Source organism: Bidens hawaiensis, unplaced genomic scaffold (assembly GCF_021521415.1).
Source record: "Bidens hawaiensis isolate Kalapana, Puna unplaced genomic scaffold, B.hawaiensis_p1.1 tig00004733_1, whole genome shotgun sequence".
NCBI classification, from domain to species: Eukaryota; Viridiplantae; Streptophyta; class Magnoliopsida; order Asterales; family Asteraceae; genus Bidens; species Bidens hawaiensis.
The window spans coordinates 1,080,947-1,153,035 of NW_027491292.1; the positions used below are offsets into that span (position 1 = coordinate 1,080,947).

The 72,089-nt window shown below is 36.1% G+C and overlaps 4 protein-coding genes across 4 annotated transcripts in view; 2 read left to right on the forward strand and 2 right to left on the reverse strand.

Annotated features, from left to right (window-relative positions):
- Positions 1-19,267: 19,267 nt before the first annotated feature.
- LOC143627722 (F-box/FBD/LRR-repeat protein At1g13570-like) lies at positions 19,268-21,868 on the reverse strand. The gene is made up of 4 exons (XM_077097484.1): positions 21,806-21,868; positions 20,032-20,139; positions 19,648-19,806; positions 19,268-19,564 (listed from the first exon to the last, which is right to left on the reverse strand). Exons 1-4 carry the CDS (start codon positions 21,866-21,868, stop codon positions 19,268-19,270), a joined length of 627 nt encoding a protein of 208 aa, XP_076953599.1.
- A 1,099-nt stretch (positions 21,869-22,967) lies between these two features.
- Positions 22,968-23,624, forward strand: LOC143627723 (uncharacterized). Its single transcript, XM_077097485.1, has one exon. It carries the CDS (start codon positions 22,968-22,970, stop codon positions 23,622-23,624), a length of 657 nt encoding a protein of 218 aa, XP_076953600.1.
- A 1,299-nt stretch (positions 23,625-24,923) lies between these two features.
- On the reverse strand, positions 24,924-27,047 carry LOC143627751 (F-box/FBD/LRR-repeat protein At1g13570-like). The gene is made up of 4 exons (XM_077097507.1): positions 26,469-27,047; positions 26,213-26,320; positions 25,382-25,540; positions 24,924-25,294 (listed from the first exon to the last, which is right to left on the reverse strand). Exons 1-4 carry the CDS (start codon positions 27,045-27,047, stop codon positions 24,998-25,000), a joined length of 1,143 nt encoding a protein of 380 aa, XP_076953622.1. The 3' UTR covers positions 24,924-24,997.
- Positions 27,048-71,087: 44,040 nt separating this feature from the next.
- Positions 71,088-72,089, forward strand: part of LOC143627724 (uncharacterized) — a 2,084-nt gene continuing 1,082 nt past the window's right edge. Inside the window, exons 1-2 of the mRNA XM_077097486.1 lie at positions 71,088-71,489; positions 72,045-72,089. The exon at positions 72,045-72,089 is cut by the window's right edge and continues 299 nt beyond it. Coding sequence (XP_076953601.1) covers positions 71,088-71,489; positions 72,045-72,089 — 447 coding nt within the window. The remainder of the gene's footprint in view (positions 71,490-72,044) is intronic.

A 72,089-nucleotide genomic window follows, 5' to 3' on the forward strand; every position in this document is an offset into this window, starting at 1 on the left:
TCAAAGAAAATTCTATGAAAATTAATTTAAACATTAAGTTATTTTAAATTTTTTTTTATTTTATCTCATCCTTAATTTTAAGTTTAATTTTATTTTTATTTTTTATTTTAGTGTCTTCTCTTATTATGTTTTGTTTTGACAAAAGAGATTGATCGTGCAAATGTTAACAGTTACGGACCAACAAAAGAAAATATTATAAACAATCAAGTGCTTGGATTTGGTGGGTAAATGTTTTTCGGGTTTGAAAATGCAAATATTTTTAAAGACAGAGGACTGAGAGTGTATTTTTGGTGAATACTCACGATGTTTTAACCTTATCGTAAGATAGGCTGGCCCTATATATAAGGGAAACCTAAAATATATTTCACTATTCACCAAAATCTTTTAAGTTTTCACTCTCTCCTCTCTCATATCTTCAAACTCAAAACCCAGATTTTCTTCAAATCTTCAAAGCATCCGGCCCTCATAATCACAAATATACCGTTGAATCTAGAGTATCCACCTAACATCAAAACTTCATAAATCTTTCATCTTCAGGTCTTCTGGGTTCTCGTGGATCGAGACGACGGTTCAGATGAGCCGTCAAGTCGATTCATAATTGATCTTCATATGAAATTGGTTCATATGTTATTAATAATCTGTTTTTGGACTTATAAATCTTGAGTATCATCATTAATTATTAGCATTAGGGTTGTTTGTACAAAGTTTGTACATTTAAGTTTCTGTTCATCTGTTCTAAGGACAAATTGACCTAGTAATCATAGGAGCTTCAAGTTCAATCCTTCCAGAAACCTAATTCGCATAAAGGCGATCTTGAGTAAAGAAAGAAGTGGATAAAAGGGCTAAGTACAGGTTTTCGCATGAAAGAAGTCTTTCGCTTCGCTTGACCATGCGAAGCGAAACACTTTCTCATGCGAAAAACTCATACTTAGCCAATTTTTCAGAAACTCAAAAACAATGCAACTTATCTGTTTTTACTCAAACACACTGTTTGGACTTGTGGACTGTTTTGAACTTGATCTTTGTACATTGTGATCCAATTGACTTATAGATTGTCTAAAATTAACTTACTATCTTATCACATCTAGAATATACATACTGGTAGTATTAAATCTAACTTTTTTACTATGTAAAATCTTAATGTCTATGTACATATCTTGTTTGTTTTGGTTTGACTTAATGATGATTCTCATGATCTTTTGATTTTAAAATTCCAGGGTCATAACAACTTTTGTGCTCTAGCGTTGCCTAAGGCAAAGGGTGACAAGGTGTTTACTCCCATGGTCAAGGATCTCAGGCAATCGCCCCTTGCATATGCCATCACTGCGGATCCAGCCATCTATTACAAGTGGATCTTAGATTTCTGGGCCTTCGCCAAAATTGCTGACGATTCTATGTCCTTCACCACAACTGTTGCAAGACAAGAATTAACTATCACTGAAGATGACATCAGAAGGGGGTTAAAGATCGACGACCAACCCGATTACAAGTACGAGAGAGGAATCAAAAAGATGCTGGAAGGGTTCGTTGCACAAATGGGATATGACACAGAATGGAAGAGCCTAGAAAAGAGCCATCTATCACCATATTGGAGATTTCTCTTCCATATTATTACTCATTGCTTCACAGATATTCGAGGCGGTTTTGACAGCAAGAGCACAGACTGGGTTCGAGTTATGTACGCATTGACCAACAAAGAGAAGTTTAACTACTCAAGACGAATATTTTCGTGCATGCTCGCGAACATCAAGAGTGGGGCCACATGGTTGATGTACCCAAGATTTGTGCAGATGTTATAAGATGATATGATCCCAGACGTTCAAAGGCCGGGATACAAGAAAGCAAAAGATAAGAAGTCACACCCCGAGCCATTTCACATTCACGAGATTAAGAAATTAGTTTTTGGTGTGCTGTTGAGCACCAAGGGCAGAGGTCATCAGTACACAGGACCACGACCTGGGCCCAAGTTTGGATTGTTTGAAGACACAGAGCCTGCTGGAGTAGAGGCGTCTGGTAAAGGAGAAAGTGATGAGGAACTTGTAGCTTGAGGTAGTCAAGATTTGTCCGATGAGCCGGCCGAAGATAGAACAAAGGCCAAACACGATTTGAAGAGAAAGTTGGCAGAAAAGGGCAAAGTAATAGAGCTTGAGGAGGAGGAACAAGACCAGCCGACCCTAAAGCGTTTGAGGAGACATGGAGACTCCCAGAAGTCAACCAAGTCTCATGTCAAGTCTCCCTCACAAGACAAACCCTCAGACCAACCAAAAATAACCAAAGAAGCCCTAGCCCAAGCGCTCAAAACCCTAGATGTGACCAAAATACAAATCCCTGCCCTCAAACCACCAAAAACCAGAAAGAAATCCAAAGCCAAGAAAACCAAGACCCTACTCCATGACTCACCTGAATCCTCACCTGAACCCTCACCTACAGACCAACCAATTCCAACTTTCCTACCCCAAATATCTTCCTCACCACACTCACCACCTCAACAACAATCTCAACCTGAACCTACCCAAGCCTCAACACCACCTGCACAACCAACCTCATCCATATTCACTTCCTTAGTGTTTAGCTCCCCAATACAAACTACAAGCATATGGAGCAAAACCATCCTTACTTCCCCAACCCAAACCATCACACCAACTACAATACTACCAACACCACCCACCACTCTAGCCTCACAAGTCCTCACTCAAGCCATCACCCTACCTTTACCAACCACCTCACCACCCATAACAACCACCACCCCACCATCCACCATTATCTCTCCCAAACCAATCTCACGAGGAATGTCTGCGACACCTCCAGTGTATGTTGATCCTATCCTCGATAGGATCGTCACACTGGAGGAATCAAACGCCAAAAGGGCGGAACGAGAGATTGCTCTCCTCAAGCTTATCAAAGAAATGAAGCAAAAGGCGCTTAAGGATGAAAAAGAAAAGGCGGACCTGAGAGAAAGGATATGGGTGTTGGAAGACCAAAGGGCAGCAAGTGATGAAGCGGCTGAAAATCAACGGTTATTGACCAATACCTTCCACACCCGCATCCAAAATCTTCAAACATTGATGAATCATGAGGCATCTGAGAACGCTAATCTGAGAGCCGATTATACTAGACTTAGAGATAGATTGACCACACTTGAAAAAGACTTACCAAGTGCTAGTGCTCTCAGATCGAGCGTAAACAAGAAAATTGAAGATGCTACAAGAAGGTGGGATGTTGAGAAGGAAGCTACAAACTCACGAGTTGCTGATCTGGAAAATCAACTCGCTTCCTCCACCTCTCTCGATTTGCTCAGATCAGACATGGAAGCCATCAAAGAAAGAATCAAAGAACAGGCCCGTCTAAATGAGCTTCAGCTCAAGACAAACGAAGAGATGGTGAGCAAGTACCAAGCGGCCTCAGACCTCATGGGCCTTCACGAAGAGGAATTTCATGGTCTGGAGGATAGGCTTGATGCCGTGTTTAGAACTTGGAGAAGGTCCGGTGAGACTTCTCAAGTTGGTGTTTCGCAACCTGCCGCAGGTCCTTCTGTGACCATGCGAGGCGTACAGGTTGCTGTGTCAGAAGGAGAGGCGACTGTTGGTCGGTTAGTACAACAGGGCGGCCAATCTAGCGGTGTTGGTGGTGGATATGATGGTGATGAAGAGGATGATTGTTAGTCCAATTTTGTATATTTAGTCTTTTGTATTGTTTAAGTTATATGTTTGGGCCTACGGGTCATTTTGTATATTGTTGGGCCACGGTCTATTGTAAAGAAGCCCATTGGGCAATTGATATATCATACTTCTCATGCATGCTTCCCTATAAATAGGGAGCATGCCATGAGAAGCAAGGTTGTTGGTTTTTGAAGTTTGATATACATAAGAAAATCTCCTGCAAGTTTTTGAAGTTTGATATACATAAACTGTTAGGCCCCGTTTTGTATATTTAGTCTTTTGTATTGATTTAGTTACGTATTTGGGCCGATTGGTCATTTTGTACGTTGTTGGGCCACGGTCCATTGTAAAGAAGCCCATTGGGCATTAAATTTGTTTTACTTCTCATGCATGCTTCCCTATATATAGGAAGCATGCCATGAGAAGTAAGGTGTGGATAATTCAATAGAAAACCTTTTGGCAAAAACTCCATCACTCTTTCTCTTCTTATCTCTCTCTCTCTCTCTCTCTCTCACTAACCTCTCCTTGACCGAAAATAAACTCAAGATCCGAGACCTCTTGGTTGCTTAGTGTGATTTCCGCTAGCACTAAGTTAGGTTGATCCAAAGACGTTGTTTGATCCACCCGACTTGGGACCTACAATTGGTATCAGAGCTTCGGCTCACTAGTTGAGGGTTTTTGGATCACAACCTTGGGTTTTGATCTTGAAAAGAAGAAGATAAGTGTTCAAGTGTTCTTGACAAAGAAAATTATTAAAAAAATACAAAAAGAATTGGCAACAACTTCATAAGGTGGTACTTACGGATTCCAAGGTTGTTGGGTTGATAAGAAAATTTTTTTTTCTTCGCTTCGCTCAGACATTGTACCAAACATCATACTTGAACTGACAAAAGTGGGTGAAACAGATGTTAAGGAAGATTTGCTTTCTGGACAATTTCGCTTCGCTTAAGAAATCCTTTCGCTTCGCTTAAGTTTCTTTCGCTTTGCTTGAGAGTCTTTCGCTTCGCTTGACAGTCTTTCGCTTCGCTTGAGAGTCTTTCGCTTCGCTTGAAAGTCTTTCGCTTCGCTTGAATTTCTTTCGCTTCGCTTGAAAATTTTTCGCTTCGCCTAAGTTTCTTTCGCTTCGCTTGAAGCTATTTAAGCAAAAAAGGTAACTGTTTGGAAGATTAAGTTCTTTTGAAGATTTACACCATGGCCAGTACTGATTCAGAATTATTGAAGGGTTATTTGCTGTTAGAAAATCAAGTTGGAACTCCTCAGAAACCTCCTAAGTTTATGACCTTAGATGATAACTTCATTGATTTTAAATGGAGGTTCATGAACTTCATTTCATTAACTGAAACTGATTTAATGAGATGTTTTGAAGTTGGGTCCTCATGTTCCAACAACTCTCACTGATGCTGGAGAACAACCAAAGGCACCGGAGAATTATGATCAAGATGATTTAGATAAGTTAGCACAAGATAAGAAAGCATTTCTGTTGTTGACAGTCTGTCTGTCAAATGAAATCACAGAAACACTACGAGAACACAGAAGTGCCAAAGGATTATGGAAAGCTCTTGTTGAGATGGTTGAAGGAAATGCCGAAATTAGAGAAAACAAGAAGGCACTGTCGAAGGAAGAATTCAATATGTTCAACCATCGTCAAGGTGAAGCTGTGCTTGACTTAGTGAAAAGGTTTGAGAAGCTCATGGTCAAAGTAAGAGCTGCAGGTGTTAACATTCCCAACACTGAGGTAAATCACAAGTTGATGAACTCTTTGCCTTACAGCTGGAGTGTAAACACAATAACTATCAAGAGAACCACAAATCTAAATGGGATGACAAATGGTGAACTAATATCCACCATCAAATCATTCGAAATGGATGAACAGATGAGGATGAACAATCACATGAATTCTCTGAATCAAGCCGGAGTAAGTTCTACATCCTCAAGTGTGCCAACAGCCTTTGTCAGCAAACCCCAACCGAATGTATATCCCGTGACCAATCCCAAGTACTCACCAACTGTCCCTTCACAATCAACCGCTTTCATCTCCACCAGCAACCCATCAACCCCATCCAGTGCAAGTTCATTTCAAAAAGCAGTTGACAGTGCAGTTGCTCAAGCTCTGAAAGCACATGGAATTTCTGCAACAAAACCTCAAGCAAACAAGCCATCCAGCTATTGTGAAGCAATTCCCATGCTAAATGATTCAAATGTAACAATCGTTAAAGCTTTTCTGTCTTGTCATGAAGAGCTGTTGCAAGGGAATTTGTTACCTGCTCAGTTTGAAATAGGTGATCTGAAAGACATAAATCAAAAGGATCTTGAGAAAATGGACATCAAGTATCAGATGGCCATGGCTGTGCAAAGGGCCACCAACTTCATCAAAATCTACGGAAAGGACAGCTTCAATGATTCGGATCGAAAGCGAATTTGTTTTGACAAGAGCAAGCTTCGATGCTACAACTGTGCAGAGATGGGTCATTTTGCTAGAGAATGCACAAATCCTCCCAAACCAGCAAACGATATACAGGTGACAGAAGTAACTAAAGAAGCGGACGCAAAAGCTGCTGGAAAGAGGCCAGAGGATCAAAGGGCAAACAACTCAGCTCAAAGGATCGGGAATCATTCACACAAGGGCAGCTCAAGCTCAAATTCAAGAGCCCTTGTTTCTCAAACAGAAATCCACACCGATATGAATTGGGACGAACAGTTTCAAGAGTTGCAGAATCCTCTAAATATGGCTAGCATGGCTTTCACTTCAAACGATGAACCCTCTTCATCTTCTGCTGCCGATTCTTATGCATCACACCTTGATGAGGTAAAACGAAATCTTTGCATAGAAGCATGTGTCAACAAAGTTACATACTATAGATACTTGCAAGACGAAGTTTTGAAAGAAAATGCAAAACTTCGTCAGCTAAACACTGAATATGTAAAGGCTGATAAGATCTACATTGAAAAGATCAAAACTCATCACGATGATGTCGCTAATCTTAGACTTGAAATTTTTCGAGAAAAACATAATGTCACTTACTATAAGGACATAATCAATGATTTAAAAGAAGAGATTAAGAAATTAAGACTCGAAGTTACTAATAAGAAAGAAATGGAAAAACAAGTCGAAAGGTTTGAGGTATCATCTGAGAAATTAGATGATCTTATTGGAGCCCAGAGAAGTACTAAAGTTAAAACGGGGTTGGGGTAAGACTACACGGCCGTACCACCACCATTCAATGATAACTACACCAGTTTGCCCCACTTTAGCTTTAATACTTCTCCTAATGAGGAAATGGCATACGGTGTTGGTAGGATACCAAAACCTGTGACATTTATCCCCGCAGCATCTCAAACTGTTGCTCCAATTCAATCATTTGATAATACTAACATCAATATGTCTTGTGAAGCAGGAAATATAAACAATGGTGATTGTGGGAAAGTTAATCAGGGTCTTAAGCAACATGGGGGATTAGAACCACGTTTTGAGTCATGTGTGGGTCTAACCAAAAGCATTAATAAACCTGTCTGTAACAAAGTTTGTGAATCAATGTTGGATTGTTTAATGTCAGAATCAAAGCCTGTATTTTCTGAAACCACTTGTGAAGAAAATTGTAAAGAAGTATGTAATAAAAGTGAATGTTCTTCATCAGATTCTAAGTGTAAAACAATCTTTGATGAATCAAATGTGACTGAAGTTAATGAACAAACAAGGTCTAGTTGCCTGTCAACTGATCATGATTTTGAGGACTTACGAAAACAAGAAATTGTCTTTGAAAATGAAAAACCAAGCACGTCGTGTAAATATATGCCTTCAAAGAAAACTTCATTTTCACAGAATACTACTAACAGAAATAGTTCTCAATCTTATGATCAATTTGATAGCTCCTACTACTATACTGGTCATAAACCTAGGCAGTCAAATTACTTTGCATCGAATCATTCAAATGTGTTCACAGATAGAGGTTATCAATACGTTAACTCTACCACATCACCTCACCCCACATACTTCAGTGATCAACACATCTATGATTGTAACAAAAGAAAATGTTGTTTTGTGTGTGGTAATCCGTCTCATCTTGCGAGACACTGCAAGAACTGGCATAAGCAACAAAGAGACGCCACAAGCAAGTTTGGTCAGACATTTACTGAGTTAAACGTTCAAACTAAGAAAATGTCTGATCAAACTTATACCTCAACCAGTAAGACTGATTCAACAATTAAAAGAACCGACAAACCCAAGAAACCTTTTTGGCTTACACAAAGAGAAAGGAAGCGGTTAGCCAAAGGGTTAGAAGCTGAAAACTCTAAAAACCCCTCTAAACCATTTTCAAAAGCAAACAAAGAAGATTTGACAATAAAACCCAAGTCAAAACGAAGGCAATCAAGAAAATCTTTTAAAAACCAAGGGAATCCCAACACCAGTTCCTCGAGTGATTGCACTTCAGATTCGGATTCTCCAAAAGATTACATTTTCAAGAATCATAAAATAAAATTGGGTGATTTTCTGTTTGTTTTCCCGAGACAAGTTCGTCTCGGGACCCTTCTACTAACTAGCTGCTCATGTATGTAGGGTCAGCCTGGAAGACCTGTCAACAGTATTTGGTACTTGGACAGCGGTTGTACCCGACATATGACAGGAGATGAGTCCCTATTGTTCGATATAAAGCCCTTCGATGGTGGACATGTTTCCTTTGCTGGTGACATAGGAGGAGAAATCACGAAACAAGGCAAGTCTCAAATGGCACATTGACCTTCGACGAAGTCAATCTTATGGAACAACTCAATCACAACTTACGCAGTGTCTCTCAGATCTGCGATAAGAAATTTTCAACTCTTTTCACTGAAAATGAATGTCTTATTCTTAAACCAGGTTTTAAAGTCCAGGAAGAGTGGATCATGTTACGTACTCCGAGGCACAATGACGCATACATTCTGGACATGAGAAAGCAATTATTCCATGCATACTGCTTCTTGTTTGATGTCCAAGGCCTTGGAAAACAACTCATCCTTATGGCATCGATGTCTAGGGCATGTAAACTTTAAGAACTTGAATAAGTTGGTTAAAGGTGATCATGTGAGGGGCTTGCCTGTAAAATCATTTCATTGTGCTGAAAAATGTTTATCTTGCTCTAAGTGTAAACAGCACAAACTCCCTCACCGCCCTAAGATGGTCAATTCCATGAACTCCACTCTTCAACTGTTGCATATGGATCTTTTTGGTCCTGTTCAACCAATGGCAATAGGTCGAAAAGCCTATTGTCTGGTTATTACTGATGATTACTCGCGTTTCAGTTGGACTTTTCTGCTAGGTCACAAGGATGAGACATCTCAGTTTATTATCAGATTCATTGTGTTGGTTGAGAATCAGACGGACAAACAAGTAAAGTGCATCAGAAGTGACAATGGAACGGAATTCTGCAACAGGGCTGTCAACGAATTCTGTCACAACAAGGGGATTCTTCATCAATTCAGTGCACCCTACACTCCTGAACAAAATGGGGTGGCTGAACGACGCAATCGTACACTACTTGAAGCTGCAAGAACCATGCTGTCATACTCCAAACTCCCTTTATTCTTTTGAGGGGAAGCCATTAACACTGCGTGCTACACTCAGAATCGCGTGTTGCTGAATAAAAGACTGAATAAGACACCTTATGAAGTCTTTTATGGAAACAAGCCAAGGGTTAATTTCTTCAAGACATTCGGTTGTCCTTGCACAGGCTTCAATCTAATGTTGCTACAACTTCAAAGTTTGTTGAAAAGGCAGATGAGTGCTACTTTGTAGGTTATTCCGCTAACAAAAGCGCTTATCGTATGTTCAACAAGAAATCCCGAGTGATTTTGGAGTCCTACAACATCGATTGGCCAGAACTAAACCCTACCGATGCACAAAATGGTCCTGATTGAATGTTTGATTATGAAGGCTTGTTCAGGCAGTTTCGAGGAATGTATGTACCACCGTCTACACCAGTGATGTCTCCTGTCGTTTCTGCACCATCTCCGTCAACTGTTGATCAATCAATCTTGATGCACGCTGTTATGAAAGGTTTGACAGATATTCAGATTGCTGCACCCACACCTGCACTAAATGGTCCACACGGGGTTAATCAACATGTCCCGGAAGTCAATGTGCAAACTTCTGCAGAATCTACCGAAATGCCTGCTGTCGAAGACGCAGACGATTCAGACACCGACTCATTTATGTCAGCTGACAATGTGGGAAATGACCAGACCATTCAAGCGGCGGATCAACAAACCCACCAAATAGAAACTTCCCCAGCTCATGATCCAAGTATAGTTGAATCAGTTCCTACACCTTCCTATGAAGAAGACGTTCATGGATCTGCTGAGGAAGCTATTCAAGAGAATGTGCAAAATGACACCGTTCCTGCTGGAACTTCTCGCACCACTGACTCATCATCGGTAGCTGCTGTCGTCGCACATTTCTACGACAATCTATGGGAAGGCACCATCGCTCAGGAACATTTGGTTGATCAAGAAGAAGATGCAAGAGACCCCCAACCAAATGCCGCTGTCGATGTGACCACAGTCTTTCTTCCCATAGAGAGCCTGATTGAGAACATCATTGGAGATCCATCCGCTGAGAACATCATTGAGGCAACGCCAGTCGAGAGTGTCGAACAAATTTCACAGTTACCAATTCATCGCCGACATCCGACTGAGAACATCATTGGAGATCCATCCGTTGGCATCCAAACACGCAGCTCTTCTGGTAACATAAACAGATGTCTTTTTGCCTGTTTTATTTCACAGGTAGAGCCCAAGGACTACAGAGTTGCTTTGAAGGAGAACTCTTGGGTTGAAGCAATGCAAGAAGAACTGTTGCAGTTCAAGAAGCTAAGCGTTTGGAAGCTGGTGAAGAAACCAAATCACAAGAAACCAATCGGAACAAAATGGGTGTTCCGTAACAAGAAAGATGACAAGGGGGTGATCATCAGAAATAAAGCCCAATTGGTCGTACAAGGTTTTTGGCAACGAGAAGAACTTGATTACGATGAAGTTTATGCACCTGTGGCCAGATTGGAAGCAATTCGTATCTTTTTGGCCTATGCGTCGTATATGAATTTTCAAGTATATCAAATGGATGTGAAGACTGCTTTCTTGTACGGGAAAGTAAAAGAAGAGATTTATGTGAGCCAACCTCCAGGTTTTGTAGACCCAAATTATCCTGACCATGTTTACCGACTTGACAAAGCACTTTATGGTCTTCACCAGGCTCCTCATGCCTGGTATGCCACACTGGCTGATCATTTAGTAAAGAATGGATACAAGAGAGGCATAATTGATCAAACTCTCTTTGTCAAGAAAGTGAAGGATGATTTGATTCTTGTTCAAGTGTATGTTGATGATATTATCTTCGGGTCCACGAATGAGACTCTGTGCAAGGAGTTTTCTGAGATCATGCAAAAGCGATTTGAAATGAGTTCCTTAGGGGAGATGACTTTCTTCCTGGGCTTACAGGTTGAGCAAAAGACGGACGGGACTTTAATTCACCAAGAAAAGTACGTTCATGACGTTGTTCAGAAATTTGGATTCAAGGACTCAACTGCTTTTATGACACCAATATCTACGCGTCCTGTTCTCGCTCATGATCCATCAGGAAAGCCAGTCGATCAACATCTTTATAGGTCAATGATTGGTTCCCTGATGTATCTCACTGCAAGCAGGCCGGACATCATGTTCCCTGTTTGCTAGTGTGCCAGATATCAATCTGACCCAAAAGAATCCCACATGACTGCTGTCAGACGTATCTTCAGATACTTGAAAGGGAGACCACGTTTGGGTCTTTGGTACCCAAAGAATTCTCCCTTGGAACTTCATGCTTACACCAACAGTGATTATGGAGGATGCCACTTGGACAGAAAATCCTCATCTGGTGGATGTCAATTCCTGGGAGATCGGCTGATCTCATGGCAGTGCAAGAAACAACTCACTGTGTCTACAATCACAGCCGAAGCCGAGTACATCGCCGCATCCAGCTGCTGCTCTCAAGTGATTTGGATCCAGCATCAGCTGCTGGATTACGGTTTGAATTTCTACGGATCAACGATCAAATGTGATAATGAGGCGGCCGTTACTATTGTCAAAAACCCGGTCCAGCACTCAAAGACTAAGCGCATAGACATCTGAATACATTTTATTCGTGATTGTTATGATCGTAAGCTTGTCGACATAAAACGAGTCCATACTGATTTTAACTTTGCTGATCTCTTTACAAAAGCCTTCTGTCGTGCCCGATTTTTGTTTCTCGTTGAGTCATTGGGCATGATCTCCTTTCAGTAAATTTTTATTGTCTATCTTTTAGTTTAAAACTGTAAATATTTTTCAAATATGTCACACTTTTAGAGGGAGAAAATGAGTTAACTTTAACTCACCAAAAAGATTTTAAATTTACTTTCAGTAAAACAAAACCAAGTCATTTGACTTAACAAAAAGATTTTATTTTTATAATTTAAAGAAAATTCAAAAAGGATTGTCCCATTTAGAGGGAGCTCCTGCTTAGAGGGAGTCGAAAATTAAAAGAATAGAGAATTTGATCCGACTATATGGAAAGTGATAGTACATTGATTTGTAATAACTCTAGCGCGTTAAAAGAAAAGAACAAAAGGCTCCAAGGTCATTCATTGATGCGTAGGTAGGCTTGACAAACAAGTAACTGCCAAGTGATATAAACTTAAATTCTTGCCAGTGCTAGTGGATATACGAGTATGAAGCGGTTGCATGATTACGTGTAGTCATATTTATGAAGGAAAAAATGTAACTACACATGTCATACCCAAGCCTCTCTTTACCTAATCACAGTCGTCTTATGAAAGTCAGTGTCAATTTTCTTTGAGTCAAGTAAAGCGTCAAGAATTGCAAGAAAAAGAAAACAAAAGAGTCAGAAAAGAAAAAGAAAAATCAAGAAAAGAGTCAGTCCTAGGAATTTTAACTTCTGCTTTATTTCTTCATTTATTTTCGACTCAAGCCTTGGACTTTCTATGTTTGTAGTCATACAAGATCTGATCGTTAAGGCCCTAAGTCTTCTGCTTTGTTTTATTTTCTTTCTTTTGTTCAAGCCTTGGACTTTCTCTGCGCGATAATATGTTATTATCTGACCTGATTGTTATGGCCTGAACTTCTGCTTTATTTTAATCATTCTAGATCGAGTCAAGTGTGCAAAGCACAAAGTGTCATGTGTATTGTGTTCAATGTACAGTAACTCAGTCTGTTAATAAGTGTACTGTGATCAACTAAGAAAGGTTTAAGTCAAGTTGAGGTGATATGTTAACACAAAAAAGGCCTGAGATATGACGGAATCAGTAACATGTCCGATTGAGTGGGGACCACATAAGCACCGTGCCTAATTGTACCTAAATTGTATCACTTTTGGCATCAAAACACTTGTCAAGTTGAAAAGAAGGACAATATCTACAGTCAATGATGAACTTGTGTCACAATAACTTCATAATGGAAACGCGATATAGAGCTTTGCAAATTAATATGATTCCATATCGCGATCATTCTTTGAAAATTAATCAAAGAAAGTACTATGTAAATTAATTTAATATTATTATTATGTTTGTTTTTAAATTTTTTTAATTTTAAATTTTATTTTTTTTTAAAAAAAAATTATTATGTTGTGTTTTGACAAAAGAGATCGATCGTGCAAATGATAACAGTTATGGACCAACAAAAGAAAATTTTATAAACAATTTAATGCTTGGATTCGATGGGTAAATGTTTTTCAGGTTTGAAAATGCAAATATTGTTAAAAACCGAGGACTGAGAGTGCATTTTCGGTGAATACTCACGATGTTTTGACCAAAAGAAAATTTTATAAACAATTTAGTGCTTGGATTCGGTGGGTAAATGTTTTTCGGGTTTAATGATGCAAATATTGTTAAAAACCGAGGACTGAGAGTGCATTTTCGGTGAATACTCACGATGTTTTGACCTTATCGCGAGATATGTTGACCCTATATATAAGGGAAACCTAAAATCTCTTTTACTATTCACCAAAAGATTTTAAATTTTCACTCTCCTCTCTCTCTTTAATCTTCAAACACAAACCCAGATTTTCTTCAAATCTTCAAAGCATCCGGTCCTCAATATTACAATTATGCCGTTGAATCCAGTGTATCCACCTTCGGTATAACATCAAAACTTCATAAATCATTCATCTACATATTTTCTGGGTTCTTATGGATTGAAACGACGGTTCAAATGAGACGTCGGATCAATTCATAATTGATCTTCATTTGAAATTGGTTCATCTTTTAAAGATTAATCTGTTTTGGCCTTGTAAAACTTAAGTATCATCATTATTTATTAGTGTTAGGGTTATTTGTACAAAGTTTGTAGATTTAAGTTTTTGTTCATCAGTTCATAGGACAAATTGACCTAGAAATCATAAGGGCCTCAAGTTCAAACCCTCCAGAAACCCAATTCGCTTAAAGGCGATCTTGAGTAAAGTGAGAAGTGGCTAAAAGGGACCAAGTACAGGTTTTTCGCATGAAGGGTCTTTCGCTTCGCTTGCCCATGCGAAGCGAAACACTTTCTAAACACTTTCTGTTTCGCTTCGCTTGACCATGCGAAGCGAAACACTTTCTGTTTCGCTTCGCTTCACCATGCGAAGCGAAACACTTCTCTGTTTCGCTTCGCTTGACCATGCGAAGCGAAAACACTTTCTGTTTCGCTTCGCTTGACCATGCGAAGCGAAACTCTTTCTCTTGCGAAAAACTCATACTTATAAAATATTTCAGAAATTCAAACACAATGCAACTGATCTGTTATCTCAAACACACTGTTTGAAATTGTTGACTGATCTGAACTTGATCTTTATACCTTTTGTTCCTATTAACTTGTAATTTGACTGCAGTTAACTTATTAACTTATTATATCTAGAATGTACATAATGCTAAATCTAACTTATCTAATGTATAAATTATTAATATCCATGTAAATATCTATTTTGTCTTGGTCTGTCTTAATGATGATTCCAATGATCTTTTGTTTTTACATTTCAGGGTCATAACAGCTTTTGTACTCTAGCGCTGCCTAAAGCTAAGGGTGACAGGGTTTTTACTCCTATAGTCAAGAGGCTCAGGCAATCGCCCCTTTCATATGCCATCACCGCAGATCCAGCAATCTACTACAAGTGGATCTTAGATTTCTGGGCATTCGCCAAATTGCTGATGATTCTATGTCCTTCACCATGAAAGTTGCCAGACAAGAATTAACTATCACAGAGGAGGATATTAGAAGGGTGCTAAAGATAGACGACCAGTCTGATTACAAATATGAGAGAGGAAATAAGATGTTGGAAGAATTCGTTACGCAAATGGGGTATGATACGGAATGGAAAAGTTTAGAGAAGAGCCATCTGTCACCGTATTGGAGATTCCTCTTCCACATCATTACACACTGCTTCACAGATATTCGAGGCGGTTTTGACAGCACGAGCACAGATTGGGTTCAAGTCATGTACGCACTGACCAACAAAGAGAAGTTTAATTACTCACGACGTACATTCTTGTGCATGCTCGCAAATATCAAGAGTGGGGCCACATGGTTGATGTACCCAAGATTTGTGCATTTATTATTGGATGATATGATCCCAGACATTCAACGGCCGGGAGATAAGAAGGCAAAAGACAAGAAGTCATACCCCGAGCCATTTCACGTTCACGAGATCAAGATGTCAGTATTTGGCGTGCTGTTGAGCACCAAGGGCAGAGGTCATCAATACACTGGACCACGACCTGGGCCCAAGTTTGGATTGTTTGAAGACACAGAGCCTGCTGGGGATGAGGCATCTGAAGAAGGAGAAGGTGATGCAGAACTGATAGCTGAAGGAGGTCAAGATTCATCCGATGAGCCGGCCGAAGATAGAACAAAGGCCAAACACGATTTGAAGAGAAAGATAGCACAAAAGGGCAAAGCAATAGAGCTTGAGGAGGAGGAGGAAGACCAGCCGCCCCTAAAGTGTTTGAGGAGACATGGAGACTCCCAGAAGTCAACCAAGTCTCATGTCACGTCTCCCTCACAAGACAAGCCCACAGACCAACAAAAACTTACCAAAGAAGCTCAAGATCAAGCCCTCAAATCCTTAGATGTGACCAAAATACAAATCCCTTCCCTCAAACCAACAAAAACCAGAAAGAAATCCTAAGCCAAGAAAACCAAAACCCTACTCCATGACTCACCTGATTCCTCACCTGAACCTTCACCTACAGACCAACCAATTCCAACTTTCCTACCCCAAATACCTTCCTCACCACACTCACCACCTCAACAACAACCTCACCCTAAACCTACCCAAGCCTCAACACCACCGTCACAGCCAACATCATCCATATTCACTTCCTTAGTTTTCAGTTCCCCAATTCAAACTACAAGCATATGGAGCAAAACCGTCCTTACTTCAACTACCCAAGCCATCACCCTACCCCTGCCAATCACTTCACCACCCATAACAACCACAACCCCACCATCCACCATTATCTCTCCCAAACCGATCTCACGAGGGATGTCTGCAACACCTCCAGTATACGCTGATCCTATCCTAGATAGGGACATCGCACTGGAGGAATCAAACGCCAAAAGGGCAGAACGAGAGATTGCCCTCCTCAAGCTTATCAAGGAGATGAAGCAAAGGGCTCTAGAGGACGAAAAGGAGAAGGCGGCCCTAAAGGAAAGGATACGGGTGTTGGAAGAGCAAAAAGTAGCAAGTGATGAAGTTGCTGAAAATCAACGGTTATTGACCAATACCTTCCACACCCATATCCAAAATCTTCAAACTTTGATGAATCATGAGGCGTCCGAGAATGCTAATCTGAGAGCCGATCACGCTAGACTTGGAGAACGATTGGGCACACTTGAAAGAAATTTACCAAGTGCTAGTGCTCTCAGAACAAGCATTAACAAGAAAATTGAAGATGCCATAAAAAGGTGGGATGTTGAGAAGGAAGCTACAAACTCACGAGTTGCTGATTTGGAAAATCAACTCGCTTCCTTCACCTCTCTTGAATTGCTCAGATCAGACATGGAAGCCATCAAGGAAAGATTAAAAGATCAAGAGCGTCTGAATGAGCTATAGCTCAAAAAAAATGAAGAGATGGTGAGAAAATACCAAGCGGCCTCAGACCTGATGGGCATTCAGGAAGACGAATTTCATGGTCTGGAGGATAGGCTTGATGCCGTGTTTAGAACTTGGAGAAGGTCCGGTGAGACTTCTCAAGTTGGTGGTTCGCAACCTGCCGCAGGTCCTTCTGTGACCATGCGAGGCGTACAGGTTGTTGTGTCAGAAGGAGAGGCGACTGTTGGTCGGTTAGTACAACAGGGCGGCCAATCTAGCGGCGCTGGTGGTGGATATGATGGAGACGAAGAAGATGATGGAGACGAAGAGGATGATGATGATGAAGAAGTGACGACATCGATGACGTACATGACAGTTTTGATGATGATGATGACGATGGAGGCAACGGTGGTGGAGGAGATGGAGGAGCAGGGACGGCAGGAGGTGGAGGTGGAGCTAACACTCAATCACCTCCACAATCTCAACATGATACTCAAGACCCTGCTAACACCGGGAGAGGCGACTGTTGGTCGGTTAGTACAACAGGGCGGCCAATCTAGCGGCGCTGGTGGTGGATATGATGGAGACGAAGAAGATGATGGAGACGAAGAGGATGATGATGATGATGAAAATGACGACATCGATAACGTACATGACAGTTTTGATGATGATGATGACGATGGTGGCAACGGTGGTGGAGGAGATGGAGGAGCAGGGACGGCAGAAGGTGGAGGTGGAGCTAACACTCAATCACCTCCACAATCTCAACATGATACTCAAGACCCTGCTAACACCGGCTCAGCCAGTAAAGTCAGAGAGGATGATTCGATACTTGACAGCTTATACAAAGATCTCATCTCTCCGACAGACAATACAGGTGTAATCATTCACTTTATTAATGCAGGTATAAGCTTTGAGGAGTTCATAGAGGGAACTGAAAAGGAAATGGCGGTGAATGAACAAGAAGATAACATCAATTACTCGCCAAATCCAGATACTCCTCCTACTCAAGCTTCGGAGGCTCCTACAACAGCTCCTGTCTCTGCACCACCACCAAAGAAGAAGCGTAAGACACATATCGTCACGGACTGTGCGTCTGCCCGTGTGCTTAACTATCCATATCACGATGACTCACTGATCGTATATGCTAGATATGATCAAAGAAATAAGGTTTGGGCCATCAGACGCTACAGCGGGGATCTGATTTATCTTACTCATCACAAGCTGAAGACTCTACCTGAGCTTGATCTAAATTACTTTCAGAAAGCTTTAGGTCCTGGTGCTATTGGGAGTATGCTGGAAAGTTGGGTCCCGACTTACCTGCAGCGTCAATCGAAAGTGAACTACAAGGACTTCGAGCCAAATAAGGGTCGCAGATACCGGAACCCAAGAGAGATAGACCCGGCTACCGGAGAGCCTCGCAAGATGTGGAGATACAAGGCGCCCAAAGAATTTCACGAGATCTATCATGGCGAGCCTTATCTTCCCAACACTCTCCGAGATTTCATTGCTTGGGAATTTGATAACAAAACCGGCGAGGTCATTATTCACTGCCGTGGTATGCACGAGATCAGAGTGTTTGACGAGCATGAGCTTATGGGACTACACGTTGAAGATGTAAAGAAGCTCTACAACAAGCCGCTGGGAACCGTCGAGGATCTGGGCCATCAGAATACCGATCGTATAGTGGAAGCCTTCAACAAGTTCGTGCGTAGACTTGTTGAACTTCCACTGACCGAGGACGAATGCCTGATATACGACACCGACGGGTTTCAATACTAAAGACTAGAGGGAGATTGTTGGGCCCCGTTTTATATAGTTAGTCTTTTGTATTGATTAAGTTATGTATTTGGGCAAATGGTTCATTTTGTACATTGTTTGGGCCTTGATCCTTTGTAAAGAAGCCCATTGGGCATTAGAAGTACTTTACTTCTCATGTATGCTTCCCTATAAATAGGAAGCATGCCATGAGAAGCAAGGTTGTTGAAGTTTAATATACAAAAAGAAAACCTTTTGCAAGAACTCTATCAGTTTCTCTCTCTCTCTCTCTCTAACCTCTCCTTTCCTTGACCGAAAATAAACTCAAGATCCGAGACCTCTTGGTTGCTTAGTGTGATTTCCGCTAGCACTAAGTTAGGTTGATCCAAAGACGTTGTTAGATCCACCCGAATAGGGACCTACAAACTGGAATGGGAAAGGAGGGGCCGCGATTCCACAAGGAAGAAGAAAACAAGACGGTTTTGGTAAACTTGTATAAGATGAAAATACTTAAGTAAATCACATGGCATCATTGTCACATTAGATGACTAAACGTAGGGCCATTGCCATGTAGCGAGCTCGGCCAATTGTCATAGCAGATGGATAGCGTCACTTGACAGCAGCAATTGAGGCTTATGAAAACAAGCGATTGCTCTTTAAGGTCAATCCGAATGTTTTGTCAAATAACATCAAAAACTTTCATTAATAAGTGGCAGCCTAAACCAACACATTTTGAGTACTGGATTTAACATAAAGCGGGTCTAATCGAAACACAAACAAGAAATTACTCTCGAAATACGATTTTTGCTCTACTTGACGCACATGGAAGCTCTAGCAACCCTTCTAGTGACACAAACTTTTTATAGCGATCAATCAAAATATCAAATTCTAACCGTACTTTCTCTAGCTTCGGTGACTTGGCCATGATAAGCTTCACAAAGTCTATTTCCGGCTTCATCCCAGTGAAGTTTGTGATCTCTAATTCACGGAGATGTTCCAAGCTAGTGTATGAATAGTCTAGTGGATCAAAGGAATCCTTAGCAATTTGTGACACCACATTATTAGGGTTATAGTGGCACAACTATTGAAAAGAAAAATACTTTTAGCAGAGTAAAAAATGCCAAAGATTGATATTTATTCATATAACAATTTATACTCATTTACCTCCAATTTAATTTTCTTAATATTTGGGGAGTTTGATATCAAAAGAAGGAGAAAACGTAACTCGTCTTCTTTCGCAAAAGACAAACCAACTAAAACAAGAACGTTGAGGCGGACTATCAAACTTGCAAACTTCAGTAGGATAACACCTGAAGCAAAGAGCTTCAACCACAAACAAATATTAGCATAATACTATTATTATACAAAAAAATAGCGGGTGAACCAATTTTGATACTTTCATTCTAAAAAGACATGTTTCAACTCGTGCCTGTTTTGACCCGAACAAATTTAATACTTGTTAAAGACGACCCGCTTTGACCCACCCGTTTAACATTGTTATTCCAGTTGCGTGCGATATGGCCAAGGGGTTAATGAGCTATACATTACCTTAACAGGACAACGACTCATATGTAGATGTTCAACCAAAGGCAAACGCCGGAATAGATCAACAAACTTAAAAGACCCTTCACCCAAGAAACACGTATCATCTTCGATCTGCAGTCAATTAAATATATTTGAACTATGATACTAGCTTAAACATAGAAGCCTTTGTTAAAGTGGTGTTAATACTAAATAGTTCTTACCAGATTGAAGTTCTTAATTAAAGGGCAACAACTTAGAAACTGTAGAAGCGCGCTTTTGCTTATGTGGACATCGTAAAAGCATAAGCTTGTTAGCCTGCCAAATGTGGAAAGTTGTTGAAGGATGAATTGTACACCTTTGGAGTGTCAAGTGAGTTAAGCTCTGCAACGAAAAGAAAGACGAGGGTAGCCGATAGCAATCACCAAACCCTATAAGAAGTGTAAACTTCTCAAGGGCTTTGCTTCTTGATAGATGAAGTATCATCTGGTCAAACTCACAACAACTTTTTAGTTGAGGGATATGAAGTGATAACTCGAGCACAGGACACTGGTGTAGTAACAATACTGTGTAGATATCAAGGAAGACTTTATGCTTTCCGGCCGGTACCCATCGTTGCCAAATGTGACTGTTGAACTCAAGTTTGGGAATGCTTGCACAATGATACCGCCACTTCCTAGACAAAACGCTAGTTCTAAATGCATCTCGTATGGGCATAGAAGTAAGAATTGTTTGTATTATGCTTGAAGGTAGGTTGCTGATATTGTCCAAAGGCATACACTGAACGTTCATCCTAGATAGTATGCAAGCAAATGGATCCAAATTTCAGAATGATTGAACCAGATATAGTATTCAAAAAGTCTAAATAACTACATGAAACATGTAGCTAGGCGGTGCCAAGTCAGTCAACTGGGAGTTGTGAGTACTCGGCCTAGTAAGGGAGTACTCATGGATTACTCGGCAGTCTGCGCCTGAGCGTAATTTTTGCAACCATTGATGAAAGTGAAGCTATACTTATTGAAGAAGATGATAGATGGACATAAGTCGCATTCTTTAAAAATATACAAAACTTGTACACCTATGGTTCATGATGTTGAGATTAATTAATCATATTCTGAAAACAAAATTTGCATGTAATTTACCTCTAGGGTTTCGAGGAGGGGGTGAACGTACGGCTGAAGAAAGGTTTAATAGGTTATTATAATTTATAAATGACTAATATTTTTGTATGGATCCCTCATTTTGAAGAGTATTACAATTTAAGTATTTTCTTTTTATTTTCTTTAGACCATTTTGTAACGAGGTGTAATGGTGTATGGTGTTCATAGTTCGATTTGCTTTATGGCAAACTGGTCGGAAATATATGTATGTGTGTATGTATGGTGATGGATTCAAGATTTTTTCCATTGAATTCATTGTTTTTAGATGATCCAATTACATAAAAATTTTCAGGTCGATTCAAGTCGGGCATGTAAGAATAAATATATAGATATATATATTTATGTATGACCATCATTATCATGCATATAATAATAGATCAAAATTAATTAAATTATACCTTATTAATATATTAGTTAGGTAATTGTTAATGGACCAAATTACTCTTTCTTGCTAATCAAGGGTTTCTCTTTAGGTGTATATAAATACATGAAAGAGATTAGTTAACATCATAACAAAAACCTAAACCTCACATAATCAAATTCGTGACCCCTCTCTCTCTCTCCATAATTCGGTTTCATCAAAAACCCTCATCCCCATCACTAATATATATCCTAAAGGGGAACTCGACAAAAAAGCTGACAATCATGATGTCGTTTGGATCATTCTCATCAGCCGTGGCTACTCTCTCTGCTGTAACATTCATGTTTTCTATTACATACGTGAAGAACTAATTAACATGTGGTATCAGAGCGATGTTGATTAATCAATTCTTCATGTTTTCCATCAACTCATGATCTAAACCGGAAAACATGGACAAAAACCTGAAAAACCCTAACATAATTTTTGTTTTTTTATTAATTCATTTTTACATTGAAAACCAAATATAAATAAGCCCTGACAATTTTTCGGTTTTAAAATTCGTATCTGATATAAACCTAAGGTTTTTTTTTGAAATCTGATAAATTAATGATGTTCTTTGTGTTCATCACAGTTTTTCAAAAATCTCAAATAATTTGGTTCAAAATCTGGATTGTTATAATGTTTTTCCAATCATTCCAATAAATCCAGAAAAACACATCAAACCAGAAAACTTAATTCCAGAGATTAAAATTTTTCGTGAACGGTACACTAAAATTTTCCAGAATACTTAGTTTGATCCGCGCTAACAGTTGGTTGGCTATTAACTAATTAATGTTTTGTGAAACACTTAAAATATAAAATAATATATATATTAAGTAATTTTACAAAATATAGAAAAGGCTTGACTTGAATAAATTTGTTGATGTAAACTTTTGCCCAAAAATGATGTATTACATCTAACATATCATTCAAGTCTAAATACAAGTTACGTTAGTTTATCCTAACATGATTTAAATGTATCACTTCTGCCCAAAGATGATGTGTTACATTTATATCAAGCTAAACTAACTCATGCATAATTAAAATGGTTGTTTCACTTATGCACAAAGGTGATGTGTTACAGTTATTTTGCACATATACTTAAATAAAATTTAATTATGCCCAAAGGTGATTTATTTTTTAATTAAGTAGAACTTTTAATTAAAATAGTCTATTAGTTTAATGTTAATAATAGGCATTAATTATCACAACTTCATAATTTAAAATGGCCATTATCTATGCCTTAGTTTATTTTTCCCCTAGATCACTCTAAGCTTCTTCTAGTTTGGTATCTTAATATTCTCATCAAATTTCCATTAACAGCTCTGAATGGTGAAATTACACCATTAACTGGAGATAACTTTGCTGCCTGAAAGGAATCTCTTATGCTTAATCTCGCCTTCATGGATTTCGACTATGCTTTAATCGAGGATGAACCTCAAGCATTAACCGTTGAAAGCACTCCTGCTCAACATTTATCGTTCGAAAAATGGAAGAGATGTAACCGCATGTCTCTAATGCTTATGAAAAACTCCATTAGCATGCCAATAAGAGGATCCATTCCAGACTCTAAAGATGCTAAAACCTATCTGGATTCTGTGGAGGAGCAATTCAAAGGAACGTCTAAGGCGCATGCTAGTACTCTCATTCTCAAGTTGGTAACTACTAAGTATGATGGAAGGAGTGGCATTCGTGGGCACATTATGATGATGAACGACATGGCCCATAAGCTGAAGGTATTAGACATGGAGATCAGTGATGGTTTTCTGGTGCACTTCATCATGACTTCTCTTCCAGCTACCTATGAAGCTTTCAAGATCAATTACAACACCCATATGGAGAAATGGACTATAAGTGAGCTGATTGCTATGTGCGTGCAAGAGGAAAAGTGTATGAAGATAGATAAACTTGAAGTTGCTTATCTTGCCACCAGTTCCAAGAAGAGGAAGAACACTCATCCAAAAAAGGAGTTTGCTAAAGTTCAGAAGACTAATACTAGTGCTTCATCCAGCTCTCATAACTCCACTGGAAAGCCTTTCTGCAAGTTCTGTAAGAAGTAGATTCATAAGCAGAAAGACTGCCCAGACTTTAAGGAGTGGCTAGCTAAGAAAGGCAATGATCTCTTTATGATACTTGAGTCCAATAATTTAACTGTTCCTGCTAATACATGATGGTTTGATTCTGGTTTTATGGTTCATGTAACCAATTCTACTCAAGGATTCCTTTCAATCCGGAAGCTGGAAATAAACCAAAGAACACTAAGACTGGGGAATGATAAATAACTTGAAGTCAAGGCTGTGGAACCTTTACAATTAATAATGAAAACTGGTTCATGCATTAAACTTTATGATACCTTATATATTCCTGAGATTACTCGGAATCTTTTATCAGGATCAAGGTTAGACATGGACGGTTTTGATGTTTCTCATGGTCATGGCAAACTTACTATTTCTTTTAATTCTCAATTAAGTGTTTGGTTTTACCTTGAGCACTAGCTCCGGTGCCAATGGACACATATTGAGTGAATTGTGTATTTAGACTGGATGGGAACACTCGATATATAGAAAACAAGAAATCATAATTAAACCCTAAGCATGGGCTAAACATAAATAATACCCTAATCTAATATTTGTCAGTATCCAAAGGTAAAATTTTTGAACTGTTGTAGAAAGTGTTGCAAAACTTTAATGATATCAAGACCCTTGTGAGATTGGCACTATAAGATGTTTAATGTTATATAAAATTTAATTACATAAATGTTCCAAAGTCCATGATTTCAGCATATTAAACAATAATTCTTACTTAGGTGAATCAGTTAAGAGTCTAGCAGTTGAGAAAATTTGCCAATTTATAGTTTAGACATGAAATTTTGAGTTATTAATTTCAAAAAAGTTGAATAACTGGAATTACAAACATTTTGATAATGAATTGCAAACAATAAAGGTATAAGTGTTGATAATGCACTTCAAACGAAAATCGAATCAGGTTTGATATTAAGAAAGCCTAAAGTCTACATTTTAGATCAAACAAACACAATAACAATATGAAACTACATATCAGAATCTTTGAATTTGACTTTTAACAGTTTTCCCTTCATGACATTGACTGCAAAAAGGCATATGATTCATTGATTTATTCATTCGAATGTTATTTTACTCGATTAATTTTAGTTATGGCTATCGGTTTTGATTTTCAAAGATGTACTTTCGGCCCGTATCAGACAGACTAAACCAAGAGCTAGTCACTGACTTTTCAAAAAAGCAGATTTAGAACCAATATTTTAACTAAAAGAAGATAAAGAGCGAAGACTGCGTCAAGAATTTACCGCAAGCTAGCAAAATTCAACAACCATTCTAAATTCATAATCCATCGCATTCAAAGGACAAAACAAAGACAAGATGGTCCAAGAAAAAACAATCCAATCAAACGGGACTTATGGCCGCTCAAATGTGATTTTGGCTCTAGCCGATGCCCGTGAATAATGCACCAATCCTTTTAGCATCTTTACTTCACCATTAACATCAACCCGCCTGTCAATCACTATGTTTACTTTTTCTAGCATCGGTGACTTGGCCAAAATAAGCTTCACAAAATCCATTCCCGTCTTCGTGTAGGTGAAGTTTGTTATCTTTATTACACGCAGATGATCCAAGATAACGCATGAGTAGGCTTGATGATCAACAAGGTTCATGGCGCCTTGTGACACTGCTTCGTTTTGGTAATATTGCATCTGTTAATAAGCAAAATGCATTTCATTAAATAATTAAATTTAAAAATAATTTTTTTTAATATATAATGTCTATACTAACATATATACCTCCAATATTATTGACTCTATATTTGGAGAGCTTGTAATCAAAAGAAGAGCAGAATGTAAGTAGATATCTCTTGCAAAGGACAATCCAGTTAAATGAAGATATTTGATGTGGATTAGCGAGGACGGTAGCTTATGTGGCATAACACCTGTAGCAAAGCACTGTATCCAAAATAAAAAATTTAAACTATAAAATAAGATTAATGAATTGGGTTTATAATGTTTGACCAATTATGATCATGTTTGACTATGTTTGACCAAGTATAACTATGTTTGGTGAACTAAGGTGTGCAAAAATAACCGAAAACTGAATCATACTCGCAACAACAACAACAAAAAAAAAAACTGAACCGACTTATGAATTTGGTTTCCGGTTCAGTTATTGGTTCTACAAATCTTGCTTATTCAGACAGCCTCATTTGAATAAACCGAATAATAACCGGATTAATCAAATAACCGAGCTGAATAATGAGGTTTAGTCTATTAAATTCGGTTCGATTGGACACAAGTTTAATTCGTGCGGGTTTGTTTATATCAAAAAAGAAAAATCAAAACCGAATAAATCGAATCGAACAAACCAATAAGTAAAAGTTTATTATTTATTTTAAAATCATAAAAGTTTATTATTTATTTTAAAATCACCGTATAATAAATGATAAACTTTTTACTTATTTCAGTTGCAACATCTCTTGCAGATTTGCAGATTTTGCAAGTGATCTGCCACGTAAGTTATGTTCGTTAGCTAAAATCCGCCTAAAAAATATGACATATTTGTTTCTTATCACTAATACCCTTTCAAGTGGTATGAAATTATAAGTAATATATATGTATTACCTTGATGGGGTACCAATTCATACACAAATTCTCAGCCAAAGGTAAACACTCAAATAACTCAACAAAGTCGGAATTCCAATGTCCCAAAAGATGATTTTCATCGCCAATCTGCAAAAAAAAAAAAAAAAAAAAAAAAAAAACATATATATATATATATATGTATATAATATATCCAGATTAAAGAAGCGGAATATAGTGCCAAATACACCGAAAGGGTCAAATGCAAACAAAAATAAACTTTCATAAAATATAGTACCAGAGTTAAGTCGTTGAGCTGCGGACAACTGGAAATAAACCATAGGAAATCTTTAGCAGTTATGCTGACATTTTTAAAGGATAAGCTAACAAGCCTGCTAAACCCTTTGAAGGTTACCGGAGGTTGAAATGCAAACTTTTGGAGTTTTAGGACTGTCAATTGCTGCAACTTGAAAAAAGCCGGCAGTAGCTTATGGTCATAACCTGACCCAATGCAAAGGGTGAGTTTCTTCACAGTAGGATTCCTTGATAGGCGAAGTATTATCTGGTCAATCTCACAACTTCTGTTTAGTTGAGACATACAAAGAGAGAACTCGAGTATCGGGCCTTGATGCAGCAACAAGATCGGGTAAACAATGTACAGGAGTTTAAATCTGATTGATAAGGTATTACAAGTCGGTACCTGAAACACTGCATCATCAAACACGAGTTTGGGAAGGTTTAAACAGTAGTCCCTCCAGTTTCGAGATAGAATACTTGTCCTGAATGCATCTCTCATTGGCATAAGAGAAAGAATTGTTTGTATGATATTTAGAGGAAAGGTGCTGATTCTATCCAAATATAATCCTTGAACTTCCATCTTAGGATCGTTGCGTGAAATCGAACCTATCAAATGTTTAATACAACAATAAAGAGTTAAACGAATAGTCGCTTCATTAACATAAACTTAACTAGTTTTTTAATCTCATTTAGTAAAAAAAAACACATATGTGTAACATCAGTTATAGTCATTAACTCATGAAGAAATCTAACTATAGTCAAATCAAAAAGCAACTATAATCCCACAAGATTTCGAACTTTTACAAGTATTTGTTGTTGAAATTCTACTTCCTGTAAGAGCCCATCTTGTTATTCAATCATAACTAAATATGCCAGTGGTCAAAATAACATAATATTTGTTTATCGAATCTAATCAAACAACTACAAAAAAAAAATATATGAACGAAAAATGAGATCAACAGTTATTACACACTTGTCCTATTCATTCTATGTATACTTCCTTGTATATAAGTCATAACTAATTCCCAGTTACAAAACAATTATAACAAACAAACACAGGTAGAGCTGTAAACGAAACAAATCAAACCAAACGAAGCCATGTTCATGTTCGTTTGTTTAGCATTAAAGTTGTTCATGAATGGTTAATGAACTCTAACTGCACGGAAAATCTTGTCCGTGTTCATTCGTTTTTGAAATTGAACTTCTTCACGTACGCAAACAAACATGTACTATTTAACCAAAAAAAAAAAGCAACATTCTCAATCCAAAACATTAGACATAAGCATAATTAAATATAAAGTTAAGCAATTGAGATAATAATAATAATAATAATAATAATAATAATAATCATAAACATAATCATCCCCCAATCGGCGGTTTTCTAATAATGTCAACAAAACACAAGCTAGATTTATTGTTAGTTAAAGCAAGACTTTATAAACGAAACCATTAACAAAACGATCTAAACATAAACAATAAAATTATAAAATTTAAATGTTAGGTTTGTTATTACAAATAAAATGTTATAAAAATATAAATCAAACCTTTAACTAACGAACATAAACAAACGAAAGTAAACGAATATATAATGAACACATTACCAAACGTTCACAATAACTATACATTGCTACCGACCACTGTAGGATCAAAATATTAGCATATTACACACTACTTGTTACTTAAGTCACTCAATTTAGGGTTTGCAGTGGAGGAAACAAGTCAAATAATCAAATTTAATTACACAAATACAAGATGAATACAGTTAAAAAGCTTACCTCTAGGGTTCTTTGACATTCGACAAGTTGAACTGGTGAAGAATATTATATGATTAGAGGAATTATATTATAGCAAAAGAAAATGAACGGTTTTATTTTGTGCGCCACGTATTATTAATAAATAAAGGACTTATTTGTTCAACAAAATTTGTCGGGATAATGTGTTTATTCACCAAACTCGTCTTGTTAGGACGTTTTGTTTGGGGTCAAGCTGACATTATTTGATTGGAGAACAAACGCGTCGGGCGAGTAGGAAAAATGACGCGACGACGTGTTTGGAAAGGACATTTACGGAACTCTTGATTTGTAACGACATAAATAGAATCTCTTCATATGAAGAACATTTTAAAAGTTTTCCCATATTGTGTGTTTAATAAATATAGAGTGAACTACGGTTTTCGTCCCTGTAGTTTGTTCAAATCTGCGGATTTAGTCCATAGTTTCAAATTTGAGATTTTCGTCCTTGTGGTTTCATTTCACTTGCAATTAAACCCGAATTCACTAATCCCGTTAATTCTGGTCGTTAAACCCATCAGCGTGTCCTTTACGTAAGGGGCAGTTTTGTCCTTTTTTCCCAAAATACACCCGAGTCCTTCACGTGACAGGACTTACGAGTTAGAACTGAGGTTTAACGAGAGTCATTGGATGAGGTGGTTTTTGGCCCCCATCTTATAACAACATGCCTAAATATAAAATTAAATCAAATCAACAACATGACATCTGTTATGAATATTTTATTATTCATATAATATTGTGATTATCAAGTACTAATATAAATTGACTTTCTCTCCAAGATTTCTACTTCTATATATATACTTCATGTATCTCATTGTAATACTATCTCTACCAATGAATAATATCAGTTTTTTTCTCCATACTCTTTTCTTCTCTTATTGTTGCTAATAGGCTGTTGTTTAACAACACGTTATCAGCTCGAAAGTACTCTCACCAAAATTGTAATCCACTTCCTGGTTTCTTGTGTACGTCAGCCACACGAAGCAACCATCAAACCTTGTCATGACCGACGCCCATTAGCACTATTAATTGCAGAATAAGGTATTGAATATACCCTCTTAAAACGTGTTTATATATTTTGTGCCTTATGTTATTGAAATTAGAACTTATCACACATGGTAAAATCGCCGACCAAATAGATCATTATCTAAACTAGCTTTTGGAGTTGATTACATATGATATTTTTGGTTAATATCTTGTTTAATAATTTGGTGCTCTCGTCTTCAAACATTTGCTTGTTTTTGATAGGTATGTATAGTATTATATACGCACATATCCCCAAAACGTTTATGAAAATCGAGTAAAATAGGGGAATGATAAACTCACCTGATCGAATAAGCCAAACGGAAATGAATACGACAAGAAAGCGGAAATCACGCTCTTCGAGAATTACCGACAAGAATCCTAATTAAATAATATTATGTTATGAATGAATCATGAAGGATGTAATACTTGTAACGAATTTAGGATTTCGATGTGAATTGAGTTATAATTATGATTGGTATGTTATGGATTGATCGATTGATCTCTAAAGATTATTATTATTATTAAATTATAAAAATCATTGTTTATCATAAAATCGGGTTTACGAATAATTAGTTTACATAACTATGAGTTAAGACCCACTATAATAATAAACGTCTAAATTTATAATTATAATAAAATTTATATCTTAAAATCGTTAACAAAACCTGATGGTGAAAACATATTAACATGCTTAATATTTTTATTATAACTTTGTGTAAAACGAATAATAATAATATATGTGTGTGTGTGTGTGTGTCTATATATAAATAATAAATATGAGCAAATTTATAAATACATTTTGACAACGAGAAGCCTTAGTAATAGAGTCGGTCTTCAAATAAAAATAGTAGTGATTCATTATTAATAAGATATACATACGTATATATATATACACACACACACACACCCAAAAACTTGTAACGAAACTAGCCGACCCGAAACGTTTAACTTTTATGACGTCGGTTTGAATAAATATTGTTTATTTAATATTTAATACTAATTATAATATATTTATATAATTTAAACAAGTTAAACCATTAAATAACAAGAATACAAAAAAAATAGGGGCTGGGCGGCTCGAACCCGTGACCTTTGGCCGGCACCCTGGCTTGAACACACACACACACCAGCTGCGCTGGTGTGCCCAGTTGTTAACAACATGAAACCAGACAGTTATATACAAAAGTTAAATAAACCCAAATTCACTTATAAACCCTAATTTTGAATTTAACCAATTCGTTCCAGATTTTTTTAATTAACGTTAGGGTTATTGCTAATCTCATCAAAACGAATTCAAAGATATAATTAATTACCTTAAAAACTGATTGATCGATGGCTAATTACTCACGGGAACCTACGGCCGAAGAGGATCACGAACAGGGCACCACAGACCTTTATAACTCAATTAACCATAGAGGTTTGATTCGCGACGGTAGGAGAGACGTGCAGACGCAAGGAATTGAATTATAACTCATCCTAGGTTATATAATTGTTTCCAGGTTTAGTCGGTTCAACTAAAGATTCAATACGCGTTATACCTGATCGTGTTTCCTAATTAAATGAGTCTGTTAGGCCGAGGATCGTGAGAAAGATCATAAACTTGATTCAATTCCAAGTTTAGAACGATAACTATGCATCAAGTAACCTAAACGGGTCGCGGTTATGAATAAACGAGTCGTGGGTACGGGTTAACGGGTCCAGGATCCAATGGATTATAAAACATAATATTCAGAAATTGCAACTTGGTCCTTAAAGATTAAATAAGGAAACATTAGTGGACTAAAATTTAGTTTTGGGTGAACCGTGTATATCTTTCAAAGTTAAATTATATATTAAATAAATATATATTGTAAAAATGATTTCTCGATAAACGCCATCTTTAGTGATAAAATTTCCCGAATATAAAACGATTCGGGTTATGGATATAAGTTCGTTCGTTGGAAAACCGGAGTTGTTACAGTCTCCCCTACTTTAGGAAATTTCGTCCCGAAATTAAGGAAAAACCAAAACATCATCGTTTTGAAAACAATTTAAACTTTTAAGGAAAATATCATAACATAGAACTTCTAATAACCAAAGTAACGCTTCAAATGACAATCCGATAAGAGCACTTATATATAGGATCTCCACAATTATAGCAAGCACGGGTTTTAGGAATACTGGGTTGGGCAGGTGGGGTACTTTGAGCATCGGACGGTGCACGGCAAGTGTTAGCAAGGTGACCATAACGGTTGCATTTGGTGCACAAGCGACATGGAGATTGAGGCGGGTGATGGTAGTTGCAAACAGAGCATGACGGAAAAGATCCAGTATATTTCTTCTTGTTAGGAGCATCTTGGTTGGAGGGTTGTGGGTTGGTTTTGTTAACAGCATAATTGCGGTGGTTGGCTTTACGTTTGTGGTGAGAAGGGTTACCAGTGGGTTTTGTTTCGGCCTTAGCATCGGTGGAGGAATCAGCTTTGGAGTTTTCGGGGATAGGTTTAGCATCCTTACTAGACAGAGTTCCATCTCTAACATGATCATCAGACAGTGAAACAGCAAGGGTAATAGCTTCCTCGATGGAGAGAGGGTCTCGGCTAACCACAGCATCACGGAAGATCGTCGGCAATCCACGAATGTATTTACGAATACCACGAGCCAAAGGAGTCACAAGGTGAGGCACGATCAGGCTAAGTTCCTTAAAACGATTCGAGTAAGTTGAATTATCACCACCAATTTGTTTAAGTTCCCAAAACTCCGTCTCGAGCCTTTGCAGTTCATGCTCGGGACAAAACTCTCTCTTCATCGCATCCTTGAGTTCCTCCCAAGACATAGCCAAAACTTCATCAACACCATGTAAGGCTTTATAAGAGTTCCACCACGTGAGAGCTCGTTCTTCAAAGACGCTCGTTGTGAACCTAGTACGCTTATCTTCCGAGCATTCGAAGTGGATAAACTTGTTCTCCATTTGTTCAAACCAGCGGAGGAGCTTAGTAGCATTCTCCTCGCCAACATAAGAAGGGGGTTTAGCACTTGTGAAGTTCTTGTAGTGGAAATTGTTTGGTGTAGCCGAAGTAGCGGATCCACTAGAGTTGATATTTTGAAGTTGAGCCACGATCTCGGGTAAAGCAGTAGTGAATTCCTTAGTGATTCTAGCAGCCAGACGGCGATCATGAGGGGTCGACGAACGACGGTGGTTACGACGATGAGCGCGAGAAGACATTCTACGAGGATCAACAATAAAAATGTGTAAGGTGACAGGTGAGTTGTAGGAATGAGTTAATATGAAATATTGGGGATGCGTATGTATATGTGTATGTATGTATATGAATTAGTGCTAGTGAAGACTCGAGGATGAGTCAGGATTGAAAATAATATGTATGTGTTTGAAGCATTTATGTAGTTGAACAATGTTTATAAGATTTTCCAAGAATAAATTAATCAAACTAGTTGACCTCCCATGAGCTTTCCATGGCAATTTGAATGGCCCAACTAGATTAAGCAACATAACGTTTGTGAATTGGCCTCCCATGAGCGTTACATGGCAATTTGTTGACCCAATTCAAATAACGAGTAACATAAAATTGAGTTGTTCAGCCCATAAGCGTGTACATGGCATTTAACTGACCCAACTAATTAACGAATTATCGAATCAATGGAGTTGTTCGGACCATGAGCGTTACATGGCATTTAACCGACTCAACTAAATATCGAATCAACGAATCAAATACAAGTAGTTGGTGTATCTTGGGAATCACCCCGGACGATACGTTCCAATCAAATCAAAAATGATTTAAGAAATGAATAGTTGGAGTGCCCATGGATTTCTATGGATTTTACACCCAACTAAGCATTTAAAATACTTTAAAACAAAAATTTGGAAGTATAACCGTTTAGCCGATTACGGGTACCACTTGAAGTTATGTGGTTGTACGAGATTTGTCATACTCCCACGCTTCAAGGTGAAAGAGCAAAACACAGCACAGGAATTCTTAAGGAATTTCCCACAATAAAAGATAATCTACCAAAAATTAAGAGGATTTAAAAAAATTTTGAAAGTTGAGGCATAACTTCGGAGTTTGTGTGTGCGTGTAACAAATAAACAAGATAAATGCAATTTAAATAATTAATCTAAGCAAGCTGTAAACAATTTATTAAATAGCACATAAGGCAGTTCAGATAAACACGTATAGGGTTCCTAACATATGTCTAGGGCCATTTCTAACGACCTATCTTATACCCTTCGAGTCTGATACCAATCTGTCACACCCCAACCTAAGGCGGAAATGCCGGGGCGTGATCCGATTGCTCACAGCTCGAAGATACTATCATATATAAAATGTGACAATATCTAATTAATTATTTAATTCAAATAATACACAATATTCAAATACAACGATACAATTCAAATAAATAGATACAACCATTTTACATTCAAGTTTGTCTTCATTATAATCCTAAGGTCTTTCTAAATGTCCAAACTTCAATCTTCAATCAACCTGCATATGCGTAGAAAATGGAGTTTTGTCAACAATTATGTTGAGTGAGTTTACCACTAAGTTTTGACACCAAAATAATGTTAATATGATAAATAAGCAAAACGTAATAAATGTTGTAATGAAATCAAACCCTAAGCAAGTAAGTTGTCGATTAAACCATTGCCAAGCGAATCGGGCGCCGGTAAATCAACCATGAGCAAATAATGAGAATAAGACCGTTGCTAAGCGAATCGAGCGGTGGTCAATAGAATGAGATCCCTCTCCAAGGAGATATGTCAAGCGAATCAATACAATAACACATACGCACATAACAAGTAGATTTAATTAATCACACACAATTACATGTTTGCTATTTTTTTATAGGTATGTATATATAGATATGTATGTATAGTATTATATACGCATATGTCCCCAAAACGTTTATGAAAATCGAGTAAAATAGGGGAATTATAAACTCACCTGATCGAATAAGCCAAACGGAAATGAATACGACAAGAAAGCGGAAATCACGCTCTTCGAGAATTACCGACAAGAATCCTAATTAAATAATATTATGTTATGAATGAATCATGAAGGATGTAATACTTGTAACGAATTTAGGATTTCGATGTGAATTGAGTTATAATTATGATTGGTATGTTATGGATTGATCGATTGATCTCTAAAGATTATTATTATAATTTAATTATAAAAATCATTGTTTATCATAAAATCGGGTTTACGAATAATTAGTTTAAATAACTATGAGTTAAGACCCACTATAATAATAAACGTCTAAATATATAATTATAATAAAATTTATATCTTAAAATCGTTAACAAAACCCGATGGTGAAAACATATTAACATGCTTAATATTTTTATTATAACTTTGTTTAAAACGAATAATAATAATATATGTGTATATTTATATATATATATATATATATATATATATATATTTATATATAATATATATTTAATAAATATGAGCAAATTTATAAAAACATTTTGACAACGAGAAGCCTTAGTAATAGAGTCGGTCTTTAAATAAAAATAATAATGATTCATTATTAATAAGATATACATACATACATACATACATATATATATACATAAACACACCCAAAAACTTGAAACGAAACTAGCCGACCCAAAACGTTTAACTTTTATGACGTCGGTTTGAATAAATATTGTTTATTTAATATTTAATACTAATTATAATATATTTATATAATTTAATCAAGTTAAACCATTAAACAACTGTAACGTCCGCTAATTTATCGGTTTAAAGATTTCCTGCATGTAGGGTATGTATATTTCATGGGAGTTGTCCGGCATCTTTCGTCGACCCGACCATCTTCCCGGTACGTTAAATTATCCAACATTTCCTTCCAAGTTACCACATCCCTTAAATTTTGAGGGCTAATGTGTAACATTTATTTTATATCATAAAATAATGAAATACCCTAACCCTAAACCCATTTGCGCAGCCGATCGGACCTGGACCCCCCCTGGCGATTTTATTCTGTGCAGCCGTGTTTCGACCGTAAAAACTTCAATTCAAGGTCGGTTTTATGATTCCCCATGTCTTTTACACCTAAATTGACCTTTATATTGCGCGTATTGATCGTTAAACGACTTGTTTTAGGTTAACCGGGTGGCTGTCCAATTGAGTTTGAGTGAGGTTTTTGCACCAAAATCCTCCTAGGTATGTGTGGTACATCATACTTAAGAACCATATTCGTTGAAGGTGTTTAGGTCGGTCAATCGATTTTAGTTCGAAAATTAGGGTTTATCGGGTGTATAATCGTCAATTGTTGAGTTTGATGCGTTAATCGGTTGAATTACCAACCGAATCAGTTTGCATAGCCCTAGGGGGTTTAAGGGCTGTGGGAAAATTATTTCTTTGGTACTCGAGGCTGATTAGGTTGGTGATTAGTCAATCGAGTCGGTTGTGCGCGAATTATCGTTTAAACATTAAAGTGAGTGTTGTAAAAAGGAACCGTCAACCCTATCAACTCGGGTGATATAATTATGATGTATGAAAAGGTTAAGATGGGATTTGGTCCATTTGGGGCTGATTTGTTTGACAATTGGTTTTAAGATTTATTACGCGCGTATTCGACTCAATTTGCATACCGACGGGTGAGTTGTGCATCATGGTTAGCCCCGACCATGATCGTAGGATGGATTTGGTTAATGGAAAGGTTTTAGGGGCTGAGGTAAAGTAAATGAGTATGGGTTGGGCCTCGGGCTAAGTTGTTGGGCCTGAGCGGCCCGTTAGACAAGTGTGTTCTTACGGTCTAGTTTAGTAACGCGTTGTGTACAATTTACAGGCCCTTACTTGTGAGTGTGCACTTAGAGATTTCCTAGCTCGTTGCCGGTGTTTGGTTGATTTCAGGTGAGTTCATGATGCCCTTTTTACTCTTTTAAATTTTGGGCTAGCATGCACACCTAAGTTTTTTTCTTACTTGATGAAATGTTTTAAACGATTTTATATAGGCTTGCTAGTATACGGTAGGCCTTGGGATGTTAAAATATATATATATATATATATATATACACATTATTGTTTGGCCTATATTTGGCAATGTTGTAGTCGTTTCGACTACTGATGTTGCGTATGCCTACTTTGTGAGTGTGCACTTAGAGATTTCCTAGCTCGTTGCCGGTGTTTGGTTGATTTCAGGTGAGTTCATGATGCCCTTTTTACTCTTTTAAATTTTGGGCTAGCATGCACACCTAAGTTTTTTTCTTACTTGATGAAATGTTTTAAACGATTTTATATAGGCTTGCTAGTATACGGTAGGCCTTGGGATGTTAAAAAATATATATATATATATACACATTATTGTTTGGCCTATATTTGGCAATGTTGTAGTCGTTTCGACTACTGATGTTGCGTATGCCTACTTTGTGTTTGCATGCATTGATGTTACGTGTTTGGGTTGTAAGTTTGCTCGATCCTGATGTTATACGTGGATATTATATATATTGTTATATATATGGGGATGTACTTGAAAGGATGTTTATACATATGTTTTGTATATGTATGTATGAGAATGTTTAGTCTTCGGTAATGATGACTTAATGGATGCACTCTTTTTATTTTTTTAAACCTTTGGTATGACTACCATAATTGTTATTAGTGATATATTCTACTTAAAACTTGAACTCACTCAGCTCAAGCTGCCTTTGTGTGCATGTTAGTGTGAGTTTTCAGGTTAGGAAGAGGATGCCTTATCGCTTGGACGTGCACGAAGCTACTTGGACGTTGAAGGGCATACGTGGATGGAAGAATGTATTTTGAACAATTTTACTTTAAATAGTTTATGAATTATATTTAAAATTGGTTTTGGGTAAAATTCCCGGGCTTTAGGGAACTTACTTTACTATTTATGTTTTACGCTAAATTTACACTCTAAGATGTTTGTTCTAATGGAAGAAACCGTTTTCAAGTTTTAATTATTTTAATAAGTATTTTGCATGAATACCAACTGTAGGGCTCCCGGGGTTCGGGGCCTTACAACAACAAGAATACAAAAAAATAGGGGCTGGCCGGCTCGAACCCGTGACCTTTAGCCGGCACCCTGGCTTGAACACACACACACACCAGCTGCGCTGGTGTGCCCAGTTGTTAACAACATGAAACCAGACAGTTATATACAAAAGTTAAATAAACCCAAATTCACTTATAAACCCTAATTTTGAATTTAACCAATTCGTTCCAGATTTTTTTAATTAACGTTAGGGTTATTGCTAATCTCATCAAAACGAATTCAAAGATATAATTAATTACCTTAAAAACTGATTGATCGATGGCTAATTACTCACGGGAACCTACGGCCGAAGAGGATCACGAACAGGGCACCACAGACCTTTATAACTCAATTAACCATAGAGGTTTGATTCGCGACGGTAGGAGAGACGTGCAGACGCAAGGAATTGAATTATAACTCATCCTAGGTTATATAATTGTTTCCAGGTTTAGTCGGTTCAACTAAAGATTCAATACGCGTTATACCTGATCGTGTTTCCTAATTAAATGAGTCTGTTAGGCCGAGGATCGTGAGAAAGATCATAAACTTGATTCAATTCCAAGTTTAGAACGATAACTATGCATCAAGTAACCTAAACGGGTCGCGGTTATGAATAAACGAGTCGTGGGTACGGGTTAACGGGTCCAGGATCCAATGGATTATAAAACATAATATTCAGAAATTGCAACTTGGTCCTTAAAGATTAAATAAGGAAACATTAGTGGACTAAAATTTAGTTTTGGGTGAACCGTGTATATCTTTCAAAGTTAAATTATATATTAAATAAATATATATTGTAAAAATGATTTCTCGATAAACGCCATCTTTAGTGATAAAATTTCCCGAATATAAAACGATTCTGGTTATGGATATAAGTTCGTTCGTTGGAAAACCGGAGTTGTTACAGTCTCCCCTACTTTAGGAAATTTCGTCCCGAAATTAAGGAAAAACCAAAACATCATCGTTTTGAAAACAATTTAAACTTTTAAGGAAAATATCATAACATAGAACTTCTAATAACCAAAGTAACGCTTCAAATGACAATCCGATAAGAGCACTTATATATAGGATCTCCACAATTATAGCAAGCACGGGTTTTAGTAATACTGGGTTGGGCAGGTGGGGTACTTTGAGCATCGGACGGTGCACGGCAAGTGTTAGCAAGGTGACCATAACGGTTGCATTTGGTGCACAAGCGACATGGAGATTGAGGCGGGTGATGGTAGTTGCAAACAGAGCATGACGGAAAAGATCCAGTATATTTCTTCTTGTTAGGAGCATCTTGGTTGGAGGGTTGTGGGTTGGTTTTGTTAACAGCATAATTGCGGTGGTTGGCTTTACGTTTGTGGTGAGAAGGGTTACCAGTGGGTTTTGTTTCGGCCTTAGCATCGGTGGAGGAATCAGCTTTGGAGTTTTCGGGGATAGGTTTAGCATCCTTACTAGACAGAGTTCCATCTCTAACATGATCATCAGACAGTGAAACAGCAAGGGTAATAGCTTCCTCGATGGAGAGAGGGTCTCGGCTAACCACAGCATCACGGAAGATCGTCGGCAATCCACGAATGTATTTACGAATACCACGAGCCAAAGGAGTCACAAGGTGAGGCACGATCAGGCTAAGTTCCTTAAAACGATTCGAGTAAGTTGAATTATCACCACCAATTTGTTTAAGTTCCCAAAACTCCGTCTCGAGCCTTTGCAGTTCATGCTCGGGACAAAACTCTCTCTTCATCGCATCCTTGAGTTCCTCCCAAGACATAGCCAAAACTTCATCAACACCATGTAAGGCTTTATAAGAGTTCCACCACGTGAGAGCTCGTTCTTCAAAGACGCTCGTTGTGAACCTAGTACGCTTATCTTCCGAGCATTCGAAGTGGATAAACTTGTTCTCCATTTGTTCAAACCAGCGGAGGAGCTTAGTAGCATTCTCCTCGCCAACATAAGAAGGGGGTTTAGCACTTGTGAAGTTCTTGTAGTGGAAATTGTTTGGTGTAGCCGAAGTAGCGGATCCACTAGAGTTGATATTTTGAAGTTGAGCCACGATCTCGGGTAAAGCAGTAGTGAATTCCTTAGTGATTCTAGCAGCCAGACGGCGATCATGAGGGGTCGACGAACGACGGTGGTTACGACGATGAGCGCGAGAAGACATTCTACGAGGATCAACAATAAAAATGTGTAAGGTGACAGGTGAGTTGTAGGAATGAGTTAATATGAAATATTGGGGATGCGTATGTATATGTGTATGTATGTATATGAATTAGTGCTAGTGAAGACTCGAGGATGAGTCAGGATTGAAAATAATATGTATGTGTTTGAAGCATTTATGTAGTTGAACAATGTTTATAAGATTTTCCAAGAATAAATTAATCAAACTAGTTGACCTCCCATGAGCTTTCCATGGCAATTTGAATGGCCCAACTAGATTAAGCAACATAACGTTTGTGAATTGGCCTCCCATGAGCGTTACATGGCAATTTGTTGACCCAATTCAAATAACGAGTAACATAAAATTGAGTTGTTCAGCCCATAAGCGTGTACATGGCATTTAACTGACCCAACTAATTAACGAATTATCGAATCAATGGAGTTGTTCGGACCATGAGCGTTACATGGCATTTAACCGACTCAACTAAATATCGAATCAACGAATCAAATACAAGTAGTTGGTGTATCTTGGGAATCACCCCGGACGATACGTTCCAATCAAATCAAAAATGATTTAAGAAATGAATAGTTGGAGTGCCCATGGATTTCTATGGATTTTACACCCAACTAAGCATTTAAAATACTTTAAAACAAAAATTTGGAAGTATAACCGTTTAGCCGATTACGGGTACCACTTGAAGTTATGTGGTTGTACGAGATTTGTCATACTCCCACGCTTCAAGGTGAAAGAGCAAAACACAGCACAGGAATTCTTAAGGAATTTCCCACAATAAAAGATAATCTACCAAAAATTAAGAGGATTTAAAAAAATTTTGAAAGTTGAGGCATAACTTCGGAGTTTGTGTGTGCGTGTAACAAATAAACAAGATAAATGCAATTTAAATAATTAATCTAAGCAAGCGGTAAACAATTTATTAAATAGCACATAAGGCAGTTCAGATAAACACGTATAGGGTTCCTAACATATGTCTAGGGCCATTTCTAACGACCTATCTTATACCCTTCGAGTCTGATACCAATCTGTCACACCCCAACCTAAGGCGGAAATGCCGGGGCGTGATCCGATTGCTCACAGCTCGAAGATACTATCATATATAAAATGTGACAATATCTAATTAATTATTTAATTCAAATAATACACAATATTCAAATACAACGATACAATTCAAATAAATAGATACAACCATTTTACATTCAAGTTTGTCTTCATTATAATCCTAAGGTCTTTCTAAATGTCCAAACTTCAATCTTCAATCAACCTGCATATGCGTAGAAAATGGAGTTTTGTCAACAATTATGTTGAGTGAGTTTACCACTAAGTTTTGACACCAAAATAATGTTAATATGATAAATAAGCAAAACGTAATAAATGTTGTAATGAAATCAAACCCTAAGCAAGTAAGTTGTCGATTAAACCATTGCCAAGCGAATCGGGCGCCGGTAAATCAACCATGAGCAAATAATGAGAATAAGACCGTTGCTAAGCGAATCGAGCGGTGGTCAATAGAATGAGATCCCTCTCCAAGGAGATATGTCAAGCGAATCAATACAATAACACATACGCACATAACAAGTAGATTTAATTAATCACACACAATTACATGTTTGCTATTTTTTTATAGGTATGTATATATAGATATGTATGTATAGTATTATATACGCATATGTCCCCAAAACGTTTATGAAAATCGAGTAAAATAGGGGAATTATAAACTCACCTGATCGAATAAGCCAAACGGAAATGAATACGACAAGAAAGCGGAAATCACGCTCTTCGAGAATTACCGACAAGAATCCTAATTAAATAATATTATGTTATGAATGAATCATGAAGGATGTAATACTTGTAACGAATTTAGGATTTCGATGTGAATTGAGTTATAATTATGATTGGTATGTTATGGATTGATCGATTGATCTCTAAAGATTATTATTATAATTTAATTATAAAAATCATTGTTTATCATAAAATCGGGTTTACGAATAATTAGTTTAAATAACTATAAGTTAAGACCCACTATAATAATAAACGTCTAAATATATAATTATAATAAAATTTATATCTTAAAATCGTTAACAAAACCCGATGGTGAAAACATATTAACATGCTTAATATTTTTATTATAACTTTGTTTAAAACGAATAATAATAATATATGTGTATATATATATATATATATATATATATAATATATATTTAATAAATATGAGCAAATTTATAAAAACATTTTGACAACGAGAAGCCTTAGTAATAGAGTCGGTCTTTAAATAAAAATAATAATGATTCATTATTAATAAGATATACATACATACATACATATATATATATACATAAACACACCCAAAAACTTGAAACGAAACTAGCCGACCCAAAACGTTTAACTTTTATGACGTCGTTTTGAATAAATATTGTTTATTTAATATTTAATACTAATTATAATATATTTATATAATTTAATCAAGTTAAACCATTAAACAACTGTAACGTCCGCTAATTTATCGGTTTAAAGATTTCCTGCATGTAGGGTATGTATATTTCATGGGAGTTGTCCGGCATCTTTCGTCGACCCGACCATCTTCCCGGTACGTTAAATTATCCAACATTTCCTTCCAAGTTACCACATCCCTTAAATTTTGAGGGCTAATGTGTAACATTTATTTTATATCATAAAATAATGAAATACCCTAACCCTAAACCCATTTGCGCAGCCGATCGGACCTGGACCCCCCCTGGCGATTTTATTCTGTGCAGCCGTGTTTCGACCGTAAAAACTTCAATTCAAGGTCGGTTTTATGATTCCCCATGTCTTTTACACCTAAATTGACCTTTATATTGCGCGTATTGATCGTTAAACGACTTGTTTTAGGTTAACCGGGTGGCTGTCCAATTGAGTTTGAGTGAGGTTTTTGCACCAAAATCCTCCTAGGTATGTGTGGTACATCATACTTAAGAACCATATTCGTTGAAGGTGTTTAGGTCGGTCAATCGATTTTAGTTCGAAAATTAGGGTTTATCGGGTGTATAATCGTCAATTGTTGAGTTTGATGCGTTAATCGGTTGAATTACCAACCGAATCAGTTTGCATAGCCCTAGGGGGTTTAAGGGCTGTGGGAAAATTATTTCTTTGGTACTCGAGGCTGATTAGGTTGGTGATTAGTCAATCGAGTCGGTTGTGCGCGAATTATCGTTTAAACATTAAAGTGAGTGTTGTAAAAAGGAACCGTCAACCCTATCAACTCGGGTGATATAATTATGATGTATGAAAAGGTTAAGATGGGATTTGGTCCATTTGGGGCTGATTTGTTTGACAATTGGTTTTAAGATTTATTACGCGCGTATTCGACTCAATTTGCATACCGACGGGTGAGTTGTGCATCATGGTTAGCCCCGACCATGATCGTAGGATGGATTTGGTTAATGGAAAGGTTTTAGGGGCTGAGGTAAAGTAAATGAGTATGGGTTGGGCCTCGGGCTAAGTTGTTGGGCCTGAGCGGCCCGTTAGACAAGTGTGTTCTTACGGTCTAGTTTAGTAACGCGTTGTGTACAATTTACAGGCCCTTACTTGTGAGTGTGCACTTAGAGATTTCCTAGCTCGTTGCCGGTGTTTGGTTGATTTCAGGTGAGTTCATGATGCCCTTTTTACTCTTTTAAATTTTGGGCTAGCATGCACACCTAAGTTTTTTTCTTACTTGATGAAATGTTTTAAACGATTTTATATAGGCTTGCTAGTATACGGTAGGCCTTGGGATGTTAAAATATATATATATATATATATATATATATATATACACATTATTGTTTGGCCTATATTTGGCAATGTTGTAGTCGTTTCGACTACTGATGTTGCGTATGCCTACTTTGTGAGTGTGCACTTAGAGATTTCCTAGCTCGTTGCCGGTGTTTGGTTGATTTCAGGTGAGTTCATGATGCCCTTTTTACTCTTTTAAATTTTGGGCTAGCATGCACACCTAAGTTTTTTTCTTACTTGATGAAATGTTTTAAACGATTTTATATAGGCTTGCTAGTATACGGTAGGCCTTGGGATGTTAAAAAATATATATATATATATACACATTATTGTTTGGCCTATATTTGGCAATGTTGTAGTCGTTTCGACTACTGATGTTGCGTATGCCTACTTTGTGTTTGCATGCATTGATGTTACGTGTTTGGGTTGTAAGTTTGCTCGATCCTGATGTTATACGTGGATATTATATATATTGTTATATATATGGGGATGTACTTGAAAGGATGTTTATACATATGTTTTGTATATGTATGTATGAGAATGTTTAGTCTTCGGTAATGATGACTTAATGGATGCACTCTTTTTATTTTTTTAAACCTTTGGTATGACTACCATAATTGTTATTAGTGATATATTCTACTTAAAACTTGAACTCACTCAGCTCAAGCTGCCTTTGTGTGCATGTTAGTGTGAGTTTTCAGGTTAGGAAGAGGATGCCTTATCGCTTGGACGTGCACGAAGCTACTTGGACGTTGAAGGGCATACGTGGATGGAAGAATGTATTTTGAACAATTTTACTTTAAATAGTTTATGAATTATATTTAAAATTGGTTTTGGGTAAAATTCCCGGGCTTTAGGGAACTTACTTTACTATTTATGTTTTCCGCTAAATTTACACTCTAAGATGTTTGTTCTAATGGAAGAAACCGTTTTCAAGTTTTAATTATTTTAATAAGTATTTTGCATGAATACCAACTGTAGGGCTCCCGGGGTTCGGGGCCTTACAACAACAAGAATACAAAAAAATAGGGGCTGGCCGGCTCGAACCCGTGACCTTTAGCCGGCACCCTGGCTTGAACACACACACACACCAACTGCGCTGGTGTGCCCAGTTGTTAACAACATGAAACCAGACAGTTATATACAAAAGTTAAATAAACCCAAATTCACTTATAAACCCTAATTTTGAATTTAACCAATTCGTTCCAGATTTTTTTAATTAACGTTAGGGTTATTGCTAATCTCATCAAAACGAATTCAAAGATATAATTAATTACCTTAAAAACTGATTGATCGATGGCTAATTACTCACGGGAACCTACGGCCGAAGAGGATCACGAACAGGGCACCACAGACCTTTATAACTCAATTAACCATAGAGGTTTGATTCGCGACGGTAGGAGAGACGTGCAGACGCAAGGAATTGAATTATAACTCATCCTAGGTTATATAATTGTTTCCAGGTTTAGTCGGTTCAACTAAAGATTCAATACGCGTTATACCTGATCGTGTTTCCTAATTAAATGAGTCTGTTAGGCCGAGGATCGTGAGAAAGATCATAAACTTGATTCAATTCCAAGTTTAGAACGATAACTATGCATCAAGTAACCTAAACGGGTCGCGGTTATGAATAAACGAGTCGTGGGTACGGGTTAACGGGTCCAGGATCCAATGGATTATAAAACATAATATTCAGAAATTGCAACTTGGTCCTTAAAGATTAAATAAGGAAACATTAGTGGACTAAAATTTAGTTTTGGGTGAACCGTGTATATCTTTCAAAGTTAAATTATATATTAAATAAATATATATTGTAAAAATGATTTCTCGATAAACGCCATCTTTAGTGATAAAATTTCCCGAATATAAAACGATTCGGGTTATGGATATAAGTTCGTTCGTTGGAAAACCGGAGTTGTTACAGTCTCCCCTACTTTAGGAAATTTCGTCCCGAAATTAAGGAAAAACCAAAACATCATCGTTTTGAAAACAATTTAAACTTTTAAGGAAAATATCATAACATAGAACTTCTAATAACCAAAGTAACGCTTCAAATGACAATCCGATAAGGGCACTTATATATAGGATGTACCAGCGGCGTATCCCCCACGTCCTTATCGTTTCATCATTCGTACCGTTACCCTAGCTACCTTAGGTTCTAAATCATGACACACAATTCTACATATTATGATTTCCATGCGAAGACTTGAATAATTATGTTCCGGACCATAATTACTTTTATCGTCGGATGGTCCGCATAACTCGTTTCATCATGTAGGTTGTAACATATTTAAAATCAAACCTTTTGTTAAGTTAAAATTCAAAAGGTGATAAAGATTCGAGTTTGATAAATAAAACCATGTAATTCCTGTTATAACTTTTAATTATTAAGAGTAAGATTTGGAAGATCGAAAGAAAAATGGTTTTCTTGAGACAAACGCCATAATGAATTATGATGGATGGAAATAAGATAATAAGGTAAGAGTACAAAAGTCTAACAAAGTATAAAGGAAACGTTACTCATAAAAGGAAAACGTGCAACATAGTCCAACTTAAATCACCAAACGTCACAAAACAACCAAAGAGTCATACGATGTATAAACAAAAAAGATAAGATAGTCTTATAATGGAAATAAATAAAGCAATAAAACTTCAAAATCTTCAAAGATCTTCAGTTACGGTTGGCTTGATTTCCTTGACTTGGAGCACTTGAGGAACTTGGATCCATGATGACTTGAGCAGCAGCAGTGGATGAATTTGGGATGGCTTGGATAGGTTGGACTTGAACAGCTTGCATAAGTGGGGTGGGTTGAAATGAGTTGGATAGACTTGAGCTTGCGGGTAAGGAGTTGGATAAGGGTGAGTCATGTTGGTGATAGGAGCTTTTAGTGGATATGGTTGAGAAGTCAGGACTTGATTTGCATTAGGGGTGTAGTAGGGGGCAGGCATAGCTTGAGCTTGATGCGCATGGATAAGTCGAGGACACGTATTGCGAAGATGACCAGGATCTCCACAATTATAGCAAGCACGGGTTTTAGGAATATTGGGTTGGGCAGGTGGGGTAGTTTGAGCATCGGCCGGTGTACGGCAAGTGTTAGCAAGGTGACCATAACGGTTGCATTTGGTGCACAAGCGACATGGAGATTGAGGCGGGTGATGGTAATTGCAAACAGAGCATGACGGAAAAGATCCAGTATATTTTTTCTTGTTAGGAGCATCTTGGTTGGAGGGTTGTGGGTTGGTTTTGTTAACAGCATAATTGCGGTGGTTGGCTTTACGTTTGTGGTGAGAAGGGTTACCAGTGGGTTTGGGTTCGGCCTTAGCATCGGTGGAGGAATCAGCTTTGGAGTTGTCGGGGATAGGTTTAGCATCCTTACTAGACAGGGTTCCATCTCTAACATGATCATCAGACAGTGAAGCAGCAAGGGTAATAGCTTCCTCTATGGAGAGAGGGTCTTGGCTAACCACAGCATCACAGAAGATCGTCGGCAATCCACGAATGTATTTACGAATACCACGAGCCAAAGGAGTCACAAGGTGAGGCACGATCAGGCTAAGTTCCTTAAAACGATTCGAGTAAGTTGAATTATCACCACCAATTTGTTTAAGTTCCCAAAACTCCGTCTCGAGCCTTTGCAGTTCATGCTCGGGACAAAACTTGATTCAATTCCAAGTTTTGAACGATAATTATGCATCAAGTAACCTAAACGGGTCGCGGTTATGAATAAACGAGTCATGGGTACGAGTTAATGGGTCCAAGACCCAATGGATTATAAAAAATAATATTCAGAAATTGCAACTTGGTCCTTAAAGATTAAATATGGAAACACTAGTGGATTAAAGTTTAGTTTTGGGTGAACCGTGTATATCTTTCAAAGTTAAATTATATATTAAATAAATATAGATTGTAAAAATGATTTCTCGATAAACGCCATTTTTAGTGATAAAATTTCCCGAATATAAAACGAGTCGGGTTATGGATATAAGTTCGTTCATTGGAAAACCCGAGTTGTTACATTACGTCTGAAGTGTGAGACTCCCTATAAAGCTCATTGTATAAGCATGTTAAGAGTTGTTGTCTATTATCACTATAAAGAAAAGTGTAAACATGCTTTGATATGACATGACCTGAAGTGGCATGTTCATTGATTCTCATTATATTTTCAAAAGAAGGTCGTAAGGTTTAGACCAATAAATCATACGTGACTCGTACATGTCATTACCAAGAAAGTCATAAGATTTTAGACCAGTGAATCTTTAATGACTCGGACACGTAATTACTTCTCAACAGAGATTATGTATAGAGAAGTTTATTTATAAGGAAAATATGGATAACACAATTTCCATATGTTATACCTTAACATTTCTCTTCAAGTAGCAATATTATTAGACGAGTATAAAAGGTATGATGATTTCATACCCGTATGTCCAAGAAAATAATAAACAACCATGAAACTTACCTTGTCCTACTCCATTCTTAAAGCGAATGCGATTGATTGGTTGTTGTACTCCATTCCTTGAAGTGAATGTAATGATATATTGATCATTGGAAACGTAGTGATCATGGATATAACTGAAAATTAGTAATGACAATATGATCATGGACATAATGAGAAAATAGTAATCGTGGTCATGAGATCGATCATCGGAATTTTAATGTTGGTCATGTTAATAATGAGATGGACCATTAGACATGAAAAATTAAGGGAGTAATCATATGAAAATAACATATGAAAAGGCAAAGTGTTATAGCATGACTGAGACAATAACAGTAAGTGCACTTGTATCTTATGTCTTGAATTAGCATAAGTGCAACTAATACATATTGATCATAAACCAGAAGTTTATGGATCATGATTATTTAATTAATTGGCAAGACCGGTTAGACCATACCGAGTCGATGATGATGTGAATATTAATTGAAGAACTATAAGATTCTTCATGATTTGCTCTTAAGGGAAATTATTTACTTCCCAACTATAGTTGGGTGTGAATCCCTAAGTATATGGAAATGATTATTGGATATGAATATCCCGATATTATACGATTTAGTGTTTTAAATCGATGCATAGTCTAAATGGTTATCAGGTTCGCAACTTTAAGTTTGCATGTGTCTTGGCTTAGCTGATAAGATAACAAGCATATTATTCCAGATTGGCATGGGGTGAATTTAATTCCCAAGTTATTAATTATCATTGAAATAAGTGTTTTGCTGAAACAATCATTAAACGTTCATAATTGATGCAAAGTCAATGATCATGAGAGCAAGAGTTCATATTTGTATTTAGGAGCATGTAATTTTACATGTAGTAACAATAATTCACATAAAGCCATAAGTTATAATATTTTCTCCCCCATTGTAATTGGTTTTTAGTCAGAAATCAGATATTTCTCATCTAAAATTTTTTGGTGTGCAGTATATCTTGAAATTAATCCACCATAACGCACAAAGATGAGACATTAGAAGAAGTTGGAAATATATGTTGATGGAATCAACATTCCCAACTTAGGGGGAGATTAAAAGGCAGTTGGAAAATAAATGAGTTGGTATGAATAATTGATCCTCAATAAAACTATGAACAAGAAGTTCAAGGATAACTCATTTACAATGATAAGTACTAGATGAATTGACTGACCTAAATAAAATGACTAGCTAAGTCACATATACCAACTGCTGGTGCTCCATGTAAGATTAAGTCCTAGAAGGACAACCAAATATTGGTGATAAGTCTATGGCATGCCAGAAATGGTAGCCTAGTCGATTCCGAAATAAAAATCCTCGAAAACGGAGCAAGTAATTAACATGGTTAAGTCGAGGTATAGTAAAACGGTCTCCTAACGAGATACCAGACATGATAGTTCTAGAAGAACCTTAGGTACATGAAAATAAAGAGATCTCGGTAAATTATGTCATGTCTAGAAAATGTGTAGAATCGAAACAAAATCGACGTCGTTATATTTGTATATACAATGTAGCGCTTGAAATGAAGAGGATCATGAGTTAAAATCTGTTTGTGAATGAAAATATAAAAATTATTGGCCAAAACGGAAATGCGCAAATGAGGCAGACTTGAATTCTCCAATGAAACAGAAAGTTTTCGGACCAATAGTCCGTACACCTGAAGGTGTAAAATATGTTGTGAATCATAAATTAACGTAGTGTAAAAATTGGTGGCACGTGGATTTCGTAAAGACCTCTGATTGATTATGAGGAGAGGAAATGTATTTTCCAGCGGTGGATGTAATGACTTTCCGGTATTTTATTTGTCTGGTAATAGGAGAAGTTATATGCGTGTATGAATGTTATGCATTGGATACTGAAATTTACATGAAAGTCCATGATGGATTTGAATTGTCAAAATCATGTGAAGTAAGTTCTCGAGAACATTGTGATTGTTGTATAAATATTCAGATTGGAATACAATATGATTATTTTGTATACTGAATATAATTGGAACTCTTGATGAGTTTCCTAAAGCTGTTGTATGCTTAAAAACATTATGAGACATCTAAATAATGTTGTTTTATGCACCAATAAACATAATAAAAGAAATTGTAGCTGGTGATTGTGAAATCTCAATAGATACAGAATTGGTACAATATGAATTTTGGACACATGATATAAAGATCAATGTGAAATGTTATGTGGAAAAACTCTTAAAGAGGTTATATCGATACATAATTGATTATGATGGAAAGATGTTTTGATGGATTATAAGTGTTTGAAGCATTGATATCAAAACATGAACAACGTACTTTATAAAGTTAAGACTATAATAGCCGGTCAAGTGAATTCTGATAGAGAAATGTACACTTGATAAAAATTAGCAATATTTTTTTCAAAATTTTACTCTTATAAGTTCATAGTAATCACAGTTTATAGTGATGATGTAATCATAGAGAAACTGCAAAACTTTTAGTGAAAGAATTTTTGAAGGCATTGACATAATGTTGTTATTGCTTGACCTATGTAATTAATTCATGAAGCTACATCTAGAAGATGTTGAGACCTTTTAATATGGATTAAACTTATCATCTATGTACGTTAAATGATGTACAATTATTACATATAGAAAAATGATTGTTATCATCTTTCATCGAACAATTAAGAATTCTTGATTTAGAATTACCATAATTAAATGCATATTTGCATTAATATGTGTTGCTAGTTTTGCATAAATATTTTGATTCCTTTAAGGTAAGGGGAATATTAGATTATATTTTACTAACCTGCCGAAACAAGCTTGGTTAGTGTTATAGATGCAGGGAATGTTACACAACATAATTGTGGATCTTGTGGCATTTGTTTACGAGAGGTGGAAAGAGAAATATTTTATGAAGATCATATGGTCAACTTAAGTAATTGCATATCAAGAGATCAAATGGCAAATTATCGACTACAAAGTATGGGAAAGCTATCACAGAAGATCGACACTCACAATTTAAAGGGATGTACAAATGAGGGGGAGAATTAAAAGTTGCATTCTTTTTCCCTTCACTAAGTTTTATCCTATTGGGTTTACATAGTAAGGTTTTTAATGAGGCAACATAGTTGATCCACTAGTATTAGTTGGAGACTCTTTTTCCCTTAGCTGAGGTTTTTTCCCACTGGGTTTTTCTAACAAGGTTTTTAACGAGGCAGCAGCCCTAAGCCTATGAGGTTGATAACCAAGGGAGAGTGTTATGAATATTTTATTATTCATATAATATTGTGGTTATCAAGTACTAAAATAGATTGACTTTCTCTCCAAGATTTCTACTCCTATATATATATTTCATGTATCTCATTGTAATACTATCCCTACGAATGAATAATATCAGTTTCTTTCTTCATACTCTTTTCTTCTCTTATTGTTGCTAACAGGCTATTGTTTAACAACATCTAAAAAATTAAAATTATTTTTATTTTATTGATACCGTTAAGATTTTATTTCAATTTGTAGTAAATGACCAAAATAGGCTCCAATCCTTTCCGTGGGTTGGTCAACTTTAACCTTTTTGCTTCATCCATTTCTTTGTCTCAGAGCGATCAAATAGATTCGCCATCGCTACAAGATTCATCATGCTTTTAGTATTATAAAAGTCGGTTCTGATTTCAGTAACGGATCTAAAAGCAAAATCGATAGCTAGCATGAACTAAGCTACTCCTCAACCTATACTATATCCGACACGGGTCTGATTTGTATTATAAAATTATAAAAAATAACTATTTATCTATTACTGTTGCACTATGAGAAGTATGTCAAACCAATTTATTCCTCTATAGTAGACAAGAAACATTAACAAATTTAATGTACATCCAAAATTGTTGAAATGTACCGACTTATCATGTTTTTAAAAAATTGAGCATATATACAAAAGATAAAATAAAATATTATAACTGTAGATACATGAAATTTAAATTTTCGACAAAAAGGAAAATCAATGTAAAAGTAAAAATATTGATAAAGTTGGTATCTATCTATCTATAATCTATAATATATATAGATGAAACCCCTAAAATCCTACGTGTCGCGATGTGGTCGCTCCCTTCTTTTATAATTGCTTGATTTTTAAATGGATGCCTCTCATTGATTTAACCCAAATTCATGGGTATGAGTCTTACAAAAACCAGAGAGCTCTTAAACGGGTTATAACATCTCATTAAATTAAAAATTAATCTAAACAATTATTTGATATTAAAATCCTATAAAATAGGGATATACTAAAATTTAATATCTAATTTAAAAAGAAAAAGATTATTTATAATTAATAAACAATTTTATAGTAAAAAACATAAGCGGGTTATGGGTTACCAAATCCAGATAGCTTTTAAACGGGTTATAACATATCATTTATTTATGAAACCCTTTCATCATCAAACCCTAAGTATATTATTAACTTTCTTACAATAAAGAAAATTAAAATCCAAAAAATAAATATTAATTAAAAAACAAAAAATGTAAAACAATCATTCTTTCAAGCCATCAGATTGCTTTATTTGTATATGAAGGCTTCTCACGCATTTGACCCGAATTCACGGGTAAAAATCTCACCAAAATCAAATAGCTCTTAAACGGGTTATAATATCTCAGTATATTAAAAATTAATCTCATCAAATATTTGGAATGAAAATCCTACAAAATAGGGATATACTAAAAATTAATATCCTATTTTATTTATAAAAAAAATATTATTTATAATTAAGAAACAATTTTATAATAAAGAAAATAAACGGGTAATGGGTATCACCAAGCGCAGATAGTTTTTAAACCGAATTATAACATATCATTTATTTGTGAAACAATTTTATCATCAAACCTCAAGTATATGAATAATTAACTTTCTTACAATAAATAAAATTAAAATCTAAATATATATATATATTAAAACAAATAATGTAAAACAACCCCCGTAATACGGGGGATAAAATCTAGTAATATATATAAACGAAACCTTTAAAAGCTCTCTGGTTGCTTTCTAAATTCTCAAGCCACCAGATTGCTTTATTTGTAAATTAAGGCTTCTCATGCATTTGACCCGAATTCACGGGTATGGGTCTCACCAAACCTAGATATCTCTTAAACAGGTTATAACATCTCATTAAATTAAAAATTAAACTTACCAAATATTTGATATGAAAATCCTATAAAATAGGGATATACTAAAAATTAATATCCGATTTTAAAAAAAGATATTATTTATAATTAAGAAACAATTTTATAGTAAAAAATAAGCAGGTCATGGGTCACCAAACCCAGATAGTTTTTAAACAAGTTATAACATATCATTTATATGTGAAACTCTTTCATCATTTAACTCTAAGTATATTATTAACTTTCTTATAATAAAGAAAATTAAAATCCAAAAAATAAATATTAAAAAACGAAAAATATAAAACAACCCCCGTAATATGGGAGATAAAATCTATTTCAAATATAAAGTAAATAGATTTTCAGTAGAATCGGTTTTGCCATTCAAAAAAGGGGTGACGACACAGCTTGTTACTCGATTACTTGCCTTTTTGTTATAATTGGATTCTTTTGTAAGTACAAAAAATCGTATTTTTCTCAAAAAAAAAAGTAAATAGGAAAAACAATTTTGAGTATTTCATGCATCAAAATAACTTATAACAAAACTCATAATAGACTACCTCTAACGCAAGATCGTTAAACCATCCTTAGCTTATGTGGCTCGCGCATGTGAGAAGGGCGACGTTGAGGCATGGTTGCACTTGGGCCTCTGTTATTGGCTATGTGTAACGTCCTTAGCATAACTTTCTGTCTCAGAAAATATATAACTAATTAATAAAAAAAAGTATATTGCATGTAAAATGAAGACTATGATAATGTTCATGTAAAAAGGTGAAAGCTGATTTGGCATGCTAACTATACTTGCATATAGAAATAATAGATTGTATCGTTACGGAAAACCTTACGAGATGACTTCCCCAAATGTGATGAGAATCCAATTTTAAGTTTTCTTTATGGTAAGAATCTTTAAGAAAATTCATTGAAGTTGTTTATTTTAAGTCACAGTTTGACATAACATATTCATAGTAAATGAATTTGTGTCTATTTCATACCGCTTAAAATCGTCTTGTGTTTATGCTGAACTGTTTAATATTTATTTGCAAAAGTCAATAATAACCGGTGACTTAATAACAACTTTAACAATCAACAACCATTGTTCATATAACCCCTTTTTTTTTGTAATTGGTGTCACTCAAGTTGTTTTCATCTTTCTTATCTCCCATTATCAATTAACAAAACTTTGTTTATTATTTTTGGCTGATAGAGAGTGAACATAAAAGATTAGATAACGAGTGGTTATGACTAATAAACAAAGTGATAGAAAGTTGTGTTTGGATTAACCTTTTTTGAATTTTATTCGTGATGAAATGTTTAATAAAACGGTTATATTTGTCGTATATAAAACCAGATTACATTTATGCCGTATTTATGGTGCCCCTAATTAAGATGTAGGAACAATATATATACTTCTACACTTTATGATAAAAACCTATAATATTTTGTTATTTATCACTCCCACATTAACGCTCATAACTTAAAACCAACTAAATTTTTAAAACCATTCTTTACAATTTATTTGTTAATTGATAACTATCAAATACTAACTTGAATAACGAAAATAACTAAATAGATACTTAAAATGTTTTATAACTACTGTACAATAACTGTCTATTAACAATGTATGATAAGTTTATTGTTTTATGTACCACGTTTAATTATTAAATATTACTTTTTTTTCATTGATTACCCATATAACACACAAGCTTCAAGCTAGTATGGTTATAAAATTGCATATTTAGAAAATAAGTGTTCTCACGCTTCAAACTATGTAAATGCATTTAAAAATACAATGAAAATAAATATAACCAATAAAATTCATACACACATTTATTTCACAATTGACTTAATACTAAAAATAATATTTATGACTTAAGTATTTTATTAATCAAGAGATTCGCAACCTATATATAATAGGGATGTGATATTCATACACCCTTTGGTTATCCACACACCCTACGTACGATCATATAGAGGCTATACGATCGTATGGAACCCCACGTTAAAGGGTGTGTGGATAGGTCAAAGATGTGTGGATAACCATAGCCTATATAATATAATATCTGATCTCTGTCATGTTCGTTCGACCGAATAGACATCAAATACACCACCGCCACCAAATGTCAATTAGCCACCATCCTAAGCAAGTTGAACATTCAACATCCGTTAAAAAATTTATAAGGGTACCATGAGGAACTAAGTTTAAAAGTTTAAATAACTAATGCGGATAGCCACAATGATTTGGATTGGAAATCTTGCCACTTTTGGTCATGTTCGTGTAAATTCGGTTTTTGTTATGGTAGTGTAAATTCGTTTTGTTGATTTAGTTGTTTTAGACGTTTAGCAGATTACTAAAAGTTTGGAATCAAGAAACTTTCGGTTCAAGTGTGCAAACAGGTCGAAGTTTGCAAATTCGTTAAAACTGTTACTGGTTTAAAGGGTACATAGTTTGTTCGCAAAGCCTGCTTCTTTGATCAACATCAGCATAGTTATCGGATTTTTTTTGTCAACGCCATATTTTTATTGCATCTTGATGTTAACTGTGTTTCTAACTGAGATCAATTTGGCAGATTAAAATGGGTCAAGTTTGAATATTCCAAAGCCATTTTCAATTCTATCAATTCTTCTGACACCCAAAAGAAGTTCATAAGGCAGGTTTGACTTTTGTGATCAACCGTAATGGTTGACCTATTAAAACTTAAAAGTCGAACAAGCTTCGTGATTAATTTGTAAAAGACTAAAGCTGTCAAAGTTTGACTTTAGCAGCTAATGTCAAAGATTTATGAGTAAAGAAACTATTATTAGAAACACATGATTGCTTTCATGATTAAAACAGGGAAACATGAATGTGTATGGTTAATTTAGTTGAAAGGGCAACCATTATATTCGCTTAACATTTAGACAGTTTATATGATCACTTAACAATAAATGGCATTAGGTGTTGTGAACCTTAATACACGAGGATACAAAAAAAAGTACATCAAACTTTGCCGCATCGCGGCGGGTCAAACAACTAGTTTAATATATATAATAATAATAATATGTAATTAGACAATACATTATACATATGCTTAGATGCATGTATGTACAAATTTCAACAATTTTGTCTCCGGTTTTGTTTTTCAACTCTGTTATCGTCAATGTGGTCCAAGTATGTGTCATTTTGGTTGCTATAACTACATTACTTATAAAATTTTCTATATAGTACGTGAATCATTATAATCAAAATCAAAATCATCGTATTCTATGGATCATTTTCGGAGTAATAAGCTTAGGATATCTGGCAACTACAAACTAACAAATTAAAGGCGTGACATGAACCCACAAATGCCATATGGCTAACAAGGATGATAATATAAACACACCATTAATATCCAACAACTTATACTACAGACAAATAGCAATACTCGACAAATCCGCTAGTTAGAATTAACAGTCTTGAGACCACATGATGTATCAACAGAAGAATTTAAAATGCATCATAGTATCATTCTATAAAACACCACATGATATACTCTTTCGAAACCGATATATACTCTCGCGTTGGAGTTGAGTTACGGAAAGAAATCTGCTCACATGACGAGATTATCGGTTGTTTCCTCGTCCAATTATATTTGATCAATTTTATTGTAGTTATTTATAAAAAAAATATAATTAAATCCTTGTCACTAGCAAAGCTTTTTTCTTCAACTTTGTTTGACAAAAATACATAAAAATTTAACATAATATCTTGATAACTCTTTATCTATCATGTCCTAAAACCATAATTTTATTAATTTATTATTAAAAAAAAACTAACATTTGTATAAAGCCTTTTGATTCAATGTCATGAGAATGATGGTTAAGACTCGAGGTCTATGACCTAATGTTTGAAACTTAACACAAGGAGTTTTCCTATGAGTTTCCTTCTTTATGGTATTTTTGAAAGAATTAAACCTGGAGCATCAAAATCAGTATTAATAATTAACATCTCATTTCAGAAAATCTCACTCAGGGGTATTAAGGATACTTACAAAAGCTCTTAAAAAATAGTATAAATAATAATAATAATAATAATAAGGGAAAATTCTGAAAATGATCTAAAAGAAGAGCGAGATTCCCATAATAGTCCTCGAAAATCTAACATTCCAGAAATAGTCCACCTAAATCTATCGGAGCCGATACATTGGGAAGATTTCCGATGGTTTTCGCCAGCCACTAAGAAAATGCCAAGTGTCCTATTACCCGCCTACCCAATTGATTTTCCCCTCAAACTGATCGGTCCATATAGTCTTGTGATGAAAACCAACCTCTTAAACCATCTCCCCAGCTTCCTTTCCCCTTGCTTTCATCTCCAACGCTGGTTTTCAAATAAAGATGAGTTTTTGTGTTTTTTGAAATACATCCGAGGAGATGTATTTCGAGCGAGTTTCGTCTCCGCAGATGATTTTTATCTAAAATCCTTAAACCAAACCAAATCTTTCAAAACATTTGTTCTGATTTCAAATAATATTCTTGAAGTTCTTCAATTTAGTCTCTCTTTTTTTTCAACTAATTTCATTATTAATTTGCAGATCTATGCTCAATTAACCCATAATTTACAGATTATTTATCGAATCGCCTCTATTAAACTTCATGCTTGTACTTGAAATCAAAACAACCAGAAAGAGATTATCAAACCTTGACCTTACTAAAGATGTAGTGAAATAGAAGAGAAACACCATAAATAATCGGACTGGTGGGATATTCTTACTAAACTCATCTATGGGGACGAAACTCGCTTTTAATACATCTCCTCGGATGTATTTCAAAAAAACACAAAAATCGATTTCTTTTGAAAACCAACGTTGGAGATAAAGCAAGGGGAATGGGAGCTGGGGAGATGGTTTTAAGAGGAGATGGTTTTCATCACAAGACTATCTTGACGGATCAGTTTGAGGGGAAAATCAATTGGGATAGGTGAGTAATGGGACACTTGGCATTTTCTTAGTGGCTGGCGAAAACCAACGGATATCTTCCCAATCAGGGGCAGATCTATGTATACGAATACGAGTTCACGAGAACCCACTGAGTTTCGGATTTTATATAGAATACCAATACAAAATATGAGAGTGAGCTCACATATATTTTGTCAGTGAACTCACTTACAAAGTGAAATTCTGGTCTAGCGGTAAACTTCCCTTCTTCATACTGTAAGAAACCATGTTCGATTCTCACTCTCTTTGCGTTTTTTTTTTATTTTATTCTTTTAACTTGTTAACTTATTTAAATAACAAAAAGAATTCTTAACCAACAAAAGGAAGATTTGTGTGGTTCCTCCTTCATTGTATTTGTTTATGTAATACACTAATACCCATGTTCGAATCTTGCTAGCAACATATTCTTTGTTTCTTTTGTTGTTTTTCAAGCACGACCGCACACACTCTTTGTGTTTCCTATTGTTTTTTTTTTTACTTCTCATTTAGTCATTTATTTCCATACTCTTAGTTAAAACATTATTCCATCTATTTTACAATTGATGAATAATATATTAAGTTTAGGATTCATATTTCTTTATGGTTTTTTAATTAGTTTTAATTTATAAATACAAAAATAAGATGTGTATCCATTTAGAAGCACGAACATAATTAATAGCTTAGCTTTGGAGAAATTTAATTCAATTCTCATTCCAACAATCATTTTCTCCTCAATCTTTAAAATGTTAAAAAATTATGCTAATAATTTACTCCGTCGTTTACCCCAACCCTAGATTATAAAAGGTTGATACCCCAACTTTTTATATATAAAAAGTTACTATTAATCACTTCTTAAATTGTTGTAAGTGTATAAAAACGATAATATAATAAAATAATTTTTTATGAGTAAGATAAAGACAAAGAGTTAAAGACGGTGGATGGGTTGTGGGAGATTTTTTAAAATGAGTATTAAATTTTGAAAAGTATGAATTTTAGTTGAATACAAGGTAAAAAAATGATGGATAAAATGAGAATGCTCTTTAAATAAAATAAACTAGCTATGCATGGAAACTAAACATGAGCTAAAAAGAAAGAGAAATGCTCAAATGCATGGAAGAAACTAAGCACTACTCCACGAAATACAACCAACTTGTTTCTAGGAGGTGCGAAGGTGCAGATTCGGGTATCAAAAGCTTTACATTAAAACTTAGTGGCCCGACCTGGTCTGCTCCCAACTGAAGAGTATTTTAGTTGAGTTACTAGATATCTGAACACTAAAGCTTAGTGAACCCAGTGAAAAAAAATACTGGATCCGTCACTGTTCCCAATGTATCGGCTCCGATAGATTTGAGTGAACTATTTCAGGGATGTTAGATTTTCAAAGACTATTACGGAAATCTCTCCCTTCTTTTGAATCATTTTCAGAATTTTCCTATTATAATAATAATAATAATAATAATAATAATAATAAGTTGACGAGTTGTTTACATCCTACGGACTCGGAGCCACCAGCATCCCTTCTGACTCTACCTCTGTTATGAATGGATCCATCGTGCATCTGCTGTCGTCAGTTTTCCAGCAGCGGCAATCTTTTCTGACTACTTACTACTTTTTTATTATTATTATTATTATTATTATTATTATTATTATTATTGTCCTATCGACAAACAAACCTCTGCTGCTGCTACTTACTTTTTTCATCATCACCTCTTGTCAATTCATATACACAAACACCTGAACTATTTGAAAACACTGCACACGATCATCAAAATTAGGTAAAGTAAGCTTGATTGATTACTGTTTATGTTTAGGTTTTATTTGAGTTAGACTATTTTATTTGTAAGGAAAATTTCTAAAATAGCCCATCTTAAAGAAAGAAATCCCAAAATAGCATTTTTTTCTCTCAAAATCTTTGATAATTTGGACTGTTATTGGGAAAAGATAAAAATAAAGACGAGATTTCGAAAGAAAGTCAGGTAAAAGATGAGATTTGGGGAAATAATGTCGGTAAAGTCCAAATTATTTGTAATCTTGGAGCAAAAGTTCAAAATTTTCAAAAACGTTTTTACTCAAAAAAACCGTCTTGAGAGACTGTATTATTATGTTTCCTACCTTTCCCGTCCATATTTTCAAATTCTTGGAAAAACATGTTTTTTACAATTATACCCCTGAACCACGACCACCACCATCACCGATGTCGTCGGCCCCACCCCATCACCACCACCGTCACTACCACCATAGCCGCCTCCACCACCACCACCACCTTGAACCACCGGATTCTCCCTCGCAATCGCCTCAGAACCGACAACTTTATAATCATAGCTACACTCATCCTCTACACCTAAACTGAGCTGTGACGTAGTTTCTAACTTTATGGGCACACACAGATAGCATCCTCTATTCAATGTTGACCGCTCTCCTTTCTAACATCTGCATAATATACAACTTTGTATTTCATTAATTCAAGCCAACCAAAGATATTACAATCCTATGTGGAGAGTTGTGAATCGGTGCTCCGGCTGCCAGAGACGAGTCGGATATACCAGATTCCAGTGCCGGTGCGGCGAGCTGTTCTGCGCGGAGCACCGGTACTCTGATTGGCGTGAGTGTAGCTATGCTTATAAAGCTGCCGGTCGTGTGGCGATTGCGAGGAAGAATCCGGTGGTTCAAGGTGGTGGAGGCGGCTATGGTGGTAGTGACGGTGGTGGTGATGGGGTGGGGCCGACGGCATCGGTGATGGTGGTGGTTCAAGGTGGTGGTGGTGGTTCAAGGGTATAATTGTAAAAAACATATTTTTCCAAGAATTTGAAAATATGGACGGAAAAGGTAGGAAATATAATAATACAGTCTCTCAAGACGAGTTTTTTGAGTAAAAAAGCTTTTGAAAATTTTGAACTTTTGCTCCAAGATTACAAATAATTTGGACTTTAACGACATTATTTCCCCAAATCTCGTCTTTTACCTGACTTTCTTTTGAAATCTCGTCTTTATTTTTATCTTTTCCCAATCCGTCTTGACAGTCCAAATTATCAAAGATTTTGAAGGAAAAAGTGCTATTTTGGGACTTCTCTATCTAAAAGGGGTTATTTTGGGAATTTTCCCTTATTTGTATGTAAGCCTATGAGTTCAAACTGTTGACTTTATTGCATTTCCTTTCCTTTCGTCGCCTATATATATAAATTTCTACGTATGATTTATCACTTCGTTTCTTATTAAGACGTCGTATTGTGGCATCTGAAGAGTATTCGAGACAAAACGAGTCTAATTTTGTGTCACCGATCACCACAACCATCATACGCATATCCGCCACCGCTCACCGCCCACCGTTAACCATCTTCATCATCTCCGCCGCTTACCGCCACAGAAACCCATCGCAAACCGCCTCTACTAGCTAGCTACCACTATACCAGAAACCGTGGCCTAATGCCGTTATTAGCGACCATCGTCTGATTCCACCGTCCCTAATCTTGATTTGCAGGTGGAACAATGTTGCCGGTTTAGGTTGTTCTCTATGGTGGGGGAGCATCGAAGCCCTCCACGGTGCCACGTCATCACTATGTAGGAAGCTAGGCTTCGAAGCCCTTCTCCATAATGTCTCGTTATGGTTTAAAGCCCCTTAGAGCATTCTCATCCCACCCCTTTATTCAAACAAAAAATTACAATAAAACTCACTCTATTTTCTCTCTCCATTTTAATTAAATAATACTTTTTTATACTTTTTATCATTACCTTGTCTCTTTCCTTTATTCACAACCACTTTCAAAATATATTAAAAAATTATAGGGGATGAACAGTAACTTTTCAAATATACAGAAAAATCACTACTTTTTCTAAAATATAAAAACTCTTCACTCACAACACCCTGAATCACTCTCTAAATTATAAAAACACCCATCACATAATATAAGGGGTTGGATGAGAATGCTCTTAGGCGCCCTAATATATGTGTGTGTGTGTGTGTGTGTGTAAACACACACATGTGTGTGTATGAGAGGGAGAGGGAGAGAGAAAAATGAGGAGGGCCCACAAATTTGGTATAACGGCGTCGGTTGTAGCGAAGCCAGGCAGCCCCTTGAACGCCCCCTAGACCGTGCCCCTCGACGGTGTGCTGGGCCTTCAACGCCCCAAGGCAGCCTCTTCCGCGTCCATAGAGTATAGATAGGACAATTAAGCACGCAAGTGGATGGTTGGGAGGAATAACTTTTTGGAATGAAACAACCTGAGGGTTGTTTAATTGATATTTAATTGGCAAATTAGAAATAAATAATCCTAATTTTTGTATATTGGTCGATAAAAATCCCAACTCTAAAAATCATTATCAACGGTCCAAATTTCAACTATTTTTGTTTCAATGGACCTCTGTTTAAAAAATATTTAACGTCATTATATTTTTTTCCGAGTTTCAAACCGATATTTTAAGGCTTTTGATCGAAAGAACGATACGAGTCGACCGATGTAAAACTTATCTCAAAACAGTGATCCAATTAACGAAATAATGTTTCAAATTTGGATGTTTGAATTTGCAATTAACAAAAATCAAGTCATTTGAATCACCGTTTCGAAATAAGTTTTACATCAATCGAATCGTATAGTTCTTCTAATCAAAAGCCCTAAAACATCGGTTTGAAACTAAGAAAAAAACTTAACGGCGTTAACTTTTTTTAAAGAATGTCTATTGAAACAAAAATAGTTGAAAGTTTGGACCGCTGGTAGTGATTTTTAAAGCTGGGATTATTTTCGGCTAATACACAAAAGTTATGATTATTTATTTTCATTTTCCTATTTAATTTGAGTGGAGTTAAAAAGGATAGTTGGGTAATTTTTTATGAACTTAAGAAAATATGTAATTTAATTTAAAGGGTTGGATAAATATGAAATAAGACGTCTTAACAAGGAAGTATATGTAAAAAAAACTCATCTATATGTTAAAAGGAATCAATAAAAGTATATTAAAATATACAAACTTCACTACTTTTTTACTTCAGATTCATAGAAAATTTTGAAAAATCAATTTCTCCTGGTTTCCTTTTCAACCCTGTTATCGTCAATGTGGTCCATGTATATGTCATTTTGGTTGCTATGTCATTCTGGTTGCTATAATTACATTAATTATTAATCAAATTTTCAATATAGTGAATTAGTGATCAATCATTAACATAACTATGTAATAAGTATTAAGCAACAAGTCAACACGTCCAAAATCAAAAGTATCGTGTTCTATGAATCATTCTGAGATAAGCTTCGGCTACCCACCATCAACAAACTAAAACAAACGGTGTGACATGAACCCACAAATGACATATGGTTAACAAAGATAATATAAGCATCATATCGACAAATGTTTTTTATAAGAATTTAAAATTCGTTATAAGCTCAAATTTAATAATTCAATACTTCAACTCTAAATACTTTTTCAAAACCAATGCATACTCTCGTGTTGGAGTTTACGAGAAGAAATCTCCTCACCGTGATGAGATTATCGATTGTTTCTTCGTGCAATTATATTTCGAAAACTTATGTTGTAGTTATTTTAAAAAAAGCATTTTTTTTTGCAGGGTAAAAGAATAAAAAAATAAATCATAAGAGCATTCCTAATCGGTTCTCCATCTTCAAATCTAAAATTATACTAATAGTTATTATTTTTTTCTCTCATTTTCAATTAAATAATACGTTTTATATCTTTATTATTATATTTTCTCGTTCATCCACTCACAATCACTTTCAAAAAGTATTAAAAGATTATTAAGGGTGAACAATGTTTCTCTAAATTTAATCATGAATAATAGGATTTTCTCTCATCCACTTACAACCACTCTAATTACACCCTAAAAAATAAAGAATACATTCTCATAATATAGAGAAACCATTATAAATGTTCTAATTAAATTTGTGTCACTTGCAAAGCATTTTTCTTCAACTTGTATTTGACAAAAATAAAACACATTAAAATTTAATATCTTGATAGCTCTTTATCATATCCTAAAAACCATAATTTTAATAATTTATTATTTAAAAACTAATAAGAGAGTAAATAATAAAGAAGTTAGTCTTCTAATTCAATGATGTAACGTCCGTAAATTCCGATAAAAGATTTAGCCTTGTAGTATTGCGTACACCTTTGGGCTTGACCCGGCATCCTTCCGAGGGCTCCTTGACCACCCTCGAAAACGTTTCTCACTTAACTTTCCACCCAAGTTGCTACACACTTCAATTTGGAGGGACTTGGATATAACTTTTGTTTTTATATCATAAAACAAAACAAACCCTAACCCTAACTCCTACCAGCAGCCGATCGCAGGAGCTACAGCCCTCCCACCTCGTTTTCCGTGCAGCTCCAGCCGAGTTCCAGCCCTCCCGAGTCTAATTCAAGGTCGGTATTAAGTGTCTACAACTCTTTTACACCTTAATTGATCATATTAACGCGTTTATTGGTCGTTAAGATTGAGTTTTGATGATAACAGCTTGCTGACAGATTCGTATACGTTTATTGTAGGGTCTGTAACGCGATGTTAATCCACTGTTTTGATCGATTCTTGATTCCATGATGTTCTACTTTGAGTCTAGTTTCCAGAAAGGTATAATACGTAATTTTAATTTTTGGACAAGATTTGAATGGTTTTTATGATTTTATAAAATCGAGTGTCAAAGCTGATGCGGGATGTCGGATTCTGGGCTGTCTTCCCGACATCATAACTCTTTTTCAACAAGTCCAAATTAGTTGGTTCCACTTCTGGAACTTAATATTTTGAGTTAAGAATCAAACCAAATTGGAATCGTTTAATTTGGTTCGGTAATGAATTTTATAAAAATAAAACCATTTTGTTGCACGCTGAAATAGCTGCACATACCTTTCTGTGTTAGAAGAATTTTTATGACTTTTTTGTCCAATAGAAAAATATAATAAAAATATTTTTATAAACATAAGATATTTATGCAACACTGGTAAAATTTTAATAATTTAATTCCACGGTTTTCCTATGTAATAAAATACATCTTTGCATGCTAAAATCTGCATGTTATATTCGTTATTGATCGATAAGTTCGTTTTAGGCTTAACCGGTGGCTGTCCTTTCTCGCATCTTTCGGGGCTGTTATAATTGAAGTTCGTACTCCGTCATCTTCTTAGGTATGTCACTTACAACATACTAAAATTTCATGGTCAACGGAGGTGTTTAGGTCAGTCAATCGATTTTAGTTCGAAAACTAGGGTTTATCGGGTGTAGGATTGGCAATTGTTGAGTTTGATGCGTTAAACGATCGGATGACTGACCGAATCAGTTTGTACAGCCCTAGGGGGGATTTAAGGTCTGTGGGAAAATTATATTTTTGATACTCGGGGCTGTTTGGTTGGTGATTGGTCAATCGAGTCGACGATGCGCTAATTTTCGTTCAAATGTTAAATTGAAAGTTGTAAAAAGGAACCGTCAACCCTATCAACTCGGGTGATATAATTATAATGTAAGAAAAGGTTAAGATGGGAATTTAGTCCACTTGGGGCTGATTCGTTTGACAATTGGTTTTAAGATTTATTACACGCGCATTCGACTCGATTTGGTTACCGGCGGGTGAGTTGTGCATCATGGTTAGCCCCGGCCATATTCGTAGGGTGGATTTGGTTAGTTGAAAAGTTTAGGGGCTAAGGTAGAGTAATTGGGTTTGGGTTGGGCCTCGGGCCAAGTGTTGGGCCTTGGGCCAAGTTTTGGGCCTTGGGCCAAGTTGTTGGGCCTTGGGCCAAAGTGTTGGGCCTTGGGCCAAAGTGTTGGACTTGGGCGGCCCATTAGGCAAGAGTGTTCTTTCGGTCTAGCTTAGTAACGCGTTGTGTATAATTTTACAGACCCTTGCTTGTGATTGTGCACTTAGGGATTTCCTAGCTCGTTGTAGGTGTTCGATTGATTTCAGGTGAGTTCATGATGCCCCTTTTTACTCTTTTTACGTTTTGGGCTAGCATACACACCGAAATCCAATTTTATACGATTTTACCCGTTACAACTATTTGAATGGTACTACATGGTCTCACTCGTGATGGTGCATTTTGAAAGTTATATTTGAATTATTTTATATGCTTTAGGATATTTTAGACTCGTTTATGGTCTTGTATCCTTTAAGGTTACGTACATTATTAATGGTCTAGACTCGAGGATGATAGTAGACTTGGTAGTAATTGAATATGAGTAGACCTATTTACTTAGTTCCCGTATGGGATGGTATATATATATATATATATAGATATATATATGTATGTATGTATGGAGGTATGTATGTATGTATGTATGTATGGGTATGTGTTACCTTATAGCCTACGGTTGTTTGATGATATTTAGTTCCTCGTGACTAAGAATGATGTGAGTAGGCTTATTGATGTGTGTGTGCATGGTGATTCACGGCCGGGTCAAATATATTACTCGGGTTGTACTCGTGGTGAAGAGGCCCGTGTGACGTGATCATCATTTTGGCGGGTCAAATATATTACTCGGGTTTTAAAATCCCGTGGTGAAGAGGCCCGTTGGATGTTGAGCCGTGATCGGGTCAAATATATTACTCGGGTTGTACCCGTGGTGAAGAGGCCCGTATCACGTGCTTGGATGTGTGAGTCGGGATCGGGTCAAATATATTACTCGAGTTGTACCCGTGGTGGAGAGGCTCGTATCTCGTGCTCGGATGTGTAAGCTGTGACCGAGTCAAATATATTACTCGGGTTTGACTCGTGGTGGAGAGGCTCGTGTCACATGCTTAGGTCTTACCGCGTCCGGGTCAAATATATTACTCGAGTCTTGACTCGTGGTGGAGAGGCTCGTGTACGTGTGTTCGACGATGATTGTATTACTTGGTGAATTATATTATATTATTTATTTTATTTTATCCTCTCTATTGTTTATAACTATAGTTTTGAAATAAAGTGTGAATTATTGTTTACGAAAACTTGAACTCACTCAGCTCAAGCTGACTTTGTGTGTATGTTAGATTGACTTTCAGGTTAAGAAGTGAATGCTACCGCTTGGACGTGTTGGATGCTACTCGGGAGGTTGAAGGCATTTCTGGTCGAGGAATTCAAATAAAACAAACATTATCTTTACATTTGATTTTGGACACCTGTACCCGTGTTTGGGATTTTTTTTAAATACTTACACTTTTTCCGCTGTTATGTACTTTGAACTGGTTTTAAATAAAATGAATTTTTGGTTTTAAATTTTTGTGAAATTGTGGATGTGATTACCAACTGTAGGATTCCCGAGATTCGGGGCCTTACAAATGACATATGGGATGATGACTAAGACTAGGATCCCATGGTCTTCAAAACCTTACTCAAGATGGTTTTTTTCCACAGTGGTAGTGATGGTGTTCCTGCGGGGCCGTTTCTGAGAATGCTGGAGACCTCGAGGGCCCTAGCGAGTAAAGAAAATGGGCCCCTAAATATACAATTATTTTAGTTGAAAATATGTTTAATTATTTAAATCATGTGAAAAAATAGGTTTTTATTTTATAACTTTTAGTTGAGTTTTGAATTTAGTTGTGCCATTTATTTAAAAATTTTATTTATATAACTTATATAAAAGAATGTTTGCATTAAAGTGTTAGCAGCTTCTAGCCTCGAGCTGAAAAGTCTCATGTGGTACTATAGATATAGCATAACTCTCTTTTCTTACTTTCATTTCTATTGAGTAGTCAACGACGTAAGTAAAATTCATTATGCCATTTATTTAAAAATTTTATTTATATAACTTATATATGAATCTTAATATCGAAATTAAGAGAAATTAACATTAATACACAGGAATTGAGGGCGAAATGGAATGATCCATTATGAAGGAATAGAGAAAAGTGTATTTGGTTGACCAAAGGAACGGAATGACTCATTACTCAGTCTATTCCATTCCCTCTAAAACACCTCAATATCATTCCATCCATACCCTATGTTTTTTTTTCATTCCATTCCCTCTTTCACCCTACATCACTTTCACCACCCTTCCACCACCAACCACCAACCATCGCCGCCGCCGCCACCAACCACCACCATTGCCATCCACTACCGTCGTTACCGCGACCATCTCCACCAACCATCGCCATCATTGCTAGGTGCCCACCATCGCCACCTGCTCGACGCCACCATCAACCGTCGTCGCCCCCGCCCCTCACCACCATCACCCACTACCCATCATCACCGCTACCCACCACCGTCGCCCACCACTGCCATTGTCACCACCGCCTGCCACCTCCACCGTTATCGCCACCACCCACCCCCAAACCACCACCGCCACCACCCACCTCCAACTACCATTATCTCCCGTCACACACCACCACCAACTACCATCACCGCCCACCAATGTCACAACCGCCACCTGCCTTCCACCACCACTGCCACTCAGTACCATTTTAATTTTATTTTTCTTTTTTTCCTACCTACCAAACAACACAAATTTATCATTAATTTCATTTCCATGTGGTAACCAAACATTTCATTGAAATGGTAATAAACCTTTCCATTCCTTTTTTCATTCTATTACCTCATACCAAACGTACCTTACAAAAAAAGGAAAGAAATAGGCAAGCATGGAGTTTCGAACTTGTGGTCTTCAACTTGAAAACAATGCAGCCTACTAGCGGAGCCAGATGACAGATTTGGTTTACTTTCGTATTTATCGTTTACTTTTGGGGCATAAAATTTAATTTTTGGGCCTTGTATTGTGGCATGGCCCTCACAGCCTATGGGTTGGCCCATTGTTTCTGTATTAGTCAGGCCACAAACGTCAAAATTAGTTGCACTTGTCTCGGGAATAGGGATGTTCATGATTCGAGTTGAACTGAACAAAGGCTTGCTCGTTGTTTGGCTCATTTACAACCAAAACGAACCGAACGACTGAAATTCGAACCGTGCAAAAATCGAAACGAGCCAAAATTAAATCGAGCATTATTTATTTCCTTTTCACTTGAAAATTTTCAATAAGAAACAAGTTTGAATGTTATAAATAATATATTTTGTAAACAAATTAGTAGTTTTTAGACAAACGTGTAATATGCTATAAATTTTTTGGAGAAAGAAGTAAACAAACTTTTAATATTCTGAAAACTTAAATCGAACTAATGAAACTATAAACCTACGAAATAAGAAAATTTTAAAAAAGTAAATAAAATTGTATATTTTTATTTTATGTTGTAGTCTATATATTTATATATTTGTTCATATAAAATTATATATAAAATAAATTAAAAATATTCGAGCCGAACCGAACTGAGCAGATGTTTGCTCGTTGCTTAGCTCGTTTACAAACCGAACTAAGCAGAGCGGCTCGTTTACAATTGAGCAAAAAACAAGCGAGTATTTTCCGAACAATTTACAAACAAGCGACGAGCAAGTTCAAATGACTAGCCGCTGGTTCCAAAGACTATTAAAAAAAGTACAAGTAGAACTAGAAATGACAATAATAATGACAATAAAGTTCATGAGTTGTTGACATCCTACAACACTTCGAACCTCCACCATCCCCTCTGTCTCTCTGACTCTGTTATTAATGGACTCATCGTGTCAGTTCTCCGGCACCGGCAATCTTTTCTGACTACTTTATTATCATTATTATTATTATTATTATTATTATTATTATTATTATTATTGTCCTCTTGTCTCCCCTTAACGACAAACCAATACATACTACTTTCTTCATCATCACCTCTTGTCAATTCACACATACACCATCAGGTGAGCAAGCAAGTGATTGTTTGTTTATTCGTCTAATCGTTTATTTATATTTATATTTACTTCACTGAATTGAAGATCGTTTCATTAATAAATACAGTTACTGGTTAGTCCCTCTGTTTCTTTCTAACTTTATTATTTTCTTTAATTACTCTTTTTCTCGCTTTTTTATTTTAATTTTACTCCGTTTCGCTCCGGAGAGGTTATCGGTATGATCGGTTTGCTGGCGTAACTTGTTGCCTGCTTACCTGCCTCTTTACTTAAGTCGGATTCATTTTAACTTTTAATGAAAAGTGTAAAGTATCGGTACTGGTACATGTATCTATACCGCTGGTTTAGGTAGGATCGGTTTTTTCATTCAAAAGTTGTTATGAAGCAAACTGTTGCCTGATTATTGTAATTGGATCCTTTTAAACTTTTAATTAATGCGTGTTTGAAAGTGATTATACCTGTAAACAAACACCTGTGTGTGTATTAAATGTGTACATAAAATTAGGTAAACTTAGATTGATTGATTACTTATTATTAGGTTTTATTGAGTTGACTATTATATGATATATGCAAATATCTGCCTTTGATTGTTCATATTTTCTGCAAAATTTGGATTTGTGTTTGAATAATCACTTGGTTTCTTATTACGTCGTTGTATTGAAGAACATTCGAGTTTGATTTTGTGGTCACCGATCAACAACAACCGTACCTAGTAAATCCTGTAAATAGCAAAGCTATTATGTGGCCACCGATCACCAGGTGTGTATTTGTTGGGATATGATTCCAATTTTTTAATCGTCTGTCTGTAGGATTGGTAATCTAATCAGATTCTAAAGTGGACTTCCGTTTCATAGCAAACCCTAGGTTTTTTTTTAGCGGCGTTGGAACCACACCTGATATCAATCTGGGTGAGTTTTCTTGAGACGGGATGTCAACCGTTTATACTTATTTAGACGTTTCATGTCGGGCTCACCTAAGAATACGATCAAAGAAGAAACCCACTACTACAGAAAAACCCTCTTAAGTCAGGTTTTGAATTAAAACTTAACTACTTTTTTACTTTTAAGATTCATAGAAAAACATAAAAATTCTAGTGGGCCAAATATTCTACTTTTCAAGTGAATCTGTCTAGTGTAATAGTTGCAAATTCTATTGCGAATTTGAGATCCAAGCAGTTCGGTTTGTCGTTTGCCGGTTTAACAGTTTAGTTTGGTTTGGAACTTGGAACCCAATGAGTAAATCGAACCGACAGTATAACTTTTAATATTTATATATATATTTTAGATTTTCAAATATTTAGGTATGCATATGCTTTATAATCAGACTGATAATTCTGAAAGAAAAAATAAATAAAAGGGTTCAATTGTATTATTTATTTGTTATTATTTCCATTTGGCTTCTTGGAAAATCTAAGAATATCATATTTAGTGACTAAATCTTTGTTATTATAATAATTGTTTGGAAAGAGAATAAGGAGGCTTTTTGTCTCTTTGTAATTTGTTTTTGAGCTATTAGATTTGGTCTGCATCTTTTTCAAATTTGAAAATCATTACTGGTGCCATTTCTTTTTTCAAATTTTATTATTTTTCAAATTATGAAGCTTTTAGTCACAAGCATAGAATATATCTTTTGTACACTTGAATTAAAGAATCTTTATAATCATTTAAACAACAAAGGTGCTATTGTCACAGAACAGCTGAAGATAAACCATGAAAGAGAGTCCTGAAAGATACACGAATCTGAAAAACGGAAAGTTCGAGAAGTCTCTAGAACCTTCTGATGTTTGTGCAGAATCCATAGAGAAGGCTAAAGAAGTATACATTGATAAAAATGTAACATGTTATGAAGATAATAATGTTGTTAAGGATATATGTGTGGATGAGGGTCTGTCTCATGGGAAAATTATTAATGGAGATAAACATGATGGCATGATTAAAGAAGATGTTGAAGATTATTGCAAGAACCAGTGTTTATTTGATTTCGGGCCTGACAACCCGATACAGAATGATGAAGAAAAATCAGATTCGAGCGCTGATTCGCTGAATAATTCAGTGAGAGATCTTGAGCCTGGCGACAACGGAATCGATGGTGTTGGTCAACAGCTTTCTGAGGTATGTATTTGTTAATAGTTGTATGATTCGGCGAGTTTTGACCCGTTAATAGTTGGATAACGGCCTAATGGGTCAGATTAGTATGGGTGACAACGGGTTAACATGGATTGGGTTGACCCATTAATAGTTTGGTAACGGGTCAGATTAGTATGGGTCACAACGGGCCAACATGGATTGGGTTGACCCGTTAATAGTTTGGTAACGGGTCATTTTAGTATGGGTTGCAACGGGTTGGCTGGCATTGATTGGGTTGACCCGTTAATAGTCGGTTAACGGGTCATTTTAGTATGAGTCGCAATGAGCTGGGATTGATTTGGTTGACCCGTTAGCGCTTTTTCGTCCCTTTCAAAATAGATATTTTAAATTTTTTTTATAAATAATTAATTTGTTAATTATAATTTAAAAGAAGTATTGCAACTTAAATGGACCCATTGATCAATAATGCGGTAGCGGGTCATTTTTTCTTATGACATTTTTTCCTATGACCCGCTTATATAAATCACAACCCAAATCGACCCATTGATAAATAAATAATTAAAACTGTTTATGGCACAGAATGCGGGATCTGAAGCGAATGACCCGAAACAAAACGACACCACC

Excerpts from the sequence above, each read along its gene's own strand:
- LOC143627722 (XM_077097484.1), bottom strand. The coding sequence starts at position 21,868 with ATGAATGTTACAGCAGAGAGAGTAGCCACGGCTGATGAGAATGATCCA. Across the intron at positions 20,140-21,805 it reads ATCCAAACGACATCATGATT|ATCGAAGATGATACGTGTTT; the intron begins GTCAGCTTTTTT and ends AATTGACTGCAG. Across the intron at positions 19,565-19,647 it reads TTAAGAAAATTAAATTGGAG|TTGTGCCACTATAACCCTAA; the intron begins GTAAATGAGTAT and ends TCTTTTCAATAG.
- LOC143627723 (XM_077097485.1), top strand. The coding sequence starts at position 22,968 with ATGGATTTCGACTATGCTTTAATCGAGGATGAACCTCAAGCATTAACC.
- LOC143627751 (XM_077097507.1), bottom strand. The coding sequence starts at position 27,047 with ATGGAAGTTCAAGGATTATATTTGGATAGAATCAGCACCTTTCCTCTA. Across the intron at positions 26,321-26,468 it reads AGCTCAACGACTTAACTCTG|ATTGGCGATGAAAATCATCT; the intron begins GTACTATATTTT and ends TTTTTTTTGCAG. Across the intron at positions 25,541-26,212 it reads TGAATTGGTACCCCATCAAG|TGCTTTGCTACAGGTGTTAT; the intron begins GTAATACATATA and ends TTTTGGATACAG.